Below are 63,336 nucleotides of genomic sequence, written 5' to 3'. Positions count from 1 at the left end.
ACACACACACACACACACACACACACACACACACACACACACACACAGAGTGCCTTAAAAGAATAATATTACATGATAGATTTCTGGATACTGAAGTGTAAATGTTTCAAACTGTGACCCGTAGCTCCAATTTGGAGATGCAGTGTGCAAAGTGAATTGCCTAGCGCAGTTTTAATGACCAGAAACATGTTTCCCATCATTCACTTGCAAACAAGTGTATGAAGTGTACCATGCTCTGGTCGGGGGGCACAGTGGCGTGGTGCTTCCTGATACAGTGGTCCTGGATCATCTCCTGCAGCCCTTTGTGGAGGCTCTCGGAGCGCAGCCAGTGTCGCCTCTGGCTCTGCAGCTTCTGCTCAGCCTGGAATAAAGCATCTGTAAGTGCTCACACAAACACAAACGCAAAAGCTAACACACTCAGACCCGAGCACGAGGAAACGGGTTCCATCTCTGTGATTGCAATTCTTACTGGTTACCAGTGGAGATCGGTAAGTCATAGACGACTGTGTGACTAAATAGGAAAACCTTCTTTCTTCGTTTGGTCTAACTTAAGTTTAGTTTGAATTGCATCATGTAATACATCCATCCTGCAAAGCAAGAAGCTTGTATGTTAGTAACTGTGGAAGGTAACGTTGTTGTTTTTTGACCTTTTCCAGCTCTGCTTTCAGTGAGACCGTGAGTCCATTCTGGTCCACATGTTGAGACAGGGTGGCCAGGAGTTTACAGAACTGAGGGTTCTGGGTCAGATCCTCCTCTGTGATGTCACACAGAGGCAAGGAGGCAAGAACTGGGCGGGAGGACAGTAAATACAGCAAACGTGTTATCAATGGCCAAACCAAAGCACTGACAGGACATTCACAACAGAAACGTACAGCAATCCAACTTCAATCAAAGCTACTATAGCTCCTCTCAAACGCAGCATATGCTTTCATATTTAACTGCTTAGAAAATCGTATTACTTTGGTTTTTGGGTATAAATAAGCAATATGTTAGGACGAGGTTATTCCTCTCTTATCTTATTATAAATAAAGTTTCAAGCCACAATATGCATGTATCACATGGAGTTAATAGTCTAAGCAGCAGCTAAGGTTACATTAAGTTCGTAGCTAAACTTGTTTTCTTACCCTGTTGCTGCAGGCTGTCACCCTTCAGTAGCGATGAGACATGTGTGGACTCGGGACCGGCGGACATTCTCAGCTGAACTGTGTTTCTTATTAACCAAGAAACTTATCGTATTTTTTGGATTTCTGAAGACTTTTCTCGCTAGCTGGTAAACGCAACATGAAATGCGTACTTCCTGAATCAAGTTGCGCGCGCTTGAAGGAAGGGTTCCTATTGGTTAAATGAGCCATGTGGTCAATACAACCGAGCTCCGCCCCTTCTGCCTCCTTTCGAGAACTGCATGCCACTCGCGGGAGCGCGCACTGCGAAAGCGAAAATTAAATGTAAATTTTTTTTAAAGAAAAAGTACCGTTTAACAAAAACATAATCTTCGTTGTAATGAGTGATAATAAAATATGTATGTTGTCTGTATTGAATTTAAATTAAAAAAATGATTCCATTCATAGTTTCCCCAAATTATACCAAACCTTGGCATAACATGGCGCAAAATAATAAAGTTTATCATCAGACTGCATCTTCAGAGTAAAGCTTCATGTCAAAATCAGTCAATCAACATGATGTGTTAAGTATTATCTTATCACAGCACTTCAGCAGGAAGGTAAAGATAATTCCCAGGGTGTGTTGTATACCTTTGGTATGTTCAGCTCCCCGGGTCTCAGCTTGGATCTGTATCTAAAACTTCTTGTGGTTCAGTTTGGTGAGTGCTCCAAATCCTTCCACCAGATGGACTAAGAAGACAGCTTTTCCTCTACCAGAGAGGGCGTTGTCTCAGCCATGTGGGGTACTCATGCACAACCATTACAGCAGCCATGCCTCTAACATATTCTTTGAGTTGTGAATTAATTTCATTCATCAACACAATTGTGTTTCTTGAGTTATGCCAGTTCTGGGATCGGGTAGTTGTAATGGTGAAAAGTCACTCTGCTGTTCTCATCCAGATTCCTGAATTCAATCCACTCTGTCTTAATCCAAACATGGATTTTCAGATTTTGTTTTATAGTCAGCCAAATCTGAGTCCTGGTAGATTATTGTGAATCCAAAATATTATAAAACTGAAGAATTTACCCCCAAAAAAGCTTTTCCTAATGATGTAATAGATGTTGAGGGACATCAATAATGTGGGCTGGAATTTGTGATAAATGGGCCCTGGGAAAAGAAACATGTTCCCTAAATCAGGGGTTCTTAACCTTTTTGACCTCGGGGCCCAACTTTTCAAGTACAAAGTGTCCCGGGGCCCATTCAAATATTAACACTATTAGTTAAACTAATTGATCTCACTCTTGGTTTGATTTGTATTCAATAACTATATTGTTACCTGTTCAACTCCACCCCTATTTTGGAGCAAAACTGCCTAAAATGACATACCCAAATTAAAATGGCTGTAGCTTCTGAACCACTGTGACTATATGCATCAAAAGTGTCAGAAAACCTGTAGGTCATACAGAAACAGAGCAGTGGGCCTTTGGAGTCAGTAAAAATTGAAGATTTTTGTCCGCATAAAATAAAAAAGTATAAATAACTGCCTGTGGCTGTATCTGTACAGGTAAATGACAGTATATGGCTGTAACTACACTATCAGTGAACAACTGTCTCAAATTTGAAGATTGGACAAAGTATGACGATTCTACAGTGTTTCTTCCATGAAGAGATCCAGGCGGAGCTCTAAAAGGATATTTGGAGACCCAAATGGACACACGGTAACCAAATGATATTCTGACACACTAAAGGTGTTTCTCCCTTTATATTTTGATATTATATTATTTTCCTTTTATTTTTAGCCTTTGCAAATTGCAAAAACTATACAAATATGGTTGATGATGTGGTATGTCAGCAGTGGACTTATAATGGCTGCGGCTGAATGAACGATCAAGTATGAGAATAGCTCAGTTATGCAAGGTTATACGTTGGTTGACAGCTTATAGAAGAGGAAGATAAGGTTTGTACTTTAAGTACTAGCGTTTTCTGAAGCTACTAGCTCCATGGTAACATCCGCTAGCACATTGTTGGGTCTGTAATGTGTATTTTTCCGTCGAAATGCTGCAAGATCCGACTTGCAGCGGTTATGGCGACTTTGGACAGTGTGTGTTTGGGCTGCTTTTGTGAAAAATCCATAAGAAATGAAAGGAAATCGATGATTTCTTTGCAAAGATGAGGGTTTTGGGCATGCTGGGATACCAAACACGGCCATGTTTTGTGACGTAGATTGCGCAAGCAAGCCGTAGGAACGGAACGGAAGGGGAGGGGATCGAGGACGCCGGCGTCCTCGCGGAGTTGAACAGGCAAAACCCTTGTCAAATAAATGAGATGATACAATGTGATGATCACAAAGACATTTATTTATCATGTGTATGTAAACGTGCATACACAACCAGAAGCCCAACAGGCTTTCCCACGAGCGTTGGATGTTACTCATATATATATATATATATATATATATATATATATTACTCATTAAATGATTTAACACTGATGCCCTCTAGTGGTTAAATCGTGTAAAGTTTCTGACTCATTCAATGATATAACACTGCTGCCCTCTAGTGGTTAAATCGTGTAATGTTTATGACTCATTCAATGATTTAACACTGCTGCCCTCTAGTGGTTAAATCGTGTAATGTTTATGTACCCAGCATGCAGTTCGGCGGTGAAATTTTATAAATGTACAATTATTAGTGTTACAAATTGTTTATGTGTCACAGACTGTTGTGTGCTGTTGTGTTTTTCTCTGTTAAAGAGCATTAGTTGTGGGTTGTTAATTGTTGTGTTATAAAGTTATGACCATGACTAGGGTTCCCTCTCAATACATATAAGACAACTAGCGCTAACCACTGTGCATTAGCAGTAAAGAATACATTTAGCTGCCTGTTGAAAGCAGACAGCAGTTGTTTTACCTAAGCACCGGTATAATGGTGTGTGAATAATTCATATCATACGGGAAATTAAAACCGGTATACTTCCCAGCTCTAGTCTTTATTATAGTTTGGACAATTTTGTACCAATATTTGACGGGCCGGATTAAAAAGCCCAACGGCCGTTGTTTGCCCATGCCTGGGCTAGCGGCTAGCTGAGTGTCTTCTGCTTATTGTAGCTTGTTAAACAACTGACTGACGCATTACCGCCACCAGGTGGTGGGAAGCTATATTATAGCTGAGCGTCTCATGGAGAACAGTAATATCTCTGGTGTCTTCAATTGATAACCTATGCGGCCCTCGCGGCCCACAGGTGCAAAACTGAAAGTTTTTTGCGGCCCTCTAGGTGGCCCCATGGTTAAGAATCACTGCCCTAAATCACACCCTCCAGTCTTTTGGTGTCTCTCATCGTGTTTTGATGCCGTTCAGGATTCTCTATTTCCTCAATATCATTTTAGATCTGATATTTTCTTGTCCTTGGCTCCGGACATCAGCTGCCAACAGCATGGCCAATTGTTGCTGTCGGTGTTGGCATGTAGAAGATTTGAGAGAACTTATTGAATTTCCAGGCAGAGGCAATATTGCTAGCAGAAGTTCACTCTTGTTTTGCTTTGGCACAGGTCATTGAAGTTTTTTTATTCCTCTCTTTTTGTTTTTTACTGAAGAAGATTTGTTACACTTTTGTCTGCCCCTTGCTGCTGTTCAAAGAAAATTAAATCAAAGTCCAGTGGGAAGTCTGGAGCTAACCAAGGGGTAAGTGAGGTAGGGGGAGGAATGGGGCTCACAATTACAATTATCATATAATGACCAAATATTATCAGTACCTGAAAGTTGATTAGAAGAGTTTACATGATTGCCATTTATTGGGTCTCTGGCTGCTGCGTCCAAAGACAATCACCTTCCTGCTTTTGTCAATAATATCTATTCTAAGCCTTTGTTATGCATAATGATACCAGCTGTTTCTATAAGATTGGTTAGATATAAAACAATGAATTGAGCAGGTAATCATCACATTCTGTTACATCCATATTGATTCTGGGGATCCCCAACTGTGAGTATTTCTGTACAGTGTGGCTTTCCCCGATGACCTCTGGCCTCCTCCATGTGCTTCTCTCAGCGGTTTCCTCGCAAAGGTCCTTGCCCATGTCTGGTGTTTTTGGTGCTGCATTCCTGGTGTTATGGAACCCTAACATATCTAACTTTGCCCACACAGTTGTATACCTCCCTGTACTACTTTTGGGTCATGCACATACAGGAAATTTGACTTTCTTTTGTTGCATCTCTCGGAATATACTCATAGAAAATAACAACTAGGACAGGGGCATCAAAGCGGGACAGATACAGATGAAGAATAGACAGGACTGTTATGTACACTGTGAAAACATAGTTGTAAATATAAATATCAAATAAACATATATAAGCATAAAAAACATAACTCAGTGTGGGGTTTTTCCCTTTCCTAGTCTGAAAATGGGTGTTTCCAGCATATAATATGATTCATGCTTGGTTCATTATACGTGTAGTAACTTCGCAGTAATGCTGTTTACACAATGGCTGGCGGTCCTCACTCATCAATGAGTGGGCAAAATTAGATATGTGAGCCAGACAATTTGAATAAAATCATAACTGACACGGAGTAAAACCAATGAATTGTGTTTGGATGCAGCTCTCTAGATTTCATTGGTCACGTTTGTGGACCAGCCCATATTTCCTAAACCAATTAATGGAAGTTAGTGTTGATTGCGAAGGTCTTTGACCAATCATGATCCTGGGTTTCCCAATGGGCGTGTTTTTGTCATGGAGGGGTGGGGTGTTCGAGGTCATTCAGTCCCACTCTGATCCACTCTATCGGCGTGTGTTTGTGGGGACGGGTAGTTGGAGTAGGAGTCGCCGGGCGGCCGTGCATCTCAAACGATTTGTGGGAAAGAAACGCCAATGAAAATTGCACCACAGGCTGAAGAAACGACCCCCACTGACGACTTCTGTGAAATTTTTCAACGTGACGACTGCGCCACACGCACAACCAACAAACGCAACCAGGCTATCAAATGCTAGTCAGCTAGCATCTCTGAAAACTGACGGGATCAAGGTGTTTATAGCTAGCCTCCCAGCTAATTATCCATCAGCTAGCATCCTCCTGCCGTAGCATCATTAGCTTCGTTTTCCTCCTCGCGCACGTCGAGACTTCCCCCATTGCTCGTGGCGGTGCCTTTCAGCTGCCGACCAACAATCCCACTTTCAGACAAAAGCGGACAACGGAGCCTCCTAACTAGCTGCTGCTGGAGACCTCGTCTGCGTTGCATTAGTGTGCCCCATCACACCCATCATCTCCCCAACCCTTCACCTCTGCCCCTCTCCCTCCACCCGAAACACTGGAAATCCACAACCGGCCGGAGCGGCCGGATAGCGGCGAAGGGCCAGCTAAGCTGGGGGTGGTCACGTTACCGGACTCCCCGGGAGTCCTACCGGCCACAGAGAAGCTCAGCTGTGGGGAACTACCGACCAGTATGGACGGGCTGGCCGTGGAAGTTCGCGGCTCGAATGGGGCCTTCTACAAGGTAACCTGGTTACAGTCGTAGTTTATAGTTGTCCCAGTTCAAAGTTTTGTTTCAGAAAGAGCTTCTAGGTTTCGTTTCCCTGAGCCCGGCGCTTGCTTAACGTTAACTATTTGACTGATATTAGCTTAGGTCCAGTTTTGACGAGAAGGGATGGTTTTGCGTTCCATGAACGTTGGCCATTGTGGGGTGGGTAGCTAGCTCCAGCTAGCTGTGAAGCTAGTGCACTTGATATCCCCATGTATGGCCTATATTTGGTTGTTTTTAACAAATGTCAATACGCGCAGAGGCCATAATATAGGAACCAGATTCCTACAGTTTTTACATGGCATGCAGCATTTCTCATAGCATGTTGCTTTGTCTTGACATGTGGTATTCAAGCATTTAAAAATGAAGCGATTTGCTAATCAGACAGCTGTTGTACAGGTATGATGAGATGCTATATCAAAGCTCACAGAGGCTACCACATATCTGTATTGTCCCTTAATAACCCACGGTCCAGCAACACAACGGAATCTTGGGTCTTCTGTGTATTGCTCTGCCAAAGAGGAACTGAAGTTTCTGTTTCAATTCTGCCTCATTTTCAAAATAATTTATAGTTTTATATCTAGACACGACTTCAAGTCTTTATTGCTGCTGTGTCACCGCTTGTTGTCAAACATCACATTAAGGTGGCAAATTGGTGACTGCAAAGTTAATTCTATATGTTCATATTATTAAAAGACATCTTACATCAGTCGTACGGATTTGGGTCTTGGTGAACATTGTAGTTTCTCCTATAATTTGAGATTTCATCGAATATGTAAACTCCATTAATCCTCCCCCTGCTTTCTAGTCTTAACCAATGTGACATATCATATTCTAATGCTCTTAGTTTTAACACATTTATTTCTCCATGTGCTCTTCTCCGCCTTTGGGTGTTCAGATAATCGAGCGGCCACATGGTGGTTTAGAGATGAGCCTATATTTACTCCCCTCATGGGGCTTCACCTGTCGTTCTGTTTTACAGGGTGACAGTTTGGCTCTGGCATGAATGAACTCTCCCACTCCTCTCTACTACCTCCATTATCTCACAGCTCTCATTTTGTGGATGTCAATGAGACGGCCATTTAACTGTTAGCGACATTCTAAATGTCACATTCCAGTAAATAACATGTTGTCTTTGATGGGAGGGAGTGGAGACAAATCTGCGTTGCCTTTTTCCTGTTGTGGTTGACACATGGAGTAAAATGATGTTTGCTGTTTGAATGCTCTTCATTCACCTTAGTGCCGGTTTGAGTCAGTTTTTCCTTTTTAACTATGGATCAGGATCATATTTATGAACCTGTCAGGGCAATGCAGCACCTGTAAGGAAACTGGCACTTTGTCTTGTGTAGCCTAACGTCGGCATCTTTTGCAGCAGCAAGCATGTGACAGGCAAGCTGATAAAAGCCTAAATGAGGATTCAAACAATTTGGTATTCTGTTAAATGCAAGCAATTATTAGTTTCCTTTTCTTGGCTGGGAATCTTGCATCAATAAAGATCTCAGGTTTTGCACATTTATTTACATTTTATTATAAGCAGGGCAATCAAATACGCTTATCTGATCACAATAGCTTTTTTTGTGGGCGAGGAAGGTTGCAAACCTGCCTCCTCTGCTCCTAAAGGCCCCGCTCACCACGTGGACTGCATGTGGCTGCTGGGCTGAGGACGAGGGGACATCATTACGAAGCTCTCTGCCCCCACCTTTCCACCAGTCATGTCCCATTAGAACGAGGGCTTGCCTGCCCTCTGACCTGGTATTATTTGGTGGAAGCAATACTCAACCTGACATAACATGCGGCCGTCTCCTAATGTGACCTCTGGAGGATGAGCCCCTTTTAAGTCAGATCTGTGGTCAATGCTGGGTTCTTCAGAACCGTTCATGTAGATACAGAGGCCTGTTTTGACCGTCTCAGGACAGCAACAGGTTGTGACTGATAATCAGAGTTGTAGTCAAGAGTGGACTGCTTAACACAGGGTGTAAAATCCCAATGTGACTACACACACTTTCCCCCATGATCCAGGCTGAAACCCTAGCCAGCTCTTGCAGTGCAAAGGCAGCACCTTGCCAGCAGGTGAATCCACACCCCCACTCCGACAGCCACACATGCTTTCGAGATACTGCCTGACCGTTCTGTCCCATATACGGTAGTGTCACACCGTGAGACATGCCACACCCACCACTTTCCTTCCGTCTCGTCGTTGCCTGGTGGTGGGTGGGTGGGTGGGGTTGTCGGTCAAAGTTTAGGGCATGCTGTGACAGATTTGTGGATGGCCATGATGGACAATGTTAAAGTGATCTCTCTAGTAGTAGTTGTCTCTGGGCTATCGCATAGTATGTCCATGTAGGCTAGGCTGAGTGAGTGCCCTCATGAACATGCCTCTTGAAAAACTACAGTATTCCCACTTTGAACACAAAGATAAAGCTCATGCATTTTAATATTGTGAGTGTGTGAGAGAAAGTCCCAGGCTGTCTGTGCTGTCAGGAGGAGTCAGTGTTCATCGTCACTTTATCCAGCACAGAATTTACAGCCAGAGAATTGTGTTTGTGATGAAATGTCTCGGCTTCCAAAAAAGCCTCAGATGCTCTTTTTCAGCAACAGTCGCAGTATCGGTCTAAGCATGGCGTACAAGTCAGCTGTCTTAAGTTGTTTACATGTAAAATCAAATGCTCACGGCCCCACCCTTCATCACTGTCTGTCTTGAGAATTCATGGGAATAAAAATCTGTCTCTCTGCTTCTCTCTTAGGGTTACATCAAAGATGTCCACGAAGACTCGCTCACAATTGTTTTTGAAAACAAGTAAGTTTCCTCTTTCTGGTAACGTCTCCTGTACGTCTGCTTTATGGTAAATAGTCCGTACACGGGGAAATGAAGCTTGACCGGTAGTAATGGAGAGTTACGATGACTGCTCCAGGCTTCACCCACACATTCAAAACTGTCCTCTTCAGCACCTGTGCTTGGCATGCAGCTGTCCATACATGTCTCTAACAGTTTTTTTTTATTTTTTTTTTACCTCCTGCTCTGATAGCATGTACTCATAGCCCCACCTACTGTCCCTTTCCACTACCCACCCATCCCCCTGGTCCATCTTTATCTCAGCTTGTAGAGCAGGGTGCCCCTAAAAATAGGGACCCGCGGTATGCAGGGTTGGAGGGGTGGTATGATTCCCTTTCGCCTTTTACTTTCTCTGAGCACACAGAGTTGTTAGAGTAGCATATTGAATATAATGAATAACAATAAGGCTCTTAATGAAAATTAGAGGTTTGTTTTTTTCCGATATCAATACTGACTGAGCCGGTCATTGACTGAACTTTTTTGCACTCTTTTTGATCCATTTTCAAGTTCTTATGTAATGTAAAGTGCATGATACAATGAACATAGTCACTCACTGTCCAGACACAGTGTTTAATAACCCATTTTTATTTTCATTAAGTCTGTTCATGTTCTGCACAGTGAGTGGGTAATACACCATGTCTTTACAATCCCAATATGACATGAGGGTAAAAGGAGCTCGAGCTAGACAGCGTGAACAACGTAACCGTATTACGTTTTGTTACCGCGAGTTGTTGATTAGCTGACGAGTGTTTTTGTTTTGTCTCTGTCGTCTTGCCGTAGCTGGCAGCCAGAGAGACAGTTGCCCTTCAGCGACGTGCGGTTGCCTCCTCCAGCCGAATACCACAAGGAGATTGGTGAAGGAGAGGAGGTGGAGGTAAGACCATCCACCTGAGTTTACACTAACCTCATCACTCAAGGCCTCACCACAAGGATCATTATACAATAATTATAGTATTGACTTTTGACTGACTTTTCCAGAACATCCATATGGCCTCTGAATTATGAAACATCTCAAATGAAACTCTTTAAGTATTGCTCTTACTGTAAAACGTCATCTGGGATGTGACTGATTAAAAGCCGTTTTAAATCTGGATTTATTTGGTGCTTTTGACCACGATTATTTATTATTATATGCATATTGAACATATTGAAGTTATCGTCTGGTGTTAAAGTTGAGGAATATATTACTTGCATTTTGTACAATGAGTCATAAATTGTAACTATAGAAGTTGCGCACTTGAGTCAACACTTTTCCCTCACATATTCTGCATATTCTCCATGTCACACAACAGTAGTTGGTTGCACAATATGTATGCATCCGGTCTGCTGTTTTGAAGTACATTTACTGTGTGGAATAGTTTCATTTATTTTTTGTCTAATTCACTGTGTATCTCCTCACAGGTTTACTCGAGGGCCAACGAACAGGAGCCATGTGGCTGGTGGTTGGCCCGAGTCCGTATGATGAAGGGAGAGGTAAGTAGTTCCATGAACCAAGGAGCATAACTATTTAAAAAAATAAAAAATAGATTTAAAGAAGGGGGTAAGGGATACTAAAAAACTATAACAGTAAACTCTATTCAGAGCCATGTTGTTCTTTGTCTTAATGGTGTTTTCAAATCCCTTTTCCCCCTCTGTATGATGATAATCTTCACAGTGCCTTGAATGCGGTGGAAACACTGCACTGAAGGAATTGGTAGTTCCTGAGTTTTAGTTCCCGGTGCTTAAAAGGTCCCGGAGCTATTTAGTTGAAAATGACGAATATTAATATTGTCAGTGATGAGATCCAACAAGGTTAGCTTCCTCTGGATCTCAATATTTAATATATAGCTATTATCTTTCCCTTTACCATCAGTGTTTTGCTGTATTGACAGTAGCTTTTTATTGAGCTCTGAGTACTGCTGTATTGAGTGAATACAAGCCTGTAGTAGCTGCAGCGTAATGAGCTCAAAGAGCCAGTATGTCCTGATGTGGTCTGACATTGTGCCTTCAAATTGTATTCCCATGCACCCTGTGCTGCTTCTTCTCACCGACTTCTCATGACAAAATGGATTTGCAACCGGCTCGGTCTAACGGCACAGTTGACGTATTTTTTTTTGGATGTTTCTAATAACCGAGAACCGGAACTGGCTCTTGGTCACCACCGGCACGAGCTGCAGGTTGAATAGTGGGTGAGTGGGATATGGCAAAGGACAGCGTTGTAATGCTACTGAGCCACGGGGAGCTGCTGCTGGTGTAGTGCTGTTATTTGGAGCAGTCTGATAAGAGCCTGCAGGAATGTCTAGCATTGACTGATGGCTTTAATTCTGTCCTTTTGAGCACGGAGTGTGCAATGTTCATCTCACTGCCTCACTCTCTCTGGGCTCCCCTTTTTCTTTCTCTGCATCTCACTCCTTAACACAGAAGAAACTGGGAACAGAGTGTAGTGTAGCTTCTTTTAATAGATGAATGAATGTATTTTTGATGTGACATATGATTTCTTAATTTGAGAGCGGACACCAATTCATTTTTAATCTGAGAGCGGACGTCAATGAATCTTTAACTAGACTGCTGAGTCAGAGTTTTTGTATGGATTGAATTCAGCAGTGCTGCTCCGTCTATATCTTGGCATGTGTTGTGTTTTTCAATTCACATTGGTTATCTGGGCTGGCCAACATTCATGTGTCTTGACATTTCTGGCTACATTATTAAAAATGTGTCTCTCTTGTGTGCCGTTTTCAGTTCTATGTGATAGAATACGCCGCATGCGACGCCACATACAACGAGATTGTCACAGCGGAGCGCATCAGGCCCCTCAACCCCAACAGTCCTTCCTCTCGAACCTCCTTCCACAAGGTCCCCATCCCGATCCCAGAAGACCTGAGGGACATGTGAGTGTCGGGTTCACGCCCTGATGATAGATTTATTTGAATAAACGTCAGCATTGCACCGAGCTCAATAACGAGGCTGACTCTCCTGTGGTTTATGTTCTTATCGACAGCTGTGAAAATGACAACATTCACAAAGAATTCAGGAAAGCAATCGGAGCCAACTGCATCTTCTACAGTGCCCAAACACACGAACTCATTGTGCTGGTTAGTAGTCAGAATACACACTTCAGCTGGGTCTCACCTCATGAACAAGGGAATGGCCTTGTTACACATCCACAGATGAAGAAATGATGGGAAGGAGCTATAGTGACTCTCACTTGTTAAAATCTGAAAGGGGTTTTCTGGGTATTCTTACTGTTACATGTATATTTGAATCCAGCTAATGTCACATATATTTTCTCCTCTTCCAGCCTTTCCTATTTTTTAGACAAATACAATGACAAAATTGTGATGGCACATTTTTGACAACTTTGTGACTCATCAAATACAGTCATATTCACAAAAACTGATCAAACAATTGTTGATGAATTGTAACTTTACCCTTTTTTTTGTCCTCTTCAGTCTACAAATGAAACCACAGTAAAGCGTGCGTCTCTTCTGAGCGACATGCATTTCCGCAGCATCCGTACCAAGCTTATGTTAATGTCCCGCAACGAAGAAGCCACCAAACATTTGGAGGTAAACCTACTCTTCTTACGACTACATCCTGTCAAATCCACTTAATTTCGCCTGTACGCGTGGATGTTTGTCGTTGGAAAAACTACAAACCCTAGCCAACCATTTAGGCTTGGTTTATACATTTGCACACAAACCACCTATGTGTTTCCCCTCCCAGACCAGTAAGCAGTTAGCATCAGCGTACCAGGAGGAGGTGAAGGTCAGGGAGGACCTGATGGGCCTCGCCATCGGCTCCCATGGTGCCAACATCCAGCAGGCAAGGAAAGTTGCCGGTGTCACAGCGATCGAGTTGGAGGAGGAAAGCTGCACGTTCAGGATCTACGGAGAGGTACGCCGCTTAATGAGCTTGTGTGGTATTGTGTGTCGGTTCGTGTCCCAATGTTTGGATAGATATACTGTAGTGTAATGTGGTCTAATGGTTGTGTTGTGTTGCAGAGCCCAGAGGCAGTAAAGCAGGCTAGAGAGTTTCTAGAATTCAAAGAAGACTACTTTCAGGTACCCAGGAACCTTGTAGGTGAGTGAGCTACATTCCTGAGGGAGCTCATTTTGTCCCACTTGACACACTCCATGTCACAACACTCTTATCATCCTGACATTCTATTCCGTCCTCTTTCTCTCTTGCACAGGCAAAGTCATCGGCAAGAGCGGCAAAGTCATTCAGGAGATCGTGGACAAGTCGGGCGTGGTCCGTGTGCGGATTGAGGGAGACAACGACAAAAAGCTTCCCCGGGAGGAGGGAGGCAGGCAGGCGGCAAGCAGGGACGACACTGCCGGCAACAAAGAGGTGAATGGACCGAGCGACTGGAACTCAGTCCCCTGAACCCCCCCCCCTGCTCTCCCAGGAGCAAAGCGTATTAACTACAGCATAGTGTAGAAGTCCCATGTGCTGTCTGCTGTTCCATTCTGCTGCTTTGTGTCTTTTGTTTTCTCACTAGCACTTATGTTTTCATTGCTTGCAATAACCACAGCCCACTGCACAGCATATGTTGGCTGTGTGTGGGCTCTCAGCTGTCTGTTGTCTCTGATGGCTTGATATGTTTCTGTTGGGTGTGCTTCCTGTGATGTTTAAGCACACTAATCACACCAGAAATTGTTTGTAAATCACCACTTAAAATGTTATTTTCCTACTTTGTTTCCTACTCAGGGATTTCTCCCCAATAATGGGCGTCAGCATTTATAGTGATGAGTGTTTGTTTTTTAATGAGAAACTCTTCTTCTCCCCCTCTGTGTGTTTTTTATCAGGGCCTGGTTCCCTTCGTGTTTGTGGGAACTAAAGAGAACATCAGCAATGCTCAGGCTCTGTTGGAGTACCATGTGTCCTACCTCCAGGTGAGTGAATCCTCCACGTTCCCCAGTAGATGGCGGCACTGGCTGTGTCTCTGTTCCTGTCAATTAAAAACACTTCAGATTTAAAAAGACCTGCACATGTACAGCATTTGTCTTCTGTACATTGCAGACTTTGATTCCATAAATGTGTTTTTGCTCAGAATATCTGGACACTTAGTTGAGGAAAGATGTTTCTTAGAAGCACATGTCCTTTATGCAACATGTGTTGGATGAGGACAGGGTGCTGTGGGCTTATGTGTAGGGTCATTTCATATTGGTCATTCACCTGTCCCCCCCCTCCCCCTCCCCCCCTGCCCAACACCACGTGAGGAGAGCTGCTGAGAGTGCCTCGTTTTGCCCTTACCTCATGCGCTTTTATAAATAGCCACTCTCTCTGGGATGGGGTGAAGGGTACGCATGAGTTTAGATTACCAGCTATCTGGACCCTCAGCTTCCAGAAATAACTCCAGACCCCCTGCCCTGTGCCTCACTTCTTTCACTCTTCCCTTGAGGCTCAGCTGTCGTTGGTGGAGGCAGCTGTCACACCGTGAAGTGAGACCCTCTCCTCCAAATCACCCACCACTAAACCACCATAGAAACTGCTGGCATTGCACTGCTGCCATTAAGAGGCCAAAGCCCAACCCCTCATCAGGGAAGATGGCACATGCTGGAAAAAATTTTCATACTTTTAAAAGATTTATGTCCCATGGGCAGAATGGGACCAGCAAAATGATATTAAGCAGCTGGAGAATTGTGTGAAGGACGACTCAAAGTGTAACGGTCACGCATCACAATCAGTTTCCATTGTCAACAGTTTTTCCCATTTTTAGGGTTCCCGAGGCAAAGCTTAGCAACCAATTGGGCTATTCAATGCGTTATAAATCTGGTCTCTGTCCAAAGAGATTAAAAAGTGAAGGGACAATCTATACAGTGGTATTTCACCTCCATTGTGTCATTCAAGACACATCCAGAAAACTTCAGATGTTCTCTAATACCAATAAGTCGTTCTGAACCTCGATCCCCACAAACCAATATTTTCACTCTGTATCCGTCAGAAATTGGACGGTGTTTCAACAGAAGACGGTTATGTTTCAGGTTTTTTGGGGGGGATTGAATTTGCCCACAGTCATATCTGGTCAGTACACTGAACTTGACGCATTGCTGCCACTTAGTGGTATAGTGATGTAATAACAAGCACAGAGCCAGCCCAGGCCCACAGCAGAGGATTTTAAGACCATGGCTTGGTCTCAATAAATCAACCATGTAAAAGGTCAGCAACAACATCTGTTATTGTTATGAGTAGAAAGCACTTTAATACTGCAAATTACTTTTTGTAGATTTAATAATAATTCTTGCAAACATCCTTGATTGCATTGAAGTATTTGCAATCCTTTTTTGGTCCCCACACATGTGGCTCATCTGATTTTTAAAATAGCAGCATGTGTCCTTTGTCTGAAGTGAAATCTGATAATGCCTGTTGGTCAGATAATCTGTGTACAATGGAAGCTCTATACAGAACTTTTGGCAGGCTGCATTATTTTTGACAAACTGGAAGTGGCCCAGGTCACCTTGTCACCAAGGTGGCTCAGGAATCTTGTTTAATTTATGATGAAGATGCAATATAGAATACATGATTGGTGCCATTGAGGACTCACTTTGATAACTGTTATTTATATGGTGGTTTGTGTTGTGACTTTTTCTGTTTATTAACAAGCGGATGTCAAGGTGTACTGTAGGACAGGAGGCAGGGAGGAGGGGGCACTTTGTTGAAATATTTCAATGAACCGTGTGCAGAGGAACAGGCTATGAAGTGCACACAGTCTACATTTGTCTCATCGTCCCTGTCCTGTAGGAAGTGGAGCAGCTGCGCCTAGAGCGTCTCCAGATTGACGAGCAGCTCCGTCAGATCGGGGTTGGGTACCGCGCACCTGCTAATCGGACCGGGGGCCCCGGTGTCGAACGGGAGAAAGGCTACTTGACAGATGAGAGCAGCAACTCACTCCACAACTCTCGTACCTACGGGGGCCGCGGCAGAGGGCGTAGGGCCTCCAACACCCAGTACTCTGGATATGGTGAGAACGAAGGAGCTGATATAAAGAATGGAAGACACATCTGTCGTGTAAAAAGTCACATGCTAATGTTTGTTTTTACATGTCTTGATCCAGGCACAAACTCTGAACTGTCCAATGCTTCTGAGTCGGAGGAGGTTAGCGAGCGAGAGCAGCGGCCCCGCGGCATTGGCGGAGATGAGAGAGGCTCCCGACGGGGCGGCAGGGGCCGAGGCTCTAACTCAGGACGAGGCCGCGGAGGGCCGGGGTCCAAGCCTTCCAACTCCATCAGCTCAGGTAGGTACAGCCCATGTTCAGGTTACCATCAAGGGCCCTTACATTTCACCTTTAGTTCACTTAGGATGTAATATGACCTTAGAATAATAACATGAGAAACTACAACCGAGTATGGTGCTGCTAAACAGGTCTGGAAGTCTTTCCAGGAAAGACGGCTCACCTGAGAGTCCGGGGTAGATTAGTTGTGCATTGGTGAAACAAAAGCCAGTATCAGGTGGCTACAGGAGATTCACAATATGGTTTTCAGTCAGACAGTCTTTGCGTTAAATCCAACGTAAATAAATACTGTTAGTTGCAGTATGGTTGCAATACTAACTTTCTGTGGCATATCCAGTGCTGAGGGATCCAGACAGTAACCCATACTCCCTGCTGGAGGGTGAGGGAGAGCTCGCTGACGCAGACACCAGTGACGGCGTGGGAGACCGCCGCAGACGCTCCCGACGCCGCCGCAACGACCAGGAGCCCAGCGTGATGGACGCTGCCACGGAGTCGGACAGCCAGGCTGGCCCCAGCGAGAACGGACTGGGTGAGAAGAACCTTAGTGTTGTACTCTTGTCTCTGTTGTATTATTGTCGAAACAGAAATGCACATTGTAAATTTCTGCAATCACAACCAGAACGCTTGATGGAAGCAGAAATTTAGCACGGAGACATAACCAGAGACGGTAACCTCTTGTTTCCTCATTTGACTGTTAGATGATGAGGCGCGACCTCAACGCCGCAACAGAAGCCGCCGCCGTCGTAATCGTGGCAACCGCCCAGAGGGAGGTTCAGCCAGCCGTGACAGACAGCCCGGTGAAAGTGGTGAGTCACTGGGTTTCACTAGTTAACGTTTTCCTCTTCAGAATGAACAGGATATGATTGCTCTCTATTGGACGTCTTTATTGCTACAGAGTTGCTGACAGCCTTTCTTAAAACGATACCAGGGCATTTTGAGTCTCTGGCTTCATGTACGATACAGCTCGCCCCCTAGCGATTGTTCTAGCTAACACATCTCAATGTTTCCAGTGACTGTTGCTGACTACATATCCCGTGCTGAGTCCCAGAGCAGACAGAACCTGCCACAGAAGGAAAACCACGCTGGCCCCGAGCCCAAGGTACAGGCAGGAACACACGTATTGACTTCAGCCTCAGTTTTATTGATATAAGTCAGATTCTCACCACCCCTCTACCACCCGCACACACAGGAGAACGGGACCAGCACCACTAAGGATGAGCAAACGCCCTCCAAGGGTTCCCCCAGCAAAGGCATGACCTCGGCCAGCGAGACCCTGACCTTGGTCAACGGGGTCTCGTAAAGAGACGGCTCTGCTCCTCGCGAACCCAAGTCTAGAGCAAGACTCCATGGCAAACTCTGTCCCTGCTTGCATTAACTTAAACCTTAAACAGATGAGTGAAAAGTACCTGACAAAATACCTGAATTCATACTATGAGAGTGAAAAAGTACAAAAAAACGACAAACGCATCTACTTAAAAACACACGTTACCGGTGTATGCTATCCTATCTATCAGTACTTAGTGCTTATTTAAAAAAAAAACAAAAAAAAAAAACCTAGCTTGCCAAAAAAGAGCTGGTGGATATGACTTGATTTTTAAAAATACTGAAATACGAGAAACAGGACGAGACTTTTTTTTTTTTCTTTGTTTTTGAAACGGTTGTCTTTATTTGTGTATTTTCGTTATGTTAATTTCGTTCATTGTTTATCACTGGTTTGGACTTGGCGGTCGCTCTCTCAACCAAAACAGACGCGTCTCTTAACAGTGTTAAAGTGCAGACTAGAGAGATGTAAGCTGCAGGGAGCGGCGTACAAGCAGTCCAATAGCTTATGTGACACGATGTCCGCACACTGAACCTGGGTGGAGACAGACAGACTGGGATATGGATAGACATTGTGCCTTGAATTTGAAAAAAAAAAAAAAAATAATAAAAAAAACTTGAGTTTTTCCAGTTAAGTTTGTTTTTGTTTCCCAAGAGGAAGAAAAAGAGCGAGGTATTCTATCAGGTTTTTTTTGGGATGGGGTGGGGGGGTTGAGAAAAGAACAGATGTGTGAGGGAGTGAGGAGTAAAAGGAGTGAATAGAGGATACAGAAGAGGAGAGAGTGGCTAGCCAACGCGAGGCAAAAAGAAGTCTGGTGCCAAACACGAAATTCAAGGCGCTTGTCCTCATTCCGTGTAGAATGGACAGCGTAGGGGTCAGTGCGTGCGTGCACGTACATACGTGTATGTGTTTGTGTGTGCACAGTTGAGATATTTGGCAACCACAGAACAAAACTGGGAGGGGAGAGGTAACAAAACGTAAGGCAGCCCTGGGCGGGTCGCACGGTGAGGCGTCTCTACTTATCGACAGGCCTGAGGGGTGTCTTCCTCCTCCTACCTGTTTGAGGTCTTTTGAGGGTCCAGGGTGGCTCCCATACAGCCTTGTAAAACAGGACAGGCGGAGACCAGACCGACGGCAGACTTGAACTATAGATTTAGACTTAAAGAGAACTATACCGTGCCTCTTTCTCAGTGTCGGAGGGGGCGGCGGTGCTAGCTTCCAGCCACACTAGTGTCTTGATAAACCACTGCAGCGCACGGCTCCGGACGCACACGAGGGCGACCACCTTTCTGGGACGGGGCGCTGCTAGTTGGGGGGGATGGGCCTGGACACTGCGGACTGTGGGGGAATTGGGACAGCTTCAAATGACATGAGAGCCACGAGACACAGGTCCACACTCGCAGGACACATACATACACACCAGGTGCGTGTAGGTTGACGTGGTCGCCCGCATGGCGCAAAGTAGAGGTCGGCAACAGGAGAACCGGGCGAAACGAGCGAGGTGTCGGTCTTGTACCCGGGCGGATTGGGTTGTCAAATGGGAGTACGAGAGGAAGTCGAAACCCTCAGTGGCTCTCTGCTCATGTTGTTACTGTTGTCTTGGTTACCGCTCAAGTTTTTTTTTTGTTGCTATTTCCACATCTTAGAAAAAAAAAAAACATGAAATAAAAAATTGAAGTGAAATCAACCTATTCTCTGGAGACGAACTTTGATTTCTATGTCTTGTGAGTTTGCAGTCTATTTTTCTAACGTGCATGGCCTTTAGTTAACGAGTAGTAGGTGGTGCCTGTCCTGTGCATGAGGAAAAGGTGTTTATTAATCTGACTTACAAAGCCATCGTTTCATTCACTAGAATTGCTGCTAATGTACACATTGAATGTCCAACTAACGTAGAAACTCTACCTTGAAGAGAAACTATTTGTGACTTCAAAAACATTTCGCCCCCCCTCTCCCTCTCATCTGCCCAGAACGCCCATGTTTTTATCGATGGATACGAGTCACAAGTTGTCGGGAGTCTCACAAAGTATTACATTTTACGAGGGCAACGTTGTGCATGACACGCAAGCGTCCACATGACCAAAGGTTTTGGAGAGACAGATGAATGGGAGTGTGGTTGAGATGACCCAGATGCTGCTGTCATACATTTCTGCTCGCCTGTATGTTGTGTTTTTATTAAAGAATGAACGAGTACTTGAGTATTTGTACCTTGGTTCAGTCGCATGTGTGTGAGTGGAGGACCGAAGCCCCTATCTGGTGTGTGTGTTTACCTTTATACCTCATTGTGTGAGTACTGTATATCCTTGTGTATCTGTACCCCTTGCGTCCTGTTGAAAGACTGGTGTGTGTGTGTGTGTGTGTGTGTGTGTGTGTGTGTGTGTGTGTGTGCGTGTGCGCGCGCGCGTGGACGGATGCTGGTTGTACAGTCGACTCCTCACTCTTGTCAGATTTTGTCTCTGGTTTTCTCACTCATGTTCTGATGGCAATAAAGGACTTTTCATTGTTTGGTATACATCTTTTCTGAATAGTTTGTTCTTTTTATTATAGGCCCAAACGCTGACACAGCAGCCAGAACAAAAGTTAATTGGAACTTTTTGCATGACAGACTCGCTAGTATGAATTATACAGCAGTCATTCAACTCGTCACTAGTGTCAAATACTCCTTTCCAATCAAAAACGAATATAGGAATGTTCTTAACATGCGACACTAGAACACAACAGGAGAAGAGCAGCAGTGAGGGAGCCCAGTAAGAGGACGGTGAGCACTGAAGCTCCAGGGCTGCATGGCTGAGACACAGACCCAGTGTACATACTGCATCTGTTGGCTGGGTGCTGCTCCAGCAGTCACAGCTTTATGGCAGCATGGTAAGCCATTTGTTGAAAAAGATAAGGGTGGAACTCCAGGACATCCGACCACTCACTCACTCACTGTTGTATTCCTAGTATAATCATACACGGTTCATCCTTACCGTTTCCTTAAAAGGTTACTGTGGAGCTGGGGGTGAACTTGTTGCAAAGGAATGTCGCATCCTTCAGGAATACTTTTCAATTTTGCTTTTGGGATTAATCTGAGAAACCCCAGCAAATGCTGTTTAGGGAGGATGCACAGATCAAATTCACTGACTGTTAATACGTGATCAATGATATTCTTGTTTGCTAAATTCTGACTCAATGAATGCTAGACTACTCCACAAAAAAGCAGGCATGTTGACTTCAAATGCTATTTATTTTCCCTAATATGGTTATTATATCTTAGAATATCATAAATCACAGGTAATTTCTTTGTGTATTTTGACTGATATGGATTTACTGGGTTTGTAATTTCCCATCTTACTGAACCTTTTTTTATCAGTTTATCTTGCACGTGTTGAATGTGCCTGTGTTTTGATTCTGAGTTAATATTGAGCCATCATTTTCCCATCCTATCCTATCCTATTAGAATCCAGTAGAGCAGGAATATACTGTAGCTCTAGTGTATTTTGTGAAGGAGGGCATTCAGTAAAGTGCATTAAGCTGCAGAAACCTAACTTGAAAGAAACCCAGCACTAATGTAACTTTGCATTTCAATGAAGTTCCATTCGCTCACTAGAAGTTGAGATGTTGATAAGACGGAGAGAAGTATCACTTTACCACACTAACCTTCTGTAAGCCAATACCATGTTACAAAAGATATTCCAGCACTTATAATATATACACAGAAATCTAATCATACTATAAGTGTCATCACGATTGTCACTCGTTTCTTTCAACCATGCGCTTTTTATTACAGTGTAAAAGGTAAGTTGTCATTGATTCTCCACTGACTGAATGCACAACTACATGACGGTCCAGTCCTCGCACTTCTTATGTGCAGTAGATATTTATGTAACGTGACAAAACGTAAAGAAAATAAGTATATGGCGTCAATCAAATTATAGATTCACATGCTATGTGGAATCACAACAAGAAAAATTAAAGTACGATAATACATGATTTATGCACAAAGTTTGAAAAAGTTGAAAGCAAACTTTTCGAGCGAGCCGCCATGATGAAACGCCTTTTCCGCATAAAAACGACCCTTCGTGTCTTTACCCAATCACAGTCCGTTGGTTTTGAGCGACACGTCAATCCACCAATCGGATACCTACGTGTGCGTTTATCGCCAGCTGGTAATCCACTGAATCATATCCTGGGGAGTTTCGACTTCGTTGTGGCGCCGAACAGAAGCAAGATGTGAGTAGTTTCGTATATACGCCTTTCTCTCTTCGTCTCTTTTATTACCACTGTTGTTTCACATGTTTTCAACCGTAACTGCATACAATACCAATGGCTGAACTGCATTGTATTTGGTTACGTTCACATGAGACAAAATGGCTAACTGAGCTAATGCTAGCATGCTAATAGAAACCATTCAAAAGAACCGAGCCTGGCTAGCAGTTCCCTGACCAGGAAGTGAAAACACCAAAACTTCTTCAACTTAAGCTTTTTGAATAAGTTAGCTATGAGTAAAGTCGTTCAGCTTCTATAATAACGGTTAAAGTTTGATAAGGACAAAGGTTACTATAGTTTATTGTTTTAGCCCGCATGTCGTCTCGATTACAAGCTGTCTATTTCCTGATAATGACGTTACGGATCCACCATTCGCTCTCTCACTGCTTACTTGCTCCTACTACATGGTGGCCTGTGTTGTCTCATGCTGTTTATCCCTCTTTTAGAAAAGTACACTGGAGCAACCATGGTCAAGATTTTCATTGGGAACTTGTCCCAGAACACTGGGAAGGAAGACGTCGAAGCTCTGTTTACCCCGTTTGGCACAGTAACAGAAAGTGCCAAGTTCAAAAACTATGCATTTGTCCATATGGACGACCGAAAGTCGGCCACCAAAGCCATCCGTGAGCTCCATCTCTATAAGCTGGACGGCAGACCCATCAACGTGGAGCCCAGCAGAGGGAAGAACCAGGGCCCCGTGAAGCTCCACATAGCCAACGTAGAAAAGGGCTTCGATGATGAGCTCCGGGAGCTGTTTGAGGAGTACGGCACAGTCAAAGAGTGCGCCATTATCAAGAACTTTGCCTTTGTACACATGGCCAATTCTGATGAGGCCATGGATGCCATAAAGGGCCTGGATAACACAGACTTTCAAGGTACGTACATTTGATATTCTACTCCATGAATGAAAGGATTGGAAGTTTTTTTTTGGGGTGTCCATACTTGTTTGTGTTCTGCCTTTTTTAGATTTGAGGGACATTGATTTTCTCTCTCTCAGGAAAGCGCATACACGTTCAGGTATCAAAAAGCAGACCCAGAGGTGGGCCCGACGAGGAGGAGGACTATCCGCCTCCGCCAAGCAGAGGCGGCTATTATCCTCCTCGCTACCCAGGGGAGAGGCCCGAGCCTCCCTACAGAGAGCGCATGTCCGCGTACGCTCCTCCGCCGCTGCCTCCGCCGCCCCCTCCCCCGAGACGAGCGGCATATCCCGACCGTGGCTACGGCGAGCGAGAAGCCTACGGGATGGTCGATTACTATGAGAAATACAGAGCCCGTCCTTACAGCGTGGGGGGCTACGACGACAGGCGCTCCGGTGCCAACCCCCCTCCTCCGCCTCCTCCCTCGGCCCTGGTTAGGGAGCGCCTCGGAATGGGGGGCCATAACCCATACGAGCGCCCCCCACCGGCTCCGCCGTCCTATATGACCAGGGACCGAAGCCCCATCAGGCGAGCCCCCCCTCCGCCCGCGATGTCGGCTGGTAACGGGTACCCCTACGAGCGGTCCCGGCTCTCCCCGCTGTCCAGGGCTCCGATGTATGCTGCGCCGATGTACGGGACTCCCCGACCCAGGGACCCCTACTCAGAGGGGGTGGCGCCGCCGCCACCACCACCTCGATATGCAGGCTATTAAGGCCACGAGAGTGTAATTCAAGGTGAGAACAGAGAGTGGATGTTCTTGACATAATGAATCACATTAATAAGAAGTAGGCCTGATAACGCATCTAAATATGTACCTAAATTGAATCGAGCTGAATTAAGTTGAAATAGAATCACGTTTGAACCCATCACCATCAGCCATAGCTCTTAATTCTTGCAGATCTAGTCCAGCCAAGAGATCAATATACGACTTAACATTGCTGATAGAGTCCTAATATATTGTTGCTTTAACATCAAAGATCAGCCTTGCGCGAATCCTGACTAAAACCCGCTCCTTGACATGTGTGGTGTGCTCTCTTTCCAGGTTTAGAATATGACAAGATCGTCGTCTGCTGATGTACGTGGCGCTATACATCCCCCTCGTCTATGGCGGATTGCGTTGCGTTCGCCTGAGACTTACTGGAAGATACTGTATTGCAGACAGCCCCATATTTTAAAAACATGATTCCATGTCTACCGTTCACGTATTTTTCTGAGCTGTTCATTCTTCTGTTCCTCTTGCTTGTTTTATTGTTCAAATCATTCAAGTGTTTTGCAGAATAGGATGCTGGTTTAGGTGCTTAGTGTATTTCAGTGGGACGCAGTACTGTTAATGGCCAAAATCCCTCTGCTCTGCACTCTTTCGAAATAGACATGGCCTCTGGTAAACAGTCATCATTTCATAACAAGGGAAGTCACACAAATCTAAATATTTTTCTAAATAATTCAGTGTAGAGGCATGACGAGTCAAAAGTTCCAGTGTGGTTTTGTTCTTTTTAAACTTTGTGTTCTCTTTTCTTGCGGAAATAGAATCTATAGCACCCTTATGTATGATTTTATTTACTTTACAAGTTGCTTTTCATTTGAAGGCTTTTTAATAAACGAATCAAACCAAAAACTCCGTTTTAACTGTCAAATTCTTCCTCGTTGGGTTTAGGCCTTTTTAGTCTGACTCGGCAGGCAGCCGCCATTCACCAGACCAGTTATACTTAGAATACCCAGCCGTTAAACTCTTAACTCGCCTCAGAGTTCTCCTCTTGACACATGGTGGGTGATGCTTTGTGTGCCCTGTTCCGTTCCAGTGAAAATGCTGGAAAACGCGTGAGATCTGATTTTTGAAACCCTCAGCAACCGCTGCCTACCGTGTGTCAAGCCGATCAGTGGTTCTCCTAGAAGTAGAACAAAAATCACCCGAGCTTTGCGACGGCTGAACTTTCTGTCGTCTTGCGACAATTGCTCTCCAGTCTTGATTTGCATCTTTCATTTTCTCTGTCATTGAGTTCACACTACATATCAGTCCCACTTTCAGTTATTGTCTTTAGCCTCAGCTATATATTTATACCACAAATGGCATGCAGTGTTGGTGTTCTTAGTATTTTTGCTCTTTGTAGGTTGTTAGACTCAATGCAGGAGAGGCCCGCTCATGGTAAGTCCTCCTCGGAAGATGTGCAGCATCCAGTGGAACAGAGGTAGGCCCCCTTTAAACTGGTACTGAAACACTTATTAATGAGATGCACGTGTCTAATGGCTCCCTCTTGTGTTTTTGCATTCATACTGCAGTGTTCCCATAAAACTTAACTTGCAAAAAAGCGTAAAATGTATTTTTATTTTTCCGTAAACAAGTGATCCTGGGTATGAAGTAATGATGAAAGATGTGTTGAGTGGGATCTCTTTCTCCAGGTCTCTGCTCTGCCTGCTGTAACCATCTTCTCTGAACGCTACGAGCTGGGAAGAGATGGGACCAGACGTCCCGGTAGTTAAAGGTAAAGCAGTAAGAGTTCACTATGAATTCCTCAACAGACCTGTCAGTTCTGTGAGCTGGAAGTGAAGGTGTCTTCCGTTTTCGTTTACAGGAAGTGTGTTTTGTCCCGCAGTGAAAGTTTGGTCCTTCGGTTGGGGATCTGGAGGGAATGTCCAGTCCTCCGAAAACCTGCACTGTCATCTTTTTTGTCTGCAGTTGATGACGCCGAGGAGTGAATTCAGATCAGTCCTACGGGTCACATCTTGTGTTGATTCTTATTGACCTGAGACACCTCAAACTGACGGGGGTCCCTCTAACCAACCCTCTCTACCAAACTGATGAAATTGAGATATGGCTCAACATATTAGTTTACTGAAATTCATGCATGACTATTTACAAAGAAGTTGTTTTGCTATTATCTTTATATTTATGTCCATAAACTATTTATGATCCTAAAACGTCATTTATTTTAGGTTACTGTATAAAGGCAATTGCATGCAAATGTTTGTAGCACTTGATTTTTGATCAGACTTTTTTAATACATTGTCATTTTATTTTTAATATAGATACATTTTACACCTTGTGGTATTCAGTATGAAAAGTTCAAAACATGATGAACCTGAGTAAATAAACATGTATGTTTTCTCAAAGTTGACTCGTTTTATTCAAACCATCTTGCTTTAAAGAATGTAAACAATGTAAAATGGATGATATACTGACAGATTTTATCACAATGTAAAGTGATTTATCATAATTATCATTCCCAGATAAAAATGGATATCTTCCATCCTGGACAAGTAAGCGGCTATGGATGGATAGATACTATAGTTAAAACAAGACGAATGAATCTGTAAATGTCTCAAAGGGAAACTGAAAGGAATTTGTTATTTTCTCTGTTCCTTTTTTAGAGAGAGAGGGGTGGGGGGTTGTTTGCTCACTGAAGTTATTTGAGTTCAAATGCGGCTTCTTTTAAGCACCCTCCCTTCTTGCTGGACTCGAGTTTCGGAAAGTCCTGTGTGGTGTTTGGAGTGTCGTCACCGTGTTGATCAGAGGTCCTTTTATAAAGCTTTTATAGGGCTTCCTGGACCGGTGTACGCTGCCTGCATGAAAACCCTCCACCGTGATACCTGATATGACTCTTGTCCTTCCTGAAGCCTGCTACTGTTACCAACTACAATAACCACGCTCGTCTGCTTCCAGGAGGAGATAAAGATCTCCCGTTGCTGCCCTGCTTGTAAATTATATTAAAGATTGTTCAGTGAGACTGGACTTTGTTCTAAGACTTAAAAAAATAGCAAACAGGTTTTCCCGAAACTGACTCCCATCTGTACATCATGTCACGCTGAAACTGATTAACATGTCTGCGCAGTCTGCTCTGAAATAAATGGTGGAGAGTAACCAAGTACTTAAGTACACTGTTGTGGTACTTGTACTTTAGTCACGCAACGTTATACTTAATTCCACTACGTTTTACTTTTAAATTTACATTTTACTCCACTACATTTATTTGGAAGCTATCGTTACAACCAAAATAATATTACAATACTGCTTTCAAATGAATGTGCCAGTAATAATCTACCTAATCCTACATTATATGGGAGGTTTTACTGAAAGGAATACTCGATGCATCTTCCACCGCTGAGTGAGACCAAACGTGCACAAGTATCCAAGAGTTTGATGCAAAGAGAGGTGTGCTTTTTGGTTGAGAACTTTTACCTCAAACAAATCTGAACAAACCTGTTTCCGAAAAGTTAGACGCCAGATTATCAAATCTGTGGCTGATGAACAGCGTTTAACAAAAAGACAATTTAATGTGCTCAAGTTGAAAATGTAGAAACGGAACAGCTTCAAGAAGTTACAGGATTTGCTCTTTAAAAGTAGCCGATATATCAAGATCACAGCTTTTTGATCTATAGACACAGAGTAATATATTTACAGTATATATGCAAAATAATGCTATGATTTCACATTACAAAGAGGGATTCATCCTCTAATGGAACAACCACACAGTAACCACAGTATCACTTCAGATACAAGCCAATGACAAAGTAAAAAGTCACAACATCACGAATAACACGTCTCATCACTCTCAAGGGGGCCAAGCAGGCCGACTCTGAGTTCTCCTGGGAAACTGTTCATCACACGTGAGCCTGTCTCCACGACGGGTGTCATACTGGGCACGCCTGTGCACGTCTCCCTGGACGGAGGCACTGCCAGCACCTCAAAGTCCACCTCGAAGCTCCCCTTGGCCTCGCCGGACTCACGGATGATCAGCATCTCATACTCCCCGAAGCGGACCAGGGCCTTGTCCGGGAGATCCGTCCTCTCCAGGTAGCCCAGCTCGGAGCTGTTCACCGACAGCCGCCCCCTCTGGCTCAGGTTCTGGATGGTGAACAGCATGTCTGGGCTGTGCGGCGTGCGGTAGGTGTGGAGGGCCAGCTGTTTGCGGGACACCCGGACGTCGGCCAGGGCGAAGGTGCAGGCCTGGGCGTCACGTCCCAGCCTGAGGGGGTCATCCGCCGAGCGTCTGCTCCTGGTCCCCAGAGGAAGCAGCCCGTAAAGGCCCTTACAGCTCTGCTGAGGGTGGTAAAGCTTGATGTGGAGGCACGAAAGCAGGTCCTCCTCTGTCTCCATCGTCTGGGACACATTCATCATGGAAGAAAAAGCTCCTGAAGGGAATCAGGACCAGATTGACCTATTGACCTTCTGTGATGAAAGGCTGCTGGGACAAAAGAAGAACATATTAGGAATCCAGTGAGATGATGTATTTACCAGTCCAAACTAATGTAAAGAAACATTACTTGTGTGTTACCTGAATGTTGAGGTTCTACTTTAATGTAGAAGACGCTTTGACTCCGTCCACAGAGAAGCTAGATAACACACAGCGAATCACTCAGAGGAGACTGACGGTGCTGCTGCTGAGAGAGACTTCCTCCAACTGCTCTTTGTTTTCAAGCTGCTGTCTTCCTCTTCTGAGTTTCGTCACTCTCACAAGACCCAGCACGATGCTGCCTTCACGTGCAAATCTGGGAAAAAAAAAAATCATTGTTGAAAATTGTGTACGAGGAAAAGCAGTTGTGAAAAGAGGGGCAAAAAATATGGATTTTAATTTAATTTTGTTAACAGAATGTGGACATGGAATTTCAGTCCAACACTTGGAGAAGAAATAAGAACGTTTAGCCATTTCTTCACTCTAGTAGCACATTTAACACGCAACTGCAAGTTATGTGGACCACCAGCTCAATTCACAAATATTTTTGGCAAATGAAAAAGTTGAAACAATTCACTCCATAGGTTATTGGCTACACTTAAGTGTATGAATCAATCAGTTAACTGATTAACAGACAATTAACGATTCATTTGATTATAAATGAATCGTTTTTTATTAGGCTAATCGGCAACAATTAACCCTTTCAAACTTTTGAAAGGGAATAAGCTGATTTATCTGTTTTGTATCATTTGAAGTGAATACATTTGAGGTTCCGGCTGTTCGGACTGAAAGAGTGAGCTAATATGCAGATGCAACTTTGAGTTCTGATTGAATTATGCATATTTCATCATTCTCTGGTGTTTAATAGACTAATTGTTGATTACAATGCTCATTTTTTGAGTGCACTAATCAAAAACACCGCTGTTCTCTAACATACAATTTTAAGATCAGCGCTTGAACGTAGCATTACGACACAGAAAATTCCCCGAATGATGCAACGTGAAAGACAAAGGGAGACTGCAGTTTCAGTTTATATACACGGTCGACCTTTTTCTTGCCACATCTTCAGAAAAAAACCATTGCAACATTACCAACCATACAGGGAAACTATAAGCTCTGCTGTAAAAATAATAATAATACATTTTATTTGTATAGCGCTTTGAAAGGTACTCAAAGACACTTTACATGGTAAAAACAGAAACAATAGAAGTAATTATAATAAAAACAAAATAGACACCATAACAGTAAGGAACAACACGGAAAAAAAGAAAAACATACATAACTGACTTTACAGGTTAAAAGCAGATTTAAATAAATACATAAATAAAACTAGTGTTACATATGAACACAGGGCGATTGATTAACAGAAGGTATTTCTAACTTCCATTCGTTTAGTTCCAGGTAAGCTAATAAAGTAGTAAAAAGTACGATACAGAGTGAATGATTAACAGCATTTTTTGGTAAAAAAATGTTGTTAATCATTCACTCACTATTGTCACTCTGATAATAAACTAGGGCATAACATGTTTTATTGGCTCGTTCTAAACTTTCTATTACATACAGAATTAGGGAAACATATATGTGACGCATAGTCATTCGATAAGCACACGGTAGACTATTTGTTTTCTAAAATCCATAGCATGTTATCTATATCGTAATAAGGCTGATACGACAAAACAGACGAAGAAGAAGGAATCTCCCGCCCCACTCTGCCTCGCGATTGGCTTACCCTGATGTATTTACCCTGAACCTAACCAATCTAACCGAGGAAGGCAACGAGTTTTAGCCAATCAGAGGCAGAGTAGGGCGGGTCTTTGATTATAGCAGTAGGGTAGGATGTCGCACAGCGGAGAAAAGCTAAGCGGAAGTCGAATCGGTGTAAGGAAAACTCTCGAAAGCGGTTTGAATTATTTGTCGAGGCCGCCCGATATAAAGGTAAACTTAAATGTACACACCTGTGTGTTGATATATACAATTCGCTGCAATAAAAAAACCGTAACATATACTAACCTGTAAATGTTATTCAGCTCACCGCTATACGTTAGTATGGACAGCGGTGCTTTGTGTGATACCGTGGCTCCACTGCCAAGCTAACAGCTAGCACGAGCTAATTAGCTTAACCAAGGTCTGGGAATTCCACACATTAGCATTATAGCGATAATAACAATCGAAACGTTTTGATATCAAAATAAATTAACGTTTGATAACTTGTGTTAAAATCCGTAAATTGAGGCTAGTTACCTGCAGCGTTAGTTAAACTTACGTCCGCCATTTTGCAATGAACAGGCCCGTTTAATTCAATTCAGTATCAGAGAAAATGATTTAGGTATACAGTTAGCTGTTATTTCGCTTAATACCACAACGCTGAATGTTCAAACATTGTGGGTGCAATTTTTTAATATGTTCGTTTTTATGCTCCCCAACCATAAATATAAAATTTTCTCTCATTTGCTCTGAAACAGATCTTCAACAATGGTGAAGATCTTTGTGGGAAACCTGCCCCGAGAGGCAGACCAGGAGGAAATCAAGGCACTCTTTACCGAGCACGGCACAGTCACAGAATGTGCCATCATCAAGAACTACGCCTTCATCCACATGGATGACCGCAAGGCCGCCACCAAAGCCATTAAGACTTTGCACCTCTACAAGCTTCACGGCACACCGATCAACGTGGAGGCCAGCCACGGGAAGAACCAGGGCTCCGTCAAACTGCACGTAGCTAACGTAGAAAAGGGCGCTGACGACGAGCTCCGTGCTCTCTTTGAAGAGTACGGCTCAGTCACGGAGTCTGCTGTAGTCAAGAATTTTGCTTTTGTACACATGTCCAACTCTGACGAGGCCATGGATGCCATCAAGGGCCTGGACAATACTGAATTTCAAGGTAAGAAAACGGTCATGAAGTAAAATAAGTAACGCTGTGGTCCTTTTAACTTATTAAACCAATGTTTTTTTTCTTTTATCTGTGTTTTGTTTTTTTGTATTTAGGCAAACGCATCCATGTCCAGATTTCTAAGAGCCGTCCCAGACACGATGAGCGTGATGACTACCCTCCTCCTCCAGACAGGGGTGGCTATTGGCCCCCTCGCTACCCGGGAGAGAGGCATGAGCCTCCCCCGCCCAGCTACATGAGAGGCCGCCTCAGCCATATGCCCCCAGGTTACCCTGCCCCTCCTCTGCCACCCCCTCCCCCTAGACGAGCCGTTTATCCCGAACGTCCCTACGAGGGTGAGAGGGAGCGATACAATGTGGTAGATTACTATGAGAAGTACAGAGCCCGTCCGTATGGCATGGCCGCCTACGAGGACCAGCGTGCTGGCGCCCCTCCTCCTCCCCCTCCCCCCTCAGCCGTCGTCCGAGACCGTCTTATGCCCTCGTCGCTTGACCCGTATGAGCGTCGTCCCCTCCCACCACCCCCGTCCTCGTACTACGCCCGTGATCGCAGTCCCCTAAGGAGGGTGCCCAGTGCGCCAATGCCGCCCGCTAATAATGGCTACTCCTACGAGCGATCTCGACTCTCTCCGGTTTCCCGGGTCCCGGGATACGGAGTTCCACGCGCCAGGGACCCCTACGCAGAACGGCTGCCTCCGCCACCACCTGCACGCTACGCTTATTAAGCAAGGCCCAGGCACGTGAAGGTGAGAATAGGTCTGAGGTAGACTGGTGTTCATATCTTCTCCGAAACTGCCATTCGTCCCTGTAAAGGCAGAGGCAGCTTGTCACTTGTCCTGCACGCTCCAGCTGTTGTGGGGGAAAAACAAGGTTTGAAAAAGCATGCGTACGAAGTGCTATTCAACAAGTTGTAAATGCGTTGGCAATGCACGTCTGTGCACTCACCTGGAGTTCAGCTAAACTTAAGGAAATAATATTAATTCTAAATGTGTGGCATAATCCGACAAATACAAGCTTTCGACCTGGGATCTCTGGCTGAACGGGACTCGATGCAGAACTCCACAAGCAGATAGTTGAGATGGAACAACGTGCTTTGCATCAACAGTTGCAGACAGTTCATTTGTGTCATTTGCTCTTTTTTCAGGATCGTCGTCAACTGCGTCGCCGCTCGCCGCCTCCTGATGCACGTGACACTATCCTCTCCCTGTCTGTGGCTGAGCGCGTTGCGTTCCACTGCGATGCTCACAGGAGGAACCGAATTACCGACGCCCACGTCTGTTTTTTTGTTTTTTATTAATTTGGGACAGTTTTTACTCGTCCCCCCCCCCCCTGATTGTTTTAGTTTGTCATTGTGCTGTAGTATTTTTTATGCTTGACGTCTGAATTAGGCGTTTTTTTTTTATTTTGTACATTTACGTTAAAAAAAAAAATTAGTGTACTGATGTTGTGTGTGACCTTAGAAAGCTGACCACTTCAGCAACAGTCTAGGCGATACTTGTGACTGTAGATTTAGCTGAACTAAATCATGGTATTAAATCTAATCTGCACGTTGGTTCCATTGTTACGCTTTCCCATCGAAAACAAAACCGCCATGTGGCGTTGCTGTGAAAATTCAAACTGCTAAGACGTATGGGTTTGACAAATGTAGAAAGTAGCCGTTAATAGGGCGGTTACCGCAAAGCGTTCACATGTACTTGTCCATTGTCGAACTTGTTTTTAATAAACGGATTTGTGCAGTAATGTTGTTCTCGGATGTGCCCAAACTCATGCCCAGCGCTAAAAAAAACCTCATCAGTGTAACCGCTTGAATTGATTCGAACAATCTAACATCTTCGAAAGGATCATCGCCTATATTAAATCATTCTACGTTTATTTGTGATATCTCGTACAACAAACTAGCTCAAATCGTTCCGCTGATCTAAAAAACATCTCTCCTGGTCTTGTCTGGAATGCTCCAGCTTTCCTCGTTCCCCAGCGCACCTTTTAACTTTTCCCCTTTTAGTGCCGAAATTGAGGCTGGCTCACATTAGGGCTTAAGTGAAGAAGGGCGCAACACAGTCCTGCCATTCTCCACCAGGTGAGGTTGTGTAACTGGGACTAGTTTATCTTGACTCGGGGGTGAGATGACATCAAAGGCTGCTGGAGACCTTCAGAGTGAACAGGTAAGTCGAGGGCCTCAAGGACCACTGAAGCAGGAAGTACTACAGACAGCGCACGCTCACATTTACCTTTCTAGATTATTATTATTAACAGTCGACACACAGCTATCCACTCAGCTGTGTGTGTGTCTATCCTATCTATCTATCTATCTATCTATCTCTCTCTCAAAAAAAAGGAACATTCTACACTTTGTCTTGCAGACATACATTTATAAACTGATTTTACACAAAGAACTTAAATGGATGACAAATTGACAGTACTTTGCATTGAGTTGCTGTTTTGGAAGTTGAATGAATAAAATATTTCAATCACTAACAGTGTCTGTCCACTAATGTACTGCCAGTAATACTAACTAGTGTTCTCCTCATTAGCATATTGTTACTGCTTTAATGCATTGTTTGTGATTTCCTTTTAGTAAAGACTTGGCTCGTCCCGCCCACAGTTTATTGGACCACAAACCTTTTGCATGAGGGTGTATTCACAATGTTACTTCAGTATAAATATATTAACTTGAAAGCAGGGACACAGTAGATCTGGAGGGTGGATGGCACTGGTTGAGAGAATGGTTGATTTAGTTGTAAAACACTGAAATATTTGGTTATCGCAGTCCTAGCCCAGGCCCGTAATACTCGTACTTCTAACGCTCACCCTGGAACAAGCACATGGAGAAGTCCCTCAGCTTAGGATCAGTTAACGTTTTCAATATTAGTTTTAAGAGTTTCAGTGCTGTTAATGGAAAATACTTTTTCTGAAGGCAGGCCTTTTTATAGAAATATATGTACTTTATTTTTTGTAAATATAGTGTTCTGTCTGGGTGGAGTTTGGTCTCCATTTAAAATGTTTTACTTTCATTCTTCCTAATCTTCAGAGGCAGTGAACATGATCACAGCAGTTTATTCTGGCCTGATAAGAGCATTGATGTGTGGCTTTAGTAATTGACCACATGAGACTATCACCCCACAAGCTGGATTACATGATGTTTATAGAGAGCTGATGAGTTGTTTGGTTAAGATATGTCTAGTCCAGAAAAACACGTCCATTTATTGAGTTGGGGTGTGTTAAAACTATCCCATCATTGAAGAATGTATTTGAATGGATATTACTCCAAAGATCAACAGGTCTTCATTTTGTTTGGTTATGATGAAGACCAGTGTTGTGTTGAATATTGTTTCCCTGTTAAGTGTTTCCCCCGACATAAACCTGAACCATCCCTTAACCCTAACCGTCACCACGAGGGGGACGCTATTCTACAAGGGTACAGACTTCAACATAACACCGGTCTTCCTGCGGTTGAAACTTTAAATCTAATTCACTGACGGCACCGTTTATCACAATGAAAAAAAACAAGCAGGGCATCAATACTAACGCGTGACCTCTATACTGCATGCATGAACACTATCAGCTGAGCTCAGACCACACTGCTCCCTGTCACTCACTCCACTGCTGCAGACCTCCATTCAAGTGATTGTATCACCTTCTGACAATCAAACATGTGAGGGGAGACGCCCCAGGAGAAAAGGGTAAACCGTTATATACCACCATGAAACTTCACAGTTTATAACTTGCACTGAGAGAATCAAGTTTTCTGAAAATCTATATTAACATATGCAAATAATGTATTATCTTGTAAAATATGTGCTAGTTTGCAGACACTTCCAGAACTGAAATATGAAGGTTAGATGAAGACAGGTTCTACATTCTAGTTTCATTTTGTTGACCTATTCATATAAAGTCAAAGGATTTTACAGAACACATTTTGGATATCTCTCTTCATCACTTCATGAATCAGAAAATACAGTCAACAGCCATGAAAGAAATACTTGTAGGAATAAAATGTTCTATAAATCAGAATTATACATGAACAAACCCCTCTGTAAAAACCTTGAGAATATAGATCGGAATGAAAGTGGAGAGGTTGGAGTATTTATAGAGATTTATTGCTCAGAGTATAAGAAACAAACTCATTTTAAGAAAACAGCCTTTATATGTATTTAAGAAATAGATATCACCATAAAACTTTACCTGTTGATCTTTTACATGAAGACAATTATTTCTTGTATTACAAGGTTTCTTAAAATGTACGTGTAAACATTCAAATGATGGATTATTTAGGAGAAATCTACAGACTCATGAAGACAAAGTAGTAAAATAAAAACCTAAATGTGTATTTTGGATGTTTTCTTTCCACCAGTCTGAAAGAAAACATGTAATGGAAGCAAAAGTGCCCAAAATCTCAATATTGACCAGAGCATGAAAAACAATATTTTTGCCCGAGTGTCCCCACTTCAAAAAGAAAAGAAACTAAATAAATCTTAATCTGGAAAATGTTACTCGTAATGCATTTTGGTAAACAGGACGTTTTGGAATACTGACTTTAAAAAGAATGCCAAAATAAAATTGAATACAAGACAACACTCATCAAGAACCTGCCTGAAGTTTCTTTCGACAACCGAACCAACGACGGTAATGCAGCACCCCGTTTTCCCCGACCTGCTCCAACATGTTTCATGATCAGGGCTCATACAAAAGCTCGACATTTTCCATTGTTGCACCATTTCACCAATCACGAGATGCCGAGATATGCAAACCAAGCTTTACATTCTGGTCGTGATAACCGTGTGCTGGTGGGACGAGGCTTGTATCTTGAAGAGAGCGACCCTGGGCCAAACGCAGAGGTCAGAAAGGTCGACCACCTTGATAAGACATGGACATGAAAATGAGCATTTGAGTAAAGTTTGAGGTAAAGTGTGGCCGTCGCTTACATTGTGAAAGTGGGAATGGTTGCATTTGAGGCTGTGCAGCATCTTCTCCCCCATTTCAGAGGTTGAGAGCTCTCATGATACAGACCCAGACACCGTTACGATGGTGATGTACTGTGTGGTACACACTGCGCTATCTCTTCCTGCCAAATAAATGATGTGTTCCTGTTTGAGATATGCCAATTTAATCAGATGGATTTTCTTTTTTATATGGTTGAGATGACAGCTACACTTCCCCATCTAACTGTCACTAAACTCTCACCATAAGAGAATCTAGACGCTAGGAGCGGATAAAGAAGTGTATGAGCATGAATAATCAGCATGAATGAGAATATTGTCACAAGAATCTCTGACACAAAGTCAAAGTCTTCTAAGTTCTTAGTAACTTTGACACTATGATGATGGTGTGATAATAAAACATCAGTTCCAGGTGCTTCCTGAGTCTATCTGGTGGCTGAATAGATAGTATTTGTCTCCTCTTCATTCTCTGATGCAGGCCGGTGGTCTCGTCTAGTTTTCGGATGAAAAGTCACTGCTGCGTAGTTCAGCTCCTCTGAGCCCTGGTTCTGTGAATAAGAGATAAAGACAGTGTCGTGATCTGACGAATGATTCGAAGTGACTGTGGTGCCTGCTGATAGACAAACAACTCTGAGAACGAAACGTAATAAACGTCACCTTTGTCTGTCGTGGATTCTGTTCTTCAACACGAGCTGAACGACAGAAACAATCTGTTGTGGTCAATTCATAATGATTGCTGTTGATGCATTTTGGTAAATAGGAAGTTGTGGAAAAAAAGGATGTGAAAATGCAATAAAGTTAAGAACAATTATACCTTTCTGAAGCTTTTTCACTTTAACAGCCAGACCGATGATGACCGTAACAAGGAGAACAGTCGGACCGACCCGGATCACACTCACCAGCTTTGCTGTTTCATCAAACACTTCTAGAAGAAAAACTGTTTAATAAGACCCTGAATATTTAACCTGTAAGTGTTTGAGATCTGATTAATATTGATGGACAAAAATGCACAGCAGATTTGTTTTTATGAAGGAGGAAGAATTAAAACAAATGTAAACTATCAATACTATGAATTTCACCAAAATGAAATGTGCAGTTGATAGTTTCCTTTTAAAATGCCACTTCAATCAAAAACAGACCAAACATTACAACAATCTCACCTTGAACCTCTAAATATGTTGCATCAAAAATAACTGGGTTTTTGCTGATGTAATATCCACAGAAATACAGTCCACAGTCGGATGAATTCACTTGTTTGATTTTGAGGGAAACAGGAGAGATGTTGGATCTCATTTCAAATTCTCCATTTCTAAATCCTTCAGCGAATGTAGCCGTCTCAAGAGGCTCGTACATGAAGGAGATGGAGCGGGGCTGGGATCCCTTGACCACTCTGAACCAGAATATCTGAGTAAGAGAAGTTGAAAAGTTGGAGCACAGCTGGTGACTTCTCCACCAGCCTGGACCTCCACAGTCTGACACTCAGAACCTGAAACAGAAAGAGACAACAAGAGATTTACTCTCAATTAAACAAAAGGAACATGAACATTTCCTTTAAATAAACCTTTAAACCAGCAAACAGTCTCAATTCCGGTGGGTTAAAGCTACCAATGTTATAAATTTGGTTGTACTCACAGAAGCTGCAGAGACTTAAAGCTGTTATCAAGGTAAAGTTCTTCATGGTGCGTGTGACTGAAGCTCCGCAACATCTGTAACTGAACTGTGCTCCAGTAAGGCTGCTTTCAACATAAAGAGGCGGGGAGTGTTTTTTAGTTTTCCATCCTGCTGCTGAAACTGACCACATTAATGCTTTCAGGAAATCAAACAACGTTGGCTATTAATATTAATATTATTATTATGTTATCCTTTAGACCATGTTATTTGGCAATACTTTTACAACTCAAGTTTTCAAATCTTTATGTACAAGTGTCAAATCCAATCCCCTCACCCAAGATTGAAGACGCACACTACTGTTATTAGTCTTGACCTTAGAATGGCTCTCAACTGTACAATAGCTCTGAGGTTGTCGGTAATTGTAATGCGATAAATATTGTCTGCACAGCATCTACTGAAAAACAGCACGCAAGCCACAAATACTGAGGTAACGGTCAACATCGTTATGGTGAAAGAATACAATTCTCTGTGTGTAGTTGCACATCAAATCCAGAGAGAAACTTGCTTCCAAACAATATTTGAGCAAATATGCTGATGAGTCTTGCTGTTGAGGTTCTACCTCCCCAGCAGGTCTAAAGTTCCTTCCTTCAACCACAGGCAAACGCTGCTCGCAATTTAAAAAAAGGGTTCACTTCCTGCTAGTGTGAGCTCACCAATTCTAAAAATAGCCACTTAGCCTTTGATAGTGTTGGACCCTGAATTTCCTGTACAATGCCAAGCTTCAGACCAAGAATCACAAGTCTGACCCTTTCAACTTGCTGCCTGCCTAGGACTGCATAGTTTTCCAGGGCCAAGCTTAGCAGACGCTGACCACATCTTGAGATCTAAGACGCCAACATCGCTTATAGTCATCCTGCTGTTCAGTTCTATGCGCGTTCGTGGCGTGGCCGTTTTCTCTGCCCCTCCCCTGGCCCCTGGACAGAGAGTGAGTCCTTGCTTTATAGTTAGAAAACAGGCTCAAGGAAATACTTCTCTCTTGGACTACACCTTGAAGACTCTCCTACACTTGGCCAGGTCCACTTTCCCAAATGTGTGGATCTACATGACAGTAATGCCTCGGGCAGCCTTGGGGAAAGGCCCAGGAATAACCTCAGGGCCCCCAATCGACTGATCGTGGCTTCTCCTAACCACATCCCCTGTCTCAGGCAGGAGGAATTCCATTGTGAATCAGATGATCTGTACTGGACACTGCAGCAAAGATGTGGAACCTTGGCTCAACAGTAAGGATTGCCCACTTGCCGGGGGGGGGGGGAGTAAAATGTCACGTTGGGCTAGTAAATCTTGTTAAAAAGAATAAAGCTTATTGTTTTAACCGGAGCCGATAATGGAGACGTGAGCCTTGTCACTTCCTTCTCATCTCTGTGAGGGTTGCACATGCGCAGTAGTGATAGGGCACTTGCAAAAAAAATGGTAGCAGGTAAAGACAAAGTTTATGAGCTGCAGCGCATACGCAGCAATATGGCCTGGGTCTCCAGCAGCGTGGTGTCGGTGTTGGACCGGCGGAGCAGTGAGGCGAAGCTCTTTTCCTGGCCGGAGAAGGAGACACTGCTGCAGGGCGCTGACCTCCTGTCTTCCTGTAAACAATTAAAGCGTCCCTCACACCCTCCTCCACTGTTAAAGACCTCCACCTAACTCCCGCTATAAGAGGCTCGGGACACGCTGCTGCTCCATAAAAAACTAAACATATAGAAAGAGATAATTAACAGCTCTTTATTGCAAAATCATATATTTTGGCAAGAGTGTTTATTCCTCTCACCAACAAGCAATACAAAAGCTCCAAAGCATATTAATGTGATGTATCAGTTCCAGTCGCCTCCAGAGTCTTATCTGGTGGCAGCGTAGATCACATTTGGCTCTGGCGCTCTTCTTTTTGCCTTTGTTTGAAAAGTCACTGCTGCGTAGTTCAGGTCATCAGAGCCCAGATTCTGTGAGAAGAGTATTTACTGTCTTAATGTGGTGACTTGACATGATTTTAATTTCCACAATATAGCTCACAGATGCTGGATTTTTGAGGCCGATACCCATTTTGATATTTTATTTTACAAAAAGATATGAATAATACGCTGTTGATAAGACTCCCTTAAATGTGTTCTTTAAAGGATTGTGACGATGTGTATGAGGACTTTTCACAGCTGAAAGCTACATTAGTTGGTGCTATCACAAACTATAAAAACCAGACAACTAATAAAATACCTCAAACCTAATTTTGCCATTTCTGCAATGCCACTTCTTGTTACTTATGGGCCCATACAACTATATACAAATACAGCATTATTTTAGGGATAAGCTAATATTAGCCGATACAATAAAGTCCCAGCTGTTTTTTTGATTAGGTTAATTTGAAAAAAATAAAACAAAGTATTGTATTCACCTCTGTTTGCTCTGGATTCTGTTCTTCTTCATTAGCTAAGAGACAGAAACAAAACATCTGGTCATTTCATTGTCTTTGTTGAACCAGGAGTTTAGACATTTTCCAGTGTATTGACACAACTTAAAGAGAATTTTCAGTTGCAACAAAACCTAACAAAGAGTACCTGTCTGAAGCTTCCTGTTTCTAACAACCAGACCGATGACGACCATTACAAGGAGAACAGTCAGACCGGTCAGGATCACACTTGTCAGCTTTGTCGCTTCAACAAGAAAGATCATTCAGTTAGTCTCTATTTTCCCTTTAAAGAATTGAGACCTGGTTACAATCAAAATGGGCCTAGCAGAATTTTGCTAAACAGTTTCACCTTTCAACATTTGATAGTTTGCACAATGATAAAACTCTTTAAGAGAATCTTACTTTTACACTTGCTGTCCCCGTCATCGTGTGGCTCTCGACTGCATTCTAATGGAATGAAGAGATCAGTCTCTAACGTGGCAGATTTACATCACAATTGTGATTGTGTTGCATACATGGAAATTCTGATAATTATCAACATATTCACTAATTAAACATTTTGCAATATAAGCAGAAAAAGACTTAACCAAACAACGGCTACCAAAAGACGCAAAAGACTTTAGACTGACCTTACCTTCAACATTTAAATGTATCACATTGAAAGTTAGACGCCCAGCAGCATAAACTCCACAGAAATACAGTCCAGAGTCAGATGAATCCACTTCTTTGATTTTGAGAGAGAGAGTGGTGATGTTGGCTGTCATATCAAATTTTCCATTTTCAAATCCCTCACAGTATGAAGCTTTGCTAACAGAGTTGAACATAACAGAGATGCAGCTGGCCTTGGATCTGTTCACCAGTCTGAACCAGAATGACATCGCATCATATGTGGATGTGTTGGCAGACAGCAGTGTGACTTCTCCACCAGCCTGGACCTCCACAGTCTGACACTGTGACACTGAGACGGACATCCAGCCTGAAACAGAGACAACAAGAGATTTACTCTCAATTAAACACAAGGAACATGAACATTTCCTTTAAATAAACTTTTGAATAGTGAATAGTCTCAATTGTGGTGGTTTAAAGTTACTAACGTTATAAATGCGGTTGTACTCACAGAAGCTGCAGAGACTTAAAGCTGTTATCAAGGTAAAGTTGTTCATGGTGCGTGTGACTGAAGCTCCGCAACATCTGTAACTGAGCTGTGCTCCAGTAAGGCTGCTTTCAACATAAAGAGGCGGGGCATATCTTTTAGTTTTCTGATCAAACTGACCACATTAATGCTTTTCGGGAAAATAGTGTTGACGCAAACGCTCAGCCTCATGAATACGAGACAAGTTATCTTTCACAAAATGTCATGACATCCTAGATATCTTCACACCAAAGTACATAAAATATAGTGATATACAAGGATTCACACAACCTCATCAAAAAGCTGAGATGTGTCAAATGTAAAGCTTCACAGCATCTTGACACTCTTTGAGGAAATAACAAGTTAACATGTTAATGCCTGGTAATATTTAGATGGATGATGTTATTTCCCACTGAAGGGCATACTGTACAGTATGTGCTGTAGTCAAACCAGATGATGAATTGGAAGCACAGTCCACTTGAGACCCTGAAAGTAGCTGCCACACATTGTGGCTGGGATTTGGCGAGGATCCTGTAGAGGCCACATGCCATGCTTTAGTAATGGATGCTGCGCTGTGTGAATGCTGTGTTTGGAAGCTGATATTCCCTAGAAACATTTGCGGATGGTGCTTGCGATGCTACAGCGACCATGCCATAGTTGAAAGTACCCTGCTTATTTGCCCGTGGATGGATGAACTAGGTGCATTATGGTGATATAGTATACATTAGTCTGCATCCAAATTGTTGTATTCAGTGTTGTTCTATGGACTGGTGATGATTACATGTTATAGTCCATCAATTACACCAGGGTCATAAAGACAAGGAAACATTGTGCAGTTGTGTTGGGTCAATAAATAGTGCAATCAGCCTTTTGTCATTGATTCAGAATGCCACCCAGTAATATTGTTCTGTCTTTAAATGAGGTAATGTGCCATTTGCTATATATTTCCTTGAAAAGGCATTCCCATCTCTTTATGGTTTTCATTTTTGGGTAACACAGTCAGTAGCAATCTATGACAAAATGATTTGCTTATTCTAATTCAATTATAACACCAGAAATTAACTATAAAATATTCAATTAAATTAATAAGTTCTTATTTTCGTTGGTATTTTTCTCATATTCTGACATGCAATGATGATTGCTGGCTAGTATGTATGTTGATGTCCACCGATATACAGTAACTAATTTTGTCGCAAAATCTGTCTGTGTGCTTCTTAACTAGTAACTAGTGTGCACTGGGGCCCGTCATAACTACCTTATGCCACTGCATTACACATATCCTCCAATAATCCTCCAAGGCCCAGCTCCCACATACAAATGTTGTTAAAGGGTTCATTCAGTGTCAACCTGTCTGAGTACCAAAATGCAGCTTTACTGTCTTATTTTTCAGGCGTTGTTTAAGATGAGTAAATACTCCCATATGTGGTTGTCTGAGTTTGTATATTTCTACAAGTCTGAGAGCAGCTGTTGACATGTCTCATGAAGGTCAATTAGTCCATTTGAGTGAAGTGATTAGTGGAAAGAGTGACATAATGGGTTGAAATATATATTGGAAACTTATTAAGTAGCATCATTCTTAATGTTTAAAAACTGCCAGGCCTTTGATGTGTGTGGTTATGGCTGAAAACCTTCCTGTGGTGGAGGCTTTACTGTTGCTATTATTGGGTGCTGGTTAGCATCTACACTTTGTCTTCGTCTTTCCTTTATGACCAATGCTAGGTGTTATACTCTAGTTGTTTATTTGTTCTCTTTCGGCTTCATTCTCACCTCAGTCTTGTTCAGACACCTCTTCTTCCTGTCAGATATGTGATGTGTACCTCACTCATTCCTTCACTAGGCAAGGTGATAGAAAGAGTTAAAGAAGCAACAAGACTAGAGACGTATCCGAAGCGTTATTCAGGAAAGCAAAAATAATGCGATGGGAACAGATGTTTATTCTCCCCGAAGTTGCTCGTTAATATTCTGGAAAAAAACAAGTCATGATGGAGATGTCTGTGCGTCAATCATGTTTCTACAAATTGATTCATATCATTGTCGAGATAAAACAAGATGAAATTCCCGTTCTATTTGCAACATAGGACTTTGAGTTGTATAACAAGTCCTTTCATTTACTGCAAATTATTGAAAAGTGATCGCCATATTCTGTAGTCGACACTCTGTCTTGTGGTTCAGACAGTTCATTAAACTGCGACATGAACAGAATGAGGATGTGGAGATATAAATCATAAATAACTATGTGCAAATATTGAATCTGTTTTGATGCTTTGAAGCCAAAAGCCAGAATACTTTCATCGGAATCTAAACTTCCAAGTGGACATGTGGTCCTTCCATGCAGTGTATTGGTCATCACAAACAAACAGATAACAGTATACTATACTATAACAAGTGAGATGTAAGTGTAATGTGAAAGTGCCGAGTATATTTAAATAAGAAACATAGAAGGGATTTGCAGGGGAGTGATCGGTAGGAAATTGTCCTGGGGATGACAGAGTCAGTGGGGGTCCCAGGCTTTGTTGATGAGCCCAACTGCAGACGGGGAAAAAGCTGTTCATGTGGCGTGAGGTCTTGGTCCTGATGGAGCGCAGCCTCCTGACAGATGGAAGGAGCACGAACAGTTTGTGTCCAGGGTGAGCGGGGACGGCTACAACCTTTCTTGCTCGATTCAGGGTCCTTGAAGCGAACAAGTCCTGGAGGGACGGCAGATTGCAGCCAATCACCCTCTCGGCAGAGCGAATGATACGCTGCAGCCTGCCCTTGTCCCTTAACTGACCTCACCAGGTAAATTGTTGAGCGTGAAAGGCTGCAAGGGCTTGAAATGGTATAAATATGAATGGGACAGCACTTTGCAACGGCATAACACGTTACCTTGTCGACGCCATTGCATTTTGATTTCAATTTATGTTTTTTTTTCTGTCTGATTTGAACTAGAGATGCACCGATACTGATATGGATAACGGATATCGGTTTGACACTGACTCAAATAGCTGTTACCTTACACATAAAATAATGATCCCAGTCACTTCCACACAGTGAGGCATGCAGCCAGTTGATTAAACACTGGTATCGGATTAGACTTCGGTACACAAAGCCCAGGTATCGCTATCAGGACGGTTGCAGTAAAAAGGTCGAGCTCCCACTTCAGTTTTTGGATGGAAACTTGAGTCTTTCAGAGTCCAGATTCTGCAAATAAGAATCAGAGAATACTGACAAGAGGATGTGCAAAAGCAGAATAAACAAAACCGAGGACAGTCCTCAGACAGCACCTGTCTGGAGTTGCATCATTCTGACAACAAGGCAAATGATGACCTAAGTGAGAACAGTCACAGCGCTCAGGATCACAGTCGTCAGGTTTGTTTCACCAGGCTCTTCTACAAGAAAGATGAGTCAATAAGATTCTATTGAACAATGATCAATATTGCCGCCCTTACATTGTCATGGGGGGTTGTTCTACGCTACATCTACTACTACTACTACTACAATGGTATTCCATAAAGACATCTATTATAATCTTTGATTTGCAGTTGGAGCAGCCCAGTTTATTAAGGCACGGATTCAAAGGTAGCAGATTTGTCAGCTCGACATTCTGTGAACCCCAGTAAGTTAAAACATGAGGTTCACCACTGCCTTTACACATGATGATGGAAAAATGGTTCACCGTATTTCTCTTATTTTGACAAGATACACATGTTTTCTTTGTGTTAGTAGCTAAATGACACTTAACAACATTCTTACCTCGAACCTTTAAAGATGTCGCACTGATAATTACTGTGTATCTGTTTATGTGAAATAAACAAAAATACAGGCCAGAGTCAGACAAACCCACGTGCATATTTTTGAGAAAGACAGCGGAGATGTTGGATGCCATTTTATATTTGCCACTTTCAACCCCATTGTCGAATGAAGCGGACTCACTGGAACTTTACATGGAGGAGATGCAGCGGGCCTGTGTGCTGCTGACAATTGTGAACCAGATTATCATGGTGGGAGAACTGGAGAAGTTGGAGCACAGCAGTGTGACAGTCTGAGACTGAGAGACTGAGATCGAGATCCAGCCTGGGACAAAAAGCAAAGAGATTTAGTTCTCAGCTGATAATGCAACAAACGGATAACAAGGCCCATAAACAACTGTGGTAACAGCTGTTGTCGATTCAGTATTGAACTAATGCCAGTACTTACTTAGGCTGCAGAGAAGTGTAGCTGTTATAGTGAAGCTCATCATTGTGCGTATCATCGTCTTATTGCAATGGAGCTTAAAATCGCTTAGCTCCAGGAAGGAGGGTTAAAGAGGAAGGCGGGTTTTTCTATGTTCATCTTGCTAATCACTGATTTGCTGATGATGCTGTTTGTTGTAATGCACACTCAAAAAAACAACATCCTCCATGCTGATGAATTGAAGACAGTCCTGCTCTGATCCTGTGAGTCTCTGTCTTTACTCTACTTTGATGAGGCTCTTGCTGTATCACCTTCTTCCAGACTGTTTCTGTTGAGAAAGACTCACTGAGCTGTTTGGGAATCACCAAATGGAAGGGGAGAAGCCCACATGCCAATAGATGAATGGTACATGGTCATTTGAGGGCTCTAACAGTGTAAGTTGTGTTGAGCTGGGAAGTACATTTGTAGGCGTCTCAGCTAAATGAGGATGACACTGTCATCTGGCCCTACAAGTATGAGGCTGCTCAAGGCACTTTTTCTGCAAGCAGGATGCTGATGTGGGTGAAAGAACAAAACAAGTGTGAGGAAATTGGTTAGTGTCGTCGGCAAAGAAGGGGACAGTTTGAGAAGAGATTGAGATGCTGTCTGATTCATCTTCACATTTTTAAAGAAAGTATTAAAGCTTTTGTTTGCTTGTGGTTTTATTGCTGAGAGCTGAAGGCCGGTCTTCCTGTGGCTTTCGCTGATACACAAAGTGTTCACCGCAGTGGAAAATGACAGGGGGGGGGGAGGAGCCACAAGACTTGTTGTTGCCCACATGTGCATGCAAACACAGCCAGGGCAGAAAGCTACCCCTCTGTATTTTTAATGTACACTTTCCCTTCGTCAGTTCGCAATAGAGTCTAAAATCTTTAAAAGTCAGTATATCCTGTCAATTTGAGGAAAATACAGTCTACCGCGATCAAAAGAAAACAATACAATTACTTTAATATTGAATCTTTTTTTTTTTTTCAAAATTAGATCTTAGACAAAGTGACCTTAATTCCCTAGGCTGATTAGAAGTGTTGGAGGCCTCACTTCTTCAGCAGACATAGCATCTCGATTTCTGTGGTCACTGGATATAAATCCGTACTGATGGAAGCCTAGATTTAGACTGAAAGTAATGACATGAACAGCAGTTATCCTTTAAGCTTAAGTCTAATGCAGGCTACACAACCTTTGCCACAAACACTATACTGTACGACATGGCTTGTAAAATAGGCACTAATGAAGTGTTAACACCTTTTCTTATTGTTGGTCATTAGAAGATTTTTTTGTCATGACTGAAGCTTTCCTGTGATGGAGACTTTTTTAGTTTTTGACTCATTTCCTCTGTACAAATACATTAGCTGGTTTTATTTCTTAAAACAAGCAGGTCAGTTTGCAGTTTGCAGTTTTCTTTATACTTTGCTACTAAGCTTTGACTTTAGAGGCCTCCTGACATTGTGTTAGTTGTGCTCAGGCCACACTCGGCCGTCTCTTCCTGTGAAGTGATGATTGGTATCTCACTCTCCATATGAGTAAGTCAGATTTGATCAAGACAGACACTTTTTGCAGACACACAATGCAATCTGACCATGAGCACAATAAATAGATTACCATGATAAAGCATCAGCTCTACAGTTACAGAGTCTTCAAGAGTCTATTTGCTGGCAGCATAAATAACGCGAGTCTCCACTTCTCTCTCGGATGCAGGCCTCCAGCTTCTTATTGACTTTGGAAGGAACCTCAGCTCTGCAGAGTTCAGGTCCTCACAGCTCAGATCCTGAAAGTCAATAACGTATTTACAGTCACATGCTGTATCTCACACACCGTAACTACGTTTTTCAGAAGCCAGCACAGAATCCGTACTGGTGAATACTAGTTCACACCAACGCCTTTCTTCTACTCCATTTACTGGCGGATTAGAGACATGCATAAATCGTAGCCCATGCCGCCAACTTCTGACCAAACTAGTCTATTCTCTCCAAACCAGTAATTGGAAATGTCACTCTCATTAATGTTTTTGAAACACTAGTTGCTTGACAATTGAATGAAAACACGACTATTGACTACGTTTCAATGCACAAAGCATTTGATGAGGGTCATGTAAACAGAATATAGCTTTTCGAATTAGGCGTTATTTTGAATATAGGATTTTCAGATTAAGATGTGGGGTATGCTGATATCTTTGGACATGTAAACAATACAGCACAGACTCTGCCTCTTGCCTGTTTATGCCAGGCTAGCTATGTGCGTTGTACACAAACCAACTAGCAAACAGTTTGCAGGGCTGAGGTAGAGATGCATGCCCAAAGAAACCCCACGTTTCTGGTCGGCAAGAAGAACACACCTATTTTTTTGAAATGATGAAAGACATAGATATCAACTCTTTTCACTCTCACACAAAATAAAGAAACACGAGCGTGAAAATACAGAATCATTATTCAAAATGTATTTGTTGCCACTGGCTCCTTCCACCTAATACCCACATTTGATTAATGTGACAAAGCAGAAGTTCCAGTTGCCACCTTAGTCTATCTGGTGGCAGCATACACAACATTTGGCTCCAGCTCTCCCTCACATGCAGGCCTGCGGTTTCTTTTTGGTTTCATACTTAGAGCTATGTAGTTCAGGTCATCTGAGCCCAGGTCCTGTAAATAAGAGTCACACACTGTATCAAACACACACAATCTGAGTTTAATAAAACAAAAATCAAATCCTGTGCTGAAGAATTGAGATTAAAACAAAGAAGAAATCAGTTTACTGATTGAAACTGAGTTTGTTCAAACATCACTTTTAGGAAGAAGGGAGTGCTTGAAGTGTGTATCAGCAATCTCATTCTAATTATTTCTACTTATTTATTATTTCGTTAAGCATGTTATATTGTGTCAGTCATAGCTGTGATATTACTGTTATATTATTATACTTGGGTTATGCATCTTCTATAGTACACCTATAAAGTACCCATAAGATACTGAACAGACAGCAGAGGCAACAACAGATTCCCTCTTCAGCTATGAAAAATCAAAACACCTAAATCAGATCAATACCACCAATTTGCAAGTACAAAAGAAAATAAAGATGGGTTTCTGGAAAATAGAGATTAAAATAGTATTTGCTGCTCAGAACAATTCAATATCAGTACCTAACGCTGCTGAGAAGCAAAGCTGTTATTAAGGTGAAGCTCTCCTGCGGTTAACCTTGTCACAGCAAGTACCCATTATATCACTGTGCTTTCATTGGAAAGGGGCGGGCTAATGAATAGCTCATGCAAGGAAGCGCAAATTTTTCACCATCTGATATCTGTACCAGAGGCAATTTGAGCTGTCTGATGCGACAACTCAGACGGTTAGACTCAGTGCATGTTTGGGTTGAACAAACACAGGACTTTCACCCAGGAGACCGTCCTCTGTGTCTCGAGTGATACCAAGTTAATGCCATGTTTTTATGTAGCTTACACGCTTAACTAACGCCACGCATGTAAGTTACGTAACAACCATACTTTTGTTGCCTATACACCTAACCATGTAAACCTACAAAATGAGTAAACATTCATTAGAAGTGTATTTTGAAAAGACACTATGCATGTAAACCTGACCAAGCCGTCGGTATTTGACGAGCTGGGAGTGAGAATGTGTTGCACCAAGGATCAGCATGATGGAGCTGGAGATGTAGCCTATAGTGTTGTGTCTGTCAAAGTCAAGAAGTGGCCGAGGGAGGTGTTGACAAGATGGGTAGAACGAACAGACACAGACAGCATGTTAAGTACCCACAGCTGCTTTTATCAGTTCAGAGGAGCCACTGCTCATGTGCACACGACCATTCTCTCTCTTCTTGTGTCATCAGTTGACTCCTGCTCACCACACAAGTTCAACTTGTCCCCTCGAGGTGGCAATACAGGTCTCTGTCTACCAAGATGGCCTGCTCTGTCTTTCCCATAGAAATAAACACTCTAAGCTCTGTTTTGGCTAATGTTATTTCAGTTAGATGTTTGAGCTTCACTTTGCAGAAAGACAAGAGGTTGTTTTCACATTTATCTCCCGTAGGAGGGAAGTTCCTTTGTGGTCACCGTAGATTTCTTTTTGAAGCTACTACAAGGAACTTTCATATTGTGTTGATTTCAGCGTTCCCTCTGGTCAAAGGTGACCTTGTTTCCGAGCACCAGCTTTCATTTAGAAAACTTCTCATTTTACCACAGGAGGGCCTGACAGTCTGCCCCCCCCCCCCACAGTCCTGGTTCTGGTTCTCACGTGCCTCCCTTCCCTCCAGCGGGCCCAGCAATATGGCCTGGTGTCAGCTCCCAGCAGGGAACTGTGGAGCAGCATAGTAAAGCTCTGCTCCTGGCCAGAGAAGGAGACGCTGTTGCTGGGAGCAGAGGACAGCAGGTCGAAGGTGGCAGCAAAGCCGTATCTGTGTTGGTCCGCAGCTGGGCTGGTTTTGTGCCAGACGCCTCGCTGGAGTCTGAATGTGGTTCTGGTGAACCTGCTTGATTGAGTCTGATTTGAAACAGAATAAAAACAAAATCTGTTTTGCGTCACAAAAAAAAACAAGAAATAAATAATAAGCAGGTATTATAATTATAATTGGAGCAAATTTACTGTTTTATGAAACCATATAGCCACTCTATAACAGTCTTACTGTTAAAAAAAAGGAAAAATCAAACCAAAAATTACCTTTTTATACAAGTGACACTATTCTCGTAATAGTAAGAAATATTCTGAAATGATGCTTTTTGGTGGGTGGCTCAAAGTGAAGAGAACACAAAGATGTTGGGATAAACTTTAGAATTATACAAGAGTGCATAAACATGTTTGACTATATCATTGACAATATCATCAAGTGTGGCTTCAGAAGAAGTTATAATTTCTAATCTCACTTTCTGTAAACTGTCAAACCTGCGTTGAAGAGAAGCTTAGAACTGCATTTTACATGTTTTGCAATCCTAATATGTTCATTCATTTTCCACTGACACCAACACGGATGTTTTTAAGTGTCATACAGTTTGACCCTCTTAGCAACCAATCAAACGTAACCCCATTTTGAGCTGGTTTCTGCTCCGTCGACAAACCTTTTCGTTCTTGAGACCTCTGAGATGCACCTGTATATGATCATCTGCGGAGTCTGTAAGTTTCTTCGTATGAAATATTTTCAGTGTATGAATGTCTAATTAAGGCCCAAAATTAAATGTGAGTTCATGCTTCTACAACATTGTCTCTTTTTTGACCTAGTTCACCTGTCGGCAGGGATCCAGTCGGCAGCAGTGAAACAGGACACTGGGGTTGTATCTGCCAGCATCGGGGACAATGTCATTTTACATTGTTTCTACAATACCCAAGTGGCAATGCACTTCTCCTGGTACCGACAAACCATAGGAAGTGGACCCGAGCTCCTGTCTAATTTTTACAAGTATGATGAACCATCCAAAGTCTTCCGCTGGTTGGAGAAGAACCCTCGTTTCTCTGTGCAAAGGAAGGAAGGGATGAATCATTTAAACATCTCTGACGTCCGTTTATCAGATTCAGCCACATACTTCTGTGGAAGCACACACTCCAACATGGCGGAATTTGGAGACGGGGTCTTTCTAAGCATCAAAGGTATTATTTTTCATTGGCTTTTACTTTAGATAACAGGCAGAGGTAGCATATCATCTGATTTAAGTTTTTTTCAATCACCTCATGTATTTGCTAAATTGTCACTGTTCATTTGCTTATAGTTGTTAAACAAGCAAATATGCATCATATGTAACATATCATCATGTAACTCTTGATATTTGTCTTTCCAATCAACACTTGTCGATCTAAAATATGCTGTTCCTTTGAAGTTTTCATATATTTTCACAGAAAAATAACTGGATCCAAAAGAGGCTAATTCTCATATTAAACCCCTTTAAAAAAAAGAAAAGAAAAGAAAAGTTAAAGGCCCTACTTAAACTTTATGTCTCCAAAAATGAAATACAAATAAAGCCTAATTTTCTGTGGATTGTAGGAGCCAACCTCAAAGAAATAGTCCAGTGGCCAGTATCTGAGACCATCCAGCCAGGTGGCACTGTGACTTTCAACTGTACCATACACTCTGGGACCTGTGATGGAGAACACAGCGTTTACTGGTTCCGACACGGATCTCGCCAAGGCGTCCTTCAGACGCACGGGGATCAGTGTAAACACGTCTCCACACCTCCAGGGTATCCTTCACAGAGCTGCGTCTACCATTTGCAGAAGGTGAACCTGAGCTCCTCAGATGCTGGAACCTATCACTGTGCTGTGGCCTCCTGCGGGGAGGTGCTGTTCGGTAATGGAAGCGAGCTGCTCGTCAAAGTTGGTGGAAAAGACCAAATGGCACAGATGACAACCTTAGTCTGGCTCTCCATCGTTAGAACTGTGATTCTCTTGTTCTTAGTATCTATTTGTCTCCTGGTTTACATCGGTAAGAGCTGGTGAAGTCTTAAAGAGTTTGGCTCAAAATATCTCAGCTCAGTATCTTTGTAAAATGTATGCTATCACTAAAAAATAAAAAGGTTTTACACACATTTTGTTGTTTGACTGTATTACAATTTTCTAAATAAAACACTTTGACTACTGTTTGTAGGTGGAGATTATGCATCTTTGTGCATCTTTCTTTATACTGCTCGACCCATCAGCCTAATATTTGTTGTGCTCATTTATGACTGAATGCTCATGGACCTCGTGTGGTTGTGGTGATTCACACTTTTTGAAAATATATTTTATTGACTACTGCTGACTCCTCCCTACTTTTCTTATGACATTTGTTTTCTTATTATGTCGGTAGGAGGAGAGCTAGTTAGCTGTTAGCAGCTGGTTGGAATCCTACGGTGTGTTTGGCTAACAGAGCTAACAGCTAATGGAGCTAAAGGCACAGCAGGACCGGAGCGTTAAACAGTCGGCATGAGGCGTTACACAGTGAAATGCAAATTAGCTGCACAAACCCAGCAGTGAAAATACTTTGAATCTATTGTCTTATTAACTCTTAAACTTTGTTCAGGTTTTTCTAACCACAGCGCAACATAACCTCTGTGTTTTTTACTCACAACCTGTGTGTGGTTAAACACAGAGAATCACACTGTTATGGAACATCACTGAACTGCTGCTTCTAAACATATAGTTTGATCACAAAGATAGGTCCCTGTGATCCACTGAAAGACTTAGTGGTGGAGCTACACAAGGTTACTTGCAACAAAATGAGGACATCCTGCTTGAAACCACCAGTACACAAACACAAGGAGAGCACAGGGTCTTTCAGAGGCACTGGACTCTTTTATAGAGAATTTATAGAAATGTCTCATCTGACGACCACAAGACTGTGAAAAGATACTGATTGTGAAAGGTGCGGCCTGCTTTCTGTGATGAAGCTGGAATGTCATTGAACATGAAACAAGACAAAAATATACAGAATAATATTCTCACTGAGTGAATTTACATAATGACACACTCGTTTTTCCGGGACTTTCACACAAACAAGACTTAAGGTACGACAAATGATAAGAAATATGTTCCGTTGATTTCAGTTGATGAATAACTAAATACTCAATAGTCTGAATACTTTATATTAATGTAGTGCAGTTCAGTTACATGCAACAGTGTTACCACTGATGCTAAATCTGTGAGGGATGCAATGGTTTGTTTTGGATGGTCGTAGTTTTCGTAACAATTCTACAAAGAATTGTATTTTTTCTTTAATTGTCTCACTACTTTTAAATTTAACCAACCCCATCATGATTGTGTAAAAATAGTTGTGTTTCTGATTTACTTCATCATGTTGTTCTTTTGTGCTGCTTCTTTTACTAATTTGTCCGACTGGACTACATGCTGAGACCATTATCATTGACATACTACTACTACTACTATGATTAATAGTACAATTATTTTATTCTGCGTATACTGAATAAAACCATATATGTGGTTTTATTCCACATACAACTGCATATGTATGGCTAGGATTCTCGGGTATTGCTTATTTTTAATTTGCACATTATAATTATCTAAAAATGTAGCTTTTGAAAGACAAATAAAAGACACTCAACACTCAAATGTGAACTTGAGAACTAGTTACATCAGTAATTGATCTGCACCACCAGGAGCTGTTCAGGTGAACAAATGAACACCTTTGTTGGACCTTCTCATGTTACGGGTCTGGCCTGCAGTCCAAACATGTACAACGTCGATCAAATGTAGCAGGTTCAAGTTAAGTTTATTTAGTTATAAACTAAGAGTGCTGAAGCCTAAACCCCGCTTTGGGCCGCAGTTGTGTGTGTGAACCTAAAGTGAAATGTGGACGGGTCGACAGGGTGAAAAGAAAAAGTATGGAATAGCCCTTTTCAACCTTGACAGGTGGGGAAAGTAATAAATGGGTCACACCTGTGAGCTGGGGGAGCAGGGGGAAAAAAACGAACAAAGCGTGGAGGCGAACAGAAAGAGGAGGGCGAGTGGCTAAAGGATCACTAAAAATGTAATCCAGTTTCTGGAAATCTTTGCTACAAAGAAAGACCGATAGTGCCATATATAAAAGTAAACAGAGTGGAAGTTGTTCCAAGAATCGGCTGGGTTTCCCTGTGTTCCCTGGGCAACAATGTGTGCTGATGGAGTGGGTTTGGATTAAACGTGTTCAACTATCTCTGTGACCTACTCGGATATGGCTGTGGACTTCCTTTTCTTTGTTGGACCTTCTCATGTCAAAGTGACAGGTTTTTAGAAAAATGATTATTCTCCTCTCCGGTGCGCAACTCTTACTTTAAGTATTTGGGGTAAATTCAAGCTACAACACGGACGAAACGCCTTCTGTGAAGATGAGATGTTAATCAACACTGTATAGCCAGCTCCTACATTTCCCACATTGCACCTCAATAGCATCTTTTTCCTTAGACCCAGAATACCTGGTAAATCAGGCTGATTAGTACTGCTCTCGATCTCACTCATCTTCACGTGTTCCCCTGTAAATGCAATACTTACACTAACATTGTGGCATCTCCACTTCTAACTTAGTAAAGGACCTAAACACCTTTCCTGTCAAAGACCAGCTTAGATTAGATCTGCATAGGATCTATAGTTAAGATGCAAAGCTCTTTTTCCATCTAGTTATATCACGTCAGGGCAAAAGAAAACCGTAACATTATGCAACAGTGCTTGTCACGCAACAGACCCACCTTAGCATATAGGGAGAAAAATGAAGTAGCAGTGATGAAGAGACATCCTGCCTGTAACCACAGAGACAAAGACACAAGATGCTTTGAGATCTCCTCTCTTTACTCCGAACAGCAAAAATCTTCTTACACACACCGGCTTTGTGGCAGCATGCACAATAAACAACCTGCAAAGAATGTTCTGTGGTGGCTTTGTCCTCACTGAGTATGTGATGTAAGAGATGAAGTGCTGGTTAGAATTGTGGAAACTTTCAGAGTAGATAACGACACCAGCAGACCTGTGAGTGTAGTTCTTTAACAATTGTAATAATCAGTCTTGCAGTGTTTTTTTCAGTGGAACATCTTTTCTTCCAAGGCAAGCCCTTATATTTATTTAATAAAGTGTTCGTGTTTCAGAAACAATAGCAGATGTCTTGGTACACAGAACCATCTCCGGCCCTACGGCCTTACGCTGGAGTACACACATTCATGCTGGGTGTTGGCCGTCTGTCTTCTTGATCTGTTGCAGTTGTGATCCCTTAAAGCAGCGTAATGGAGGTTCTCTGCATCTACACATAGCTGGGAACAAAATATAAAATAAATTATCAATCGCTATAATAAACAATATAGCACAAGAGAGACATGCGGAAAAAAAAATCATATTAATGCTCTTGAATTAAACATTTGTCAAGAAAACATATAATTGTCAATATAAATTATATTGACAACTTGCTAACTGTATGTTGCGCATATGTTATAGCAGCAGCCGACATGTAAAGAATATAAAGATATTGCTGCATGATTAAAAATAGTGATACTTACGGCTGTATTCGGAGGAGAGTTTTCTGAAAATGTTTCATTACTCTCTGGTTGTGACACACAAAATGAAAGCCATGTTATTCCAATGGAATATGTACTCAATACCTACTGTCGTATTCAAAGAGTAACAGTTACCTGCACTTTGGCGGTTTCTTTGGTTGCTCTTATACAGTGAGAAAGCCAGTAAAACAACCAGCATGGTGGTCAATGCCCAAGCTGCACTCAAGAAATACACCAAAACCAGAGAGTCCCCGTCACCTGAACAGAAACAGATATCAGGAGACATTATAGGGATTTTTAATGTTGATTTAAAGGACTAGAGTTGCATTCTGTCAAGTATATCTGAAAAATTAATACTGACATGCCCATTTGTACAACTGAAAGGATTACTGGTCATAGTAGAATGTTCCTTCCTAAAGCTTTTTCAATTTAAGTAATTTAATTGACACAAGGCTTCAGCAGTCTGATTTGGACAAATGAAATTGGTGTCTTTCAGCAGAGGAATTATACTCCCATATCCCGAAATGCATTATCAATAACGTTTAGGAACCAAAAATTTCTCCCGAATTACTATTTTTAGTTTTGAAACAGGCGTATTTAGTATTATTGATATGAACGTATTTTTGCTTCAGAAATGTCGAGATTCAACGTATCCGTGGTTTGCAGAAATGTACAATGCCATTGTTTTGTTTTGGTGACTGGGTTGCCTGCAAACACAATACTCAGAGACCACATGCCAATTGAAAGACACATTGGTCAACGGTTCACGACCCAGTGAAGTATCTGCCAAAGCAAGACTGCTGTAACAAACTAGGGGAGAAAATACCCTGTGTTAGATTTTGTCTACTGTCTCCCACAGCGGAGGAATCATTTTATGACCAGATGACAAAAGAAATGATTACAGTGACCAGTAATTACTATTGGCAAGTGAGTATCAGTTTTAGGCAGACTTTTAGACTATCCTTTCAGCAGTTATGATCACAATTTATTAAGTGAGACAACCTTTGCTAGTGTTACTAACCCTCAAAGTCCAGCTTGGTCCCGTCTCCAAACAGTATGTGTCCACACGAGGCAACAGCACAGTAGTAGGTCCCAGCATGAGACGGGTTCAGGCTCTTCATCGGCAGGTTGTAGACACAGGTGTGTGTTTGTGTGTTGGGTTTCCTCTTACACTGATCATTCTTGCCTCCATCAGTGTAAATGAGTCCTGGACGAGATGCTTCAGAGTCTTTGAACCAGTAAACACTGTGTTGTCCATCACAGGTCCCAGTGTGAACTGTACAGTTCAGAGTCACAGAGCCTCCTGGCTGGATGGTCTCAGATGCTGACTGATGGACCACAGCTGGGACGTTCAAACCTGAACCCTTTACACTGACAGTAGCGGCGTCGCAAAATTTAAAGTCAATCAAATTGCTCCCTATGCAGTAGTAAGTGGCTGAGTCTGAAATTTGCAGATCTGAAATCTTCATGTGACTTTTACCGCTTTCAGTATCCAGTGAGAAACGTGGATTGTTCTTAAATTCACCGTGGAAGGTGCAATTACGGTTATACGTATAGGATGCAGCAATCAGCTTTGGTTTCTGTCCCAGGGTTTGCTTATACCAGTAAAAAACCAACCCTGCATCATCACAGACGCACGGCAGAGTCACATTTCCCCCAACATCATCCGATAGAAAATATAACAAGGATTGATTTAAAGTTCCCATAGCAGCTGAGGAGGCAAACAAATAAATTTAATGCTAGTATGTAAAGATGCATGAAAACATATCACAAGCAAACACAGTTTAAAGCAAACAGGCAATAACAAAACACATCTTACCCATATCCGTCAAGATCAGACATGTGATATACAATGCCAAGCTTGAAGGTGTCATTGTGCTTCAAATGCTGTGATGAATGAAGTGTATCTCTATATGTTCTTCCCTCTTCACAGAGGAGACTGTTTGATCAGCCAATCAGATTAGATGTCCTATTTTGACAAACAGTGAACACATGTTCAGCGGCCCCTACTTCGGTTTTGTTGGTCTTAAGAAGAGTCTCATCCACAGAGTGTGTGCAAAATACTAACCACAGTTGTAAGTGCGTAGCATTGATTATTTGATAGCTACTTGCCACATATAGCATGTATAGCAAACGGCTTGGAAGGAATCATTTTCAAGATAACATTCAAGAACATTTACCACTTTTAAATGTTGTTGCTTTGGCATTCTGCTGTTTGATTCACAGTTAAGGACATGAATGACTTTTCCTTTAGTCCAAACACCGAGAGAGTCATCTGTGGTGTCGTAAGACAACATTTTTAGCAGCAACTGAAGGTATTGATGGTCATATACAACTAGAAGTAGACAGCAACAGTTCAACATGGTCTGATATACATGTGCAGTATGTACGATGTGACACGTGAAAGTGTGTATATGTAACGGGTGTAGTTAGGACCCAGGAGCAGTACGACAACACCAGGACTGGTATGATTTGAGTTCTTTATTTGTAACACACGACAGGCAAAAGATTCTCTGGAAGAATCCGACAGGTTTCTCGTGGTCAAGGACAGAAGGGCTGAGTAAGTTACCAGGACAGAGGCAAGGCGAGGTAGTCCGGGACAGGCAGGATCGGCAACAGGGAATCAGTCCATGGGTGAGTGCGGGAAAGTTGAGCATGAATGCAAAGAACGATCTGGCAGTGAGTGTGTCTGAGACAGGGGTTTAAATAGTGAAGAGGCAGAGTGAGCAGGTGAGAGTGATGAGCTGATGAGGTGAGTGTGACTGGCAGGTCCACTGAGTGAACTAATTAGGTGAGTGAAAGGTGGATAGAAGTGACAGAGCTGTGACAGTATAGGCTGTTCTCCTTCACTGTTTGTACGTATGCCTGAGAAAACACTCTGTAATCTGTATAAACTCTATGTAGTCCTGAGCCAGGACGTCAGGGCTGCTTCTATGAAGTCAGGTGACGCAGTGTAAAAAGAGCGACTAAGTCCATGTGAGGAGGAGGTCGGGGTAGATACATAGGTCAAACAAGCATCGGACTCTCACCAGAGGAGATCACTTTTACCTTACTTTTGTTACGTTAATTACACCACGTATGTAACAAACTATTCTTGAACCAAACCACGATCTTTTCCTACAGATAACCAAGTGGTTTTGTTGCCTAGACAGGTTCTGCACTGCAGCAGCCTGCTCGTGTTGCTGGTCACTCTTAGGAGAACGCACAGAAAATGGCCAATACCTTTGGCCTACAAATCTGGCAAATGAAAAATAAAATCAAACTAAAGCAATACACAAAAATAAATGTGTGCATAATGAGTGATCAATAATAAACTGGATCTCGGAACCCTTGGCTATTGGTCTAATGACGGAGAGGCCTCTGGTGGCTAGGGGATGTATTTCTGGGCTTCCGGTGTAGCCAGAGGATATCCGGGCCAATACTTCATTTTCTGTGATCTGCTCGTTGTTTCCACTCCGATTAGCAACTTGAGATACAACACTTGGAGTTGGAGTTGAGATGTGACATATAGGACCGGATTGTTTCACAAGTAACAAGCTTACAAGTTCATTTTAAAGAAATAAAAAGTTAAATCATTGTCGGATGATAGCTGATGGGTTACCAGATTGCATTTCAGCCAATGTGATCCACCTCTTTTGCCCTCAAAATAGAGTGTTTACCTTAATTTAACCAAAACCTCCTCTTACGTGATTGGTCAATGCTACAAACAGAAACCAGAATGCTTCCGATACCAATCTTGCCCAGCTGCATACAGACTGTGCAGATTGTGTTTATAGAGATTATGAACTGGCAAATGCATAAAGGCGCATGATGTTCATCCTAAGTTGTTTGCAGTGGTTTCCTTGGGGATTTAAAATCACACGGATGCTGTCTGGTTGATAGATGAGTAGTTTATGGCTCATACAACACTGTCTGAAACCACTACATTATTTGAGTTGTTTTATTACATAATAGGCACCAGAGCCTAAGATGATACCCCCCACTGCATTATTGCAGTTTGTTCAATGAGATTGCATTTCCTATATTTGCATTTAAGACATGACCCTCATTTTACAGAGCTGCCCTCATAAAATGACTTCTCTTTGTTCTTGGTTTCTGACTGGGCCAGTCTTCCTGTGCTCAAGCGAGGACTGAAGTTTCCACCAGCGGAAACCAGTTCACAGCACTTCACACCTTATTTACCACAGCAGTCAGAACAAGAGAATGCAGAGAGCTGGCTAGTTTTGAAGGTTGTACCCCCGCTTACATTTCTGGTTGGAAGAAGTTATTAACAGACCAGAGGGGATTTTCGAGCATGTTCTGCTTATGTCTGCATCCAATGCTGTATATTTATTTTCATTTTTTAATTTGAACGTCTTTAGACTAAAAGAATAGAAAATATATAGTGCACTCACTCCATACTGGACTGGTGGCAGCCTCCCGTCACCTACTCTGGCAGCCTTACGAGGGCCTCATTTCACTCCTGGCCAGTACCGCACTACAGCTGCCTCCAACACCCGGTGGTCGCTTGACTTGTAATCTTGCCAAATAGTTTACCCATTGATGTCAGAGAAAAGCAGGTCAAAGAGAACTGAGACGATTCAAATGCGTAAATTCAAAACAACATCACTTATTCACACCAGACAAATTCAGTAAAGCCTTTCAGTTATTTGTACAGAGGAAGCACTTTATTATTTCCATGTGAAGATAGTATGGATGATAGTCCACTGACTGGCCTTACATTGCAGACATGAGGAAGTGCTAAGCTGACTTGTTCATATACATATACATAGATACAGAGCTCCTTGGTGGTCGTGTTTTTCTTGTTTATGTACAGCTCAGCAGTTCCTACTCCATCAGTCTTCAATATCCCTGGTTTGTCTGCATTGCAGAGATGAAACTTTTCGGTTCCTTTGACAGTGTGTGATGTCAGAATAAATGACTCCACTGTATTTCACTGAAGCTTGAGTGGGCGGGAGGCTTCTGGGGACCAAACACACAGGTGCATAGATAAGTGCATCACCCATCTGTGAGAATTGGGATTAAAATGATTAAGGCTTGTTCTCAAAGATGGCCATATGGATATCAAACAGAAAAATCATATCCAGCTTAAAAATGACGCTGTAGGTGCTGAGATGAACTCTTACCTGGTGGCCTTCAGAAGACCCATCAGTTGCCTCTGAAGAAACAAAGAGATAACTACAGTCAACTCCAGTCACAGCAACATGTAACAGAACATGGATCTGACTCTGCTGCAGACATACAGCCGATCAATATGGTTTTAAATACCTGAGGAATATTTTCTCCGACTCTTGCATAGTGTCCATGTAAGGACGAGTGTCACAATCCCCAGAATGATGTTTGACAGCATCAGAGCAATAACTGCTGGACTCAGCTCAGCTGGTTTGGTGACAGCATTGTCTGGAGAAGAGATTATACCAACAGTGATTGATATAATTTTACAAATAACTAGCTGTGCAAGAAGAGTTAACATATCGTATCTAGCCATACAAATAGTTTTGGTTTATTTAGGATATCTGTCACCACCCAATACACTTTATTACAATACTTTATTAAAAAATAAAAACTTTATGAATGCAAAAACTTGAAAACGTTGGCTTTAGGGCTACAAATAACAATTCCTCTTTTTTGTTTTTTTGTGAATCTGCAAATTATTTTTTAATGATTCAGTCTATAAAACATCAGAAAACAGTGACAAAAGTTTCGAATCTTTGATTGAAATATGACAATGACCAATTAGTCAATTTTCACATTTCACTTCAGTAACAATCAACTAATCCTTTCAGCTCCAGCTGGCTTTGGACTTAATCTTGGGTTTCACAGCATTTTTTGATACTAAGCTAAATAGAATCTGTGTTTACGATTTCTGTTATTTTCTAGGAATTGGAAGCACGATGGACTAAAACTGTACGTGTATAGTGACCGTTTCTGTCTTACTGTGAATATTAATCCTGGTCCCATTTCCAAGCAGTGTCTGTCCACATGAAGTCACAATACAGAAGTAGGTTCCAGCGTCATCGGAGCTACGGTTCCTCATGAGATGGCTGTACAGGCAGGTAGTCCCTTCACTCTGAACGGTCTTCTCTCCAGAGGAGTACATCAATTGTGGAGCCGAGTGATGACTAGTGTGTTGTGCTGCACACCGGCCAGTTTGAACGGAACAGCTGAGAGACACAGAGTCTCCTGGCTGGACTGATTTAGATTCACTCATCACGTTTGCACCTTGGGAAGAAATCAAAGAATTTTGATCATTAGCATTATGTTCACATTACCATAAGCATTAAGCTGCGTTAATTGGAATACAGAGAATGAATACCTTTCAGCATCAAAAAGGTTCCTGATCCAAATTGAATGTCTTTGAACTGCAAGACTCCGCAGAAGTATGTTCCCGCGTCTTCCCATGTTGTTGCAGATATGCTCAGATGACTGTTGATTCTGTCAAACTTGACTGAATAACGGAAATGAGATTCATCAGCAAATACAGTCTGGTTGTAGAAATAATTGAATGCCGCCACAAGCTGTAGTCCCTCGCCTGGAGTGTATCTGTACCACACTCTTTTTTTCAGTTCACTCTTTATGTGACATTCAATGGTCGCCGAGTCTCCGAGCTTCACTGCTTGGAACGCAACAGGCTGAGAGATGTCGCTTAGCTGTGCAGCACCTGAAATATACAGACGGAGATGTGGTCAGCTCTGTGTTTGCCGGCACTCATGAAAAGGATTTTTCTTACTTACTCAAAGACCAGAGCAGGAAAACATTCACAAAGTGCAGCATCATCTTGTCAGCACTGTCTGTCCTCAGCAGTACGGCTCCTTCTCCACAGCAGTTCTGACTGAAGCAACAGCAGACAACAAATTCATCACTTGTCCTACATTCTGCCACATCCTACAGGTCTGATTGGTTCGTCATCCTCACCTTGCAGAATATGGTTGGCTGGATAACATTGAGGCAAAAAAACTAATCAAACCTTGGCCTGTTTTGTCATCTGTGTCAACAGAATGTATGTTAGTTGATTGAATGGCAACACACACATGTAAGCCAGGCAAAAATGGAAACTGCAATTTAGATGCAGACTTTCCAGAAGAACGGAGGAGTTCTCGAACTGAAAGTGTGTCTACATGCATAAGGCTGGTGGAAAAAAAAAAATGTGGGTGAGGGTAACAGATCCAAGATCAGCTGTATTATAACACTTGGTTGCACTGACCCGAATAAAGTGAAGCGGGTGCATTTTAGAAGATTAAAAAACCTCAACCACAGCCTCGCTTTCCCAAAACACTGACCCCAGCTTATTAGAGGGACTATTTATTCAGTAGAAAGTAGTTCCACCTAAGCCTGTAACACTATTTCTGGAAATACATGCTTCTTGTGACTTTTAAAAAATCATTACTTTTTGACCTTGTTGTATTGGGGCACAGGCACAGTATTTCTATACAAAAATTACAAAAACCCCGACCAATCAGCTTCCTGGGAGGAGCTACTGCCAGCTATGGCTGTGGTTTAGGTGTGTGTGTGACACGACACAGAGAGGCGACTGTTTGTTCTTTCCAAACAAAAATGCCAGCTCCTAAAGAGGTTAGAGTTTGATTAACATATGGTTCATCCAATCACCTGCCAAGTATTTTTTTGAAGGTGCCATTTTCCAAACAGTCGCAAATGACGGCTTCTTAGAGGTTCTGTGTAACAAACCATCTAATGGATCAGGTATTTGATAACTACTCCTATGTAGAGACTTTTAAATGTTTTTTGTCACACAGAGAAAAATGGCAGGTGTCCCGATTATTATTTTGTTTGAGATGTGATTTCTGTAGTTAGGTGGAGTTGAGAGAACGCAACTTGCTGACGCCTGTGTAGAGCATTGACCAGTACAGAAGAAGTTTGTCATTTGGCTC

At 42.4% G+C, this 63,336-nt stretch overlaps 8 protein-coding genes and 1 pseudogene across 9 annotated transcripts; 3 read left to right on the top strand and 6 right to left on the bottom strand.

The window, feature by feature from the left end:
* Positions 1 to 7: 7 nt before the first annotated feature.
* haus4 (HAUS augmin-like complex, subunit 4) lies at positions 8 to 1,302 on the bottom strand. The gene is made up of 3 exons (XM_031851546.1): positions 1,125 to 1,302; positions 648 to 787; positions 8 to 361 (listed from the first exon to the last, which is right to left on the bottom strand). Exons 1-3 carry the CDS (start codon positions 1,189 to 1,191, stop codon positions 197 to 199), a joined length of 372 nt encoding a protein of 123 aa, XP_031707406.1. The 5' UTR covers positions 1,192 to 1,302; the 3' UTR covers positions 8 to 196.
* Positions 1,303 to 5,867: 4,565 nt separating this feature from the next.
* On the top strand, positions 5,868 to 20,484 carry fxr2 (FMR1 autosomal homolog 2). Its single transcript, XM_031850786.1, has 17 exons — positions 5,868 to 6,586; positions 9,355 to 9,407; positions 10,224 to 10,317; positions 10,845 to 10,916; positions 12,162 to 12,310; positions 12,421 to 12,514; positions 12,872 to 12,988; positions 13,146 to 13,316; positions 13,424 to 13,502; positions 13,615 to 13,772; positions 14,231 to 14,317; positions 16,167 to 16,386; positions 16,480 to 16,659; positions 16,994 to 17,185; positions 17,355 to 17,462; positions 17,667 to 17,755; positions 17,846 to 20,484. Exons 1-17 carry the CDS (start codon positions 6,536 to 6,538, stop codon positions 17,954 to 17,956), a joined length of 2,025 nt encoding a protein of 674 aa, XP_031706646.1. The 5' UTR covers positions 5,868 to 6,535; the 3' UTR covers positions 17,957 to 20,484.
* An 86-nt stretch (positions 20,485 to 20,570) lies between these two features.
* Positions 20,571 to 33,671, top strand: rbm4.3 (RNA binding motif protein 4.3). The gene is made up of 9 exons (XM_031850973.1): positions 20,571 to 22,186; positions 22,669 to 23,097; positions 23,220 to 23,846; positions 24,939 to 24,957; positions 25,248 to 25,325; positions 27,805 to 28,209; positions 30,770 to 31,188; positions 31,293 to 31,876; positions 32,016 to 33,671. Exons 2-9 carry the CDS (start codon positions 22,689 to 22,691, stop codon positions 32,070 to 32,072), a joined length of 2,598 nt encoding a protein of 865 aa, XP_031706833.1. The 5' UTR covers positions 20,571 to 22,186; positions 22,669 to 22,688; the 3' UTR covers positions 32,073 to 33,671.
* tifa (TRAF interacting protein with forkhead associated domain) lies at positions 27,389 to 28,555 on the bottom strand. The gene is made up of 2 exons (XM_031850788.1): positions 28,410 to 28,555; positions 27,389 to 28,316 (listed from the first exon to the last, which is right to left on the bottom strand). The coding sequence occupies exon 2, from the start codon at positions 28,250 to 28,252 to the stop codon at positions 27,662 to 27,664; it is 591 nt and encodes a 196-aa protein (XP_031706648.1). The 5' UTR covers positions 28,253 to 28,316; positions 28,410 to 28,555; the 3' UTR covers positions 27,389 to 27,661.
* Positions 33,672 to 36,240: 2,569 nt separating the features above from the next.
* LOC116385477 (uncharacterized) lies at positions 36,241 to 37,839 on the bottom strand (annotated as a pseudogene).
* Positions 37,840 to 39,627: 1,788 nt separating this feature from the next.
* On the bottom strand, positions 39,628 to 41,353 carry LOC116385375 (uncharacterized). Its single transcript, XM_031850787.1, has 6 exons — positions 41,308 to 41,353; positions 40,825 to 41,166; positions 40,593 to 40,637; positions 40,339 to 40,434; positions 40,176 to 40,210; positions 39,628 to 39,729 (listed from the first exon to the last, which is right to left on the bottom strand). The coding sequence occupies exons 1-6, from the start codon at positions 41,351 to 41,353 to the stop codon at positions 39,628 to 39,630; spliced, it is 666 nt and encodes a 221-aa protein (XP_031706647.1).
* Positions 41,354 to 50,587: 9,234 nt separating this feature from the next.
* On the top strand, positions 50,588 to 51,932 carry LOC116385476 (uncharacterized). Its single transcript, XM_031850972.1, has 3 exons — positions 50,588 to 50,618; positions 50,724 to 51,089; positions 51,481 to 51,932. The coding sequence occupies exons 1-3, from the start codon at positions 50,588 to 50,590 to the stop codon at positions 51,930 to 51,932; spliced, it is 849 nt and encodes a 282-aa protein (XP_031706832.1).
* Positions 51,933 to 54,806: 2,874 nt separating this feature from the next.
* On the bottom strand, positions 54,807 to 57,321 carry LOC116385475 (uncharacterized). The gene is made up of 4 exons (XM_031850970.1): positions 57,267 to 57,321; positions 56,469 to 57,158; positions 55,557 to 55,705; positions 54,807 to 55,207 (listed from the first exon to the last, which is right to left on the bottom strand). Exons 1-4 carry the CDS (start codon positions 57,319 to 57,321, stop codon positions 55,088 to 55,090), a joined length of 1,014 nt encoding a protein of 337 aa, XP_031706830.1. The 3' UTR covers positions 54,807 to 55,087.
* A 2,927-nt stretch (positions 57,322 to 60,248) lies between these two features.
* LOC116385765 (signal-regulatory protein beta-2) lies at positions 60,249 to 62,258 on the bottom strand. 2 transcript variants are annotated; one of them, XM_031851476.1, is made up of 6 exons: positions 62,182 to 62,258; positions 61,764 to 62,108; positions 61,385 to 61,669; positions 60,716 to 60,847; positions 60,574 to 60,605; positions 60,249 to 60,453 (listed from the first exon to the last, which is right to left on the bottom strand). In XM_031851476.1, the coding sequence occupies exons 1-6, from the start codon at positions 62,222 to 62,224 to the stop codon at positions 60,283 to 60,285; spliced, it is 1,008 nt and encodes a 335-aa protein (XP_031707336.1). In that variant the 5' UTR covers positions 62,225 to 62,258; the 3' UTR covers positions 60,249 to 60,282. The 2 variants fall into 2 exon arrangements, with proteins under 2 accessions (XP_031707336.1, XP_031707337.1); XM_031851477.1 differs by having other exon boundaries at positions 60,304 to 60,409.
* Positions 62,259 to 63,336: the final 1,078 nt, after the last annotated feature.

This window comes from Anarrhichthys ocellatus, unplaced genomic scaffold, assembly GCF_004355925.1.
Source record: "Anarrhichthys ocellatus isolate YVR2014 unplaced genomic scaffold, GSC_Weel_1.0 scaffold11, whole genome shotgun sequence".
In the NCBI taxonomy this organism is placed as follows: Eukaryota; Metazoa; Chordata; class Actinopteri; order Perciformes; family Anarhichadidae; genus Anarrhichthys; species Anarrhichthys ocellatus.
This window is presented reverse-complemented; position numbering and strand designations above follow the sequence as displayed.

What these genes read in the sequence shown, in the direction of transcription:
- haus4 (XM_031851546.1), bottom strand. Translation starts at nt 1,191, where the DNA reads ATGTCCGCCGGTCCCGAGTCCACACATGTCTCATCGCTACTGAAGGGT. An exon ending in TGACAGCCTGCAGCAACAGG is followed by an intron (nt 788 to 1,124) that starts GTAAGAAAACAA and finishes CCTCCCGCCCAG; the next exon opens with TTCTTGCCTCCTTGCCTCTG. An exon ending in TGAAAGCAGAGCTGGAAAAG is followed by an intron (nt 362 to 647) that starts GTCAAAAAACAA and finishes GCTTTATTCCAG; the next exon opens with GCTGAGCAGAAGCTGCAGAG.
- fxr2 (XM_031850786.1), top strand. Translation starts at nt 6,536, where the DNA reads ATGGACGGGCTGGCCGTGGAAGTTCGCGGCTCGAATGGGGCCTTCTAC. An exon ending in CAGACAGCCCGGTGAAAGTG is followed by an intron (nt 17,463 to 17,666) that starts GTGAGTCACTGG and finishes CAATGTTTCCAG; the next exon opens with TGACTGTTGCTGACTACATA. An exon ending in ACGCTGGCCCCGAGCCCAAG is followed by an intron (nt 17,756 to 17,845) that starts GTACAGGCAGGA and finishes CCGCACACACAG; the next exon opens with GAGAACGGGACCAGCACCAC.
- rbm4.3 (XM_031850973.1), top strand. Translation starts at nt 22,689, where the DNA reads ATGGTCAAGATTTTCATTGGGAACTTGTCCCAGAACACTGGGAAGGAA. An exon ending in GGATAACACAGACTTTCAAG is followed by an intron (nt 23,098 to 23,219) that starts GTACGTACATTT and finishes TCTCTCTCTCAG; the next exon opens with GAAAGCGCATACACGTTCAG. An exon ending in CACGCGCCAGGGACCCCTAC is followed by an intron (nt 31,877 to 32,015) that starts GCAGAACGGCTG and finishes GTAAAGGCAGAG; the next exon opens with GCAGCTTGTCACTTGTCCTG.
- tifa (XM_031850788.1), bottom strand. Translation starts at nt 28,252, where the DNA reads ATGATGAATGTGTCCCAGACGATGGAGACAGAGGAGGACCTGCTTTCG.
- LOC116385375 (XM_031850787.1), bottom strand. Translation starts at nt 41,353, where the DNA reads ATGAACAACTTTACCTTGATAACAGCTTTAAGTCTCTGCAGCTTCT. An exon ending in TTTAAGTCTCTGCAGCTTCT is followed by an intron (nt 41,167 to 41,307) that starts GTGAGTACAACC and finishes TCTCTGTTTCAG; the next exon opens with GCTGGATGTCCGTCTCAGTG. An exon ending in GATACATTTAAATGTTGAAG is followed by an intron (nt 40,638 to 40,824) that starts GTAAGGTCAGTC and finishes TCATTCCATTAG; the next exon opens with AATGCAGTCGAGAGCCACAC.
- LOC116385476 (XM_031850972.1), top strand. Translation starts at nt 50,588, where the DNA reads ATGCACCTGTATATGATCATCTGCGGAGTCT. An exon ending in TATGATCATCTGCGGAGTCT is followed by an intron (nt 50,619 to 50,723) that starts GTAAGTTTCTTC and finishes TTTTTGACCTAG; the next exon opens with TTCACCTGTCGGCAGGGATC. An exon ending in GGTCTTTCTAAGCATCAAAG is followed by an intron (nt 51,090 to 51,480) that starts GTATTATTTTTC and finishes TGTGGATTGTAG; the next exon opens with GAGCCAACCTCAAAGAAATA.
- LOC116385475 (XM_031850970.1), bottom strand. Translation starts at nt 57,321, where the DNA reads ATGACACCTTCAAGCTTGGCATTGTATATCACATGTCTGATCTTGACG. An exon ending in TCTGATCTTGACGGATATGG is followed by an intron (nt 57,159 to 57,266) that starts GTAAGATGTGTT and finishes TTGCCTCCTCAG; the next exon opens with CTGCTATGGGAACTTTAAAT. An exon ending in GACCAAGCTGGACTTTGAGG is followed by an intron (nt 55,706 to 56,468) that starts GTTAGTAACACT and finishes GTTTCTGTTCAG; the next exon opens with GTGACGGGGACTCTCTGGTT.
- LOC116385765 (XM_031851476.1), bottom strand. Translation starts at nt 62,224, where the DNA reads ATGATGCTGCACTTTGTGAATGTTTTCCTGCTCTGGTCTTTGA. An exon ending in GACCAGGATTAATATTCACA is followed by an intron (nt 60,848 to 61,384) that starts GTAAGACAGAAA and finishes TCTCTTCTCCAG; the next exon opens with ACAATGCTGTCACCAAACCA. An exon ending in TCGGAGAAAATATTCCTCAG is followed by an intron (nt 60,606 to 60,715) that starts GTATTTAAAACC and finishes TTGTTTCTTCAG; the next exon opens with AGGCAACTGATGGGTCTTCT.